We start from the raw sequence: 71,306 nt of genomic DNA on the forward strand, positions 1-71,306 counted from the left end.
TGAAGTGTTGGTCAAGCAGAGTAAGTGACAATGTGCATAACTGACAATAAGTGACAGCTCACTTTCACAGAATGCTCCTGCTGTGACAGCCCCTGTGGAAGCGCTGTGGGTGCTTGTGATTTCTTTCAGTGCACTGAAAAATCAGTACTGCCAATATAAGCATCACTCTTAGGAAGGAATCTGAGGGAGGTCGCAGTTGACAGATGGCATAACTGAAATTTGAACCCAGGTCTGTTTACCACAAGCTTGTCATAGGCTATGTATGTGACTGTGTGCATCACGTGTGTGACCTCACCGAGCCTGTGAGGAAGGCACTACCATTATCTTCATCTTACAGTCTTGGGCAGGGGACTCAGGGGGCTACACAGCCTGGAGAGGAGTGACAGCCCAGGCCTTTCAGGGGCACCAAGTTGCCTGGCTCCATTTCTTCCCTGGTAGGTGTGGAATGGTGACAGACCACCCAAAATGGAGACCATCTACCTCTTTGGAAGGAAGAGTGAAGGCATCAAAGCTACGGCTCTCAGGAGTTCTGCTCCCTGACCCTTACCTTCTTCTTGCAGCCCGTAGCCTCTTGAAATCAAGGCACATCCATGAGCCTATGACCCAATTTTCTCCTGTTACAGGACTATGAGCAGTGCCTGGAACTGTGCCAGCAGAGGTCTCCAGACACTCATTCTGGGTGATGAGTAGGGATTTAAGTCCTCAGTGGGTCTTCTGCTGAAGACCTTTGGAACCCTGTCCCCTGACTGGGAACCCCCATTGAGATCACTGTCTTATTTATTAACTTCTGTTTTGAAATACTTATAGAGTCGCAGGAAATTGAAAAGAAAACAGATTCGGTGTGCCCTTTACTCAGTTTCCCCCATGATTACTTCTCACATAATTATAGTGAAAAATCGAAACCAAGAATTTGGGGTTGGCCCAAATATGTGTGTATAGTTTGAAGTCCTTTTAACCACTATCATGATCAAGATATGGAACCCTTTGGTTACTACAAAGTAGTAACATCCCACTTCCCTTTCCCACCATCCCTAACCCCTGGCAACTAGTAATCTGTCCTTCATCTCTATCATTTTTTCATTTCAAGAATGTTACATAAAATGAATCATTTGGAGTGTGACCCTTTGAGACTGGCTTTTTTTTTTACTCAGTATAATGCCCTTCAGAATTGTCCATGTTGTTGCATGTATCAGTACTCTGTTCCTTGTTGTGGCTCTGTAGCACTCCATATATAGATGTATCACTATTGGTTTAGCCTAGTGAGGAACATGTTGGTTGTTTCCAGTTTGGGGCTATAACACATAAAGCTGCTATGAACAATCAAGTAAAGGTTTTGTGTAGACATAAGTTTTCATATGCGAGGGGATAAATGCCTAGGAGTGCAATAGTTATATCATATGGTAGGTGTATTTTGTTAGTTTTTTAAGAAACTCACAAACAATTTTCCAGAGTGGCTATACTGTATTTACATTTCTACCAGTAATGTATAAATGACTCAGTTTTACTGCATCCTTACCAGCACTTTATATTGTTATTATTTTTTAATTATATTTTATTGATTATGCTATTACAGTTGTCCTGATTTTACCCCTTTACTCCCTTCACCCAGAACCTCCCACTCCCTCAGGCAGTTCCCACACTATTGTTCATGTCTATGGGTCATGTGTATCAGTTATTGGACTACTCCATTTCCTATACTGTATTTTTTACATCTCCATGGCCATTCTGTAACTACTTATTTGTACTTTGATCCCCTCACCTCTTCACCTGTTCTCCCTCACCCTCATTCCATCTTGCAACTATCAAAATGTTCTCATATCCATGATTCTGTCTCTGTTCTTGTGTGCTTAGTTTGTTTTTTAGATTCAGTTGTTGATACATATGTATTTTTTGCCATTTTATTGTTCATAGTTTTGATCTTCTTTTTCTTAAATAAGTTCCTTTAACATGTTGTATGACAATGGTTTGAGGATGATAAACTTCTTTAGTTTTTCTTGTCTGGGGAGCTCTTTATCTGCCCTTCAGTTCTAAATTATATCTTTGCTGAATAGAGCAATCTTGGCCATAGGTCTCTGCTTTTCACAACTTTGAATATTTCTTGCCAATCCCATCTAGTCTGCAAAGTTTCTTTTGAGAAATCAGCTGACAGTCTTTTGGGAACTCCCCTGTAGGTAACTAACTGCTTTTCTCCTGCTGCTTTTAAGATTCTTTCTTTAACATTAACCTTTGGCATTTTAATTATGATTGGAGTATCTTGGAGTAGGCCTCTTTGCATCCATCTTGTTTGGGACTCTTTGTGCCTCCTGGACTTGCATGTCTATTTCTTTCACCAAATCAGGGAATTTTTCTCTCATTATTATTTCAAGTAGATTTCCAATTTCTTGCTCTTGCTCTTCTCCTTCTGGCACCCCTATGAGGTGAATGTTGGACCTCTTGAAGTTGTCCCAGAGTCTGCTTATACTATCTTCATTTTTTTTATTCTTCTTTTCTTCTTATTGTTCTTATTGGTTGTTTTGTGCTTCCTTATGTTCCAAATCATTGTTTTGATTCTTGGCTCCATCCACTCTACTGTTGTTTCCCTGCAAATTGTTCTTTTTTTAATTACTACATCCTTCATTTCAGACTGAATCTTTTTTATGCTATTGAGATCTTAAGTTCCTTGAGCATCCTTATAAGCAGTGTTTTGAACTCTGCATTTGATAGATTGCTTATCTCTATTTCTTTTAGCTCTTTTTCTTAACTTTTGATCTGTTTTTTTCATTTGGGCCGTGTTTCTTTGTCCCATATAGGCAGCCTCCCTGTGTTTGTTTCTATGTATTAGGTAAGATCTGCTTTGACTTCATATCTTAGTAGTATGGCCTAATGTAGTAAGTGTCCTATAGGGTCTAGTGGCACAGCATTCTGGCACAGCATTCCCTATAACCCAAGTTGGGTACTTGAGATGTGCCATTCATGTGGGCTAAGTACATTTTCCTCTTATCATTGAGGTTTTGTTGCTGTTGGCAGCTCAATTGGAGGGATTTACCCAGACCATAAGGTTCAAGGACTGGCTTTGACCACTGATCACCAAGCTCCGCCCTCTGTGAAGGATCAGCCAAGCAGGGGCAGGGTGGTGGTGCTCCAACATGGTCTGTCAGATATTTTGAAGATTTCTTGCCAATCCCTTCTAGACCACAAAGTTTCTTTTGAGAAATCAGCTGACAGTCTTATGAGAACTCCCCTATAGGTTATTAACTGCTTTTTTTCTTGATGCTTTTAAGATGCTTTATCTTTAACTATTGGCATTTTAAATATGAAACTTTGCACTTGGGTGCACTGACCCTGGGGTTTCCTGGATGGTGCAGGCCAAGGTCAGCCCCCTCCTGTGTTTTGCCCAGAGTACCCTGTATAAGCTATAAAGCAATCTGAGATGGCTGCTACTTGTGCCGGGTGTGGAGATTCCTAAGTGAATCAAAGCTGTGTGTCCAAGCTGGCTACTGCTACTGCTAGGCCTGGGGCTCACTGAAGCCAGCTGTTGCTTGTTTGATAGGCTTTAGAAAATTGAGCAGCATGTGCCAAGACCAGCCATTCATATGTAAAAGTAGCTTGTGTGGGTGCAAAAATTAGGTGGGGCAGTGTGTTTGGAGATCTCCATGGTAGGTCAAACAGTGTTAGCCAGGTTGATGGAGCCTTAGCTATGGCACTAGCTTGCTGGCTCTGTGGGCAGAGGATTTAGCAAAGGGATTGTGGTTATGTTTAACAAATGTTTAGCAAAGGGACTCAGATATGGATTCCCATATCTGAGACTCCATGAACCTGATTAACACTATCTGACCTACCTTGGAGATCCCCAGAGACTCCGCCCCCCCCAACTTATGGGCCCACCCAAGCTTCTTTTTCATATGAATGGCTCTGTGGCTGGAGGGTTCAGCAAAAAGACAATGGCCTCTGCTCACCTTAATGCCAGACATTTATATTTCTCCTTGCATACTACTGGTGTCTTTAGAGCTGGTACCTCAGTGATGGAGCTCTAACGGTGTGAGTCTGAATAGGTAAGTCTGTGTGTAAGTTCTTTAAGAGGAACTGCTTGGGGTCCAGCAGTTTTTTCCACTGGCTCAGTCTCTGCTGGTTTTTGCAGCTAAAAATTGTAGGGACTTATCTTCCTGGCACTGGAACCCTAGGCTGACAGGCCTGGTGTTAGGCTGGGACTTCTCACTACCAAGATAACCCTCCTGAATTTTCATCCACCACACGTGGGTATGGGACCACCCTGTTCTGTAACTGTGCCCCCTCCTACCAGTCTGGATGGATGTGGTTTCTTTAAATCCATAGCTTCAGAATTCTATTCAACTCAATTTTGTAGTTGGCAGACTTTCATTCAACTTGATTTCTGATGGTTCTGATTGATGGTTGTTCTATGTGTTAGTTGTAATTTTGATGTGGTTGTACAATGAGATGAACCATGCCTGCCTACACTCTCTTCTTGACTGGATAATATTGTCATTTTTTATTTCAGCTGTTTTGATAGGTATGTAGTGATATATTATCATGCTCTTGATTTGTATTTCACTAATAACTAGTGATGTTAAACACCTTTTGTGTGCTTATTTACCATCTATATACCCTCTTCCATGAAATGTTTCTTCATCGCTTTGCCCATCTTCTAATTGGATTGTTTGATTTTTTTGTTTTGTTTTACTTTAGTGTTGAGTTTTGAGAGTTCTTTATATAGTATAGTCATCCTGAGTCCTTTGGCAGGTATGTGGTACACAATTTTTTCTCCCAGTCTGTAGTTTTTCTTTTCATTCTTTAGACAAGATTTTTCACAGAGAAAAAAAAAAGATCAATTTTGATGAAGTCCAATTTATTGATTTTTTAGAGGTCATGCTTTGGTCTCATATCTAAGAAAGACGTCCCCAAATTTTTCTCCCATGTTACCCTCTAAAGTTTATAATTTAATGTTTCATATGTAAATTTATGATCCACTTTGGGTAATATTTATATAAAGTATGAGGTTTAGGTTGAGATTCATCTTTTACCTATAGATATCTAATTACTCTGCCACCATTTGTTGAAAAGACTATCTTTCATCCATTGAATTGCTTTTGATTCTTTATCAGAAATCTGTTGATCATACTTGTGTGAGGTTATTTCTATATTCTCTAGTATGCTCAATTGATCTATATGTTTATACCCTCACCAATACCACACAGTTTTGATTACTGTATATTAGTTTATAATAACTCAAGAAACCAGACAGAGTGATTTCTTCCCCCTTATTCTTCTTTTTCAGAAATATTTTCTATTCTCGTTCTTTCATCTTTCTGTATAACTTTAGAATAACATTGTCCACAGCTCAAAAAATCTTGCTGGGATTCTGATAGTAATTGGATTAAATATGTATATAATTTCAGGGGGCAATTATTTCTTTACTACGGTTAATCTTCCAATTCATTCACATGGTATTTATTTAGTTCTTTGATTTTTTTCAGCAGTGCTTTGTAGGTTTCAATATATGAATCTATATATGTTTTGTTAGATTTATTATACCTATTTCTTTTGTTAAGTCATTATAAATGGACTTTATTTTTAATTTCAGTTTCCATATGTTCATCGTTAGTACAATATGATTAACTTTTGTGTTGACTTTGCATTCTGTAACCTTGCTGAACTCACATTAGTTTGAGAATTTTTTGTAAGTTCCTTGGGATTTTTCTATGTAGACCACTGTGTTATCTGCAGATAGGGATGGTTTTATTTCTTCCTTTCAGATCTTTATGCTTTTTATTGACTTTCTTTACCTAATAGTGCTGTCTAGAAGTTCCAGTACTATCTTGAAGAGGAGTGGTAAGAGTGAACATCCTTGCCTTGTTCTCAATCTTAGGGGAGAAAGTATTCAGTCTTTTAGTGCTACAATTTTTGTAGGTTAGTCATAGGCTATTAGAATGAGGAATTTCCTTTCTATTTCTAGTTTTCATAGAGTTTTTATAATGAATGGGTGTTGAATATTGTCAAATTAATTTTCTGCAACAAAATGTATGTAATTATGTTAATTTTATTCTTTATCTTATTAATATGACATTAAATTCATTGATATTTAAATATTGAGCCAACTCTGCATCACTGGAATAATAAACTTGGTTATAGTGCATAATATGTATAGCTAGATATATCTATATATCTATATCTATATCCATATCCATATTTATCTATCTCTTTTCTATATCTATCTCTGTCTCTGTCTCTATCTCTATCTCTCCTGAGGAGGAAGAGAAGGTGGGAAAAGAGAGAGAGAGATACACTGATGTGAGAGAGAAACATTCATTGGTTGCTTCCTGCATGTGCCCCCACTGGGAATCAAACCTGCAACCTAGATATGTGCTCTGACCAGGGATCAAACCTGCAATCTTGGTGTACAGGACGATACTCCAGTCACTGAGCCACCCATCTAGGGGTATTTGCTAATATTTTGTTAAGAATTTTTACATCTAACCCTGACTGGCATGGCTTAATTGATTAAGTGTCATCTCACAAAGTGAAAGGATGCTGGTTGAGTTCCCAGTCAGGGCACATGCCTGGGTTGTGGGCCTGGTCCCTGCTTGGGGCGCATGCAAGAGGCACTGATTGATGTTTCTCTCACACATTGATATTTTCCTCCCTCTCTTTCTTCCTACCTGCCCCTCTCTCTAAAATAAATAAATAAAATCTTAGAAAAAGAGTTTTGCATCTATATTTATGAGGAGTATATATCTGTCATGTTCTTTTTTGTATTATCTTTGTTTTCTTGGGTTTTTGTTTTAAATCTGGCTTCATGGTAATACTGGCTTCATAAATGAACTGGAAAACATTCTCTCTACTATTTTCTAAAAGAGATTATCTAGAATTGGTGCTAATTCTTTTTTAAATGTTGAATAGAATTCTCCAGGAAAAGTATATGGGCTTGGAGTTTTCTTTTTCAAGTTTTAAATTACCTTAGTAGTTATAGGGTTATTCAAGTTATCTAATTCATTTTAGGTGAATTATGGTAGTTTGTACTTTTTTAGAAATTGATTTATGTAATCTAAATTGTCAAATTTATGTGGGTAGAATTTTCATAGTATTCCCTTATTATCTTTTTGATGTTTACAGTGTCTATAGTGATATTCCCTGTTTCATTCTTGAAATTCACAATTTGTCTTCTCTCTTTTTTATTTGTCAGTCTTACTAGAGGTTGGTCAATTTTGTTGACCTTTTCAGTGGACAAGATATTCTGTTTTCTCTATTTTTGTTTTAAACTTCATTGATTCCTGCTTTTATATTTATGATTTCCTTTCTTATGCTTGCTTTGATTATTTTCCTCTTATTTTTCTAGTTTCTGGAGATGGAATCTTATATTATCAATTAGAGACTTTTCTTCTTTGACTGTAAGCATTTACCATTATACATTTTCCTCAAGTGCTTTGGCCTGTCCCACAAAATTTATAAGTTCCATTTTCAGTTTCTTTTAGTTTGGTGCATTTTTATTTTCCTTGAGAATCCCTCTCTGACTCATAAATTATTAAGAAGTGTGTTGTTTAGTTTCCAAGTGCTTGGGGGTTTCCTGTTATTTTTCTGTTATTGATTTTTTATTTAATTTCATTGTGGTCAAAAAATAGACTCAGTATGACTTAAGTTATTTCAGACTTTTTGGGGCTGGTTTTATCACCCTAAATTTGGTTTACCTTGGTATATGTTCCATGGTTACATATCAAATGTCAGTTGATCCTGTTGATTGATGGTGTTGTTGAGTTCTTATGTATCCTTGTTGATTTTCTGTCTAGTTGGTCTAATAATTGTTGAGGGAGGAGTGTTAAAATTTTCAACTATAATTGTGAGCTTGTTTGGTTCTCCATTCATTCCTATTGGTATTTATTCACATATTTTGCAATCCTATTGTTTGGTGCATACACATTTAGAATTTCTGTGTCTTCTTGGTGGATTGACTCTTTCCTTATTATGTAATATCCTTCTCTGGCTTTGGTAATTTTTCTTGTTCTGCAGTTTGCTTTATCAGTTATCAATATAACCACTCTTAGTTCTTTTGACTAATGTTTGCATTATATACCTTTGTACATTATCCTATTTTCATCTTACCTATATAATGAAATTTATAGTTATTTTCTTACAGACAGCATATATTTGGGTCATGTTTTTTCATCTATTCTGTCAATTTCTATCTTTTCATTTATGTATTTGGATCATTTACATTTAATGTGATTACTTAATGCTAAGGCTTAAGTCTGCCACTTTACTTTTTATTTTCTCTTTATTCGCTCTGTTTTTAATTGCTCTGTTTACTTTTTTCCTACTTTCCTCTGGGTTCCTTGAACAATTCTTAAACTTCCAGTTTTTCATTCATCTATTATGTTTTTTAGTATGTCACATTGTATAGTTTTTTAGTGGTTGCTCTAACTATTACATTATATATAACTTATCAGTCTACTGGTTTCAACATTTACTATTTCAAGTGAAGTGTTAGAAACCTTTCCTCCATTCGCATACCTTTATCCTTCTTACTTCTAATATAATTGTCTCAAATATTTGTTCTACATACACTGAGAACAGCATTACACAGTTTACATAGATTTTGCTTTGACCATCGAAGATCATTTAGAAAACTCAAGAAGAAAATTCTTTTGTATTTACCCATAGGTTTGTTCTTTCTATGTTCTTGCTTCCTTCCTAATGTTTCAAGATTCTTTAAAAAAATCATTTTCTTTCTGTTTACAGAATTCCTCTTAGTCATTTTTAAAGAACAGGTCTCTGTTGGTTAACAATTCTGTTAGTTATCCTTTATCTGAGAATGTCTTGATTTGCCCTCCTTCCTGAAAAGTATTTTCACTAAATATAGGTTTCTGGGCTTATAGTTCATTTCTTTCAGCATCCAAAAAATGTTGTTTCCTTTCCTTGTGGCCTATATGGCTTTGATGTGAAAACTACTGTCATTTTAATTTGTTCTCTATAGGTGATGTGTCATTTCTTTGTGTTTGTTTTCAAGTTTCATTGTCTATTATGTGTCTTGGCATGGATTTCTTTGGGATTATATTATTTTAGCTTTGCTCAGCTTCTTGAATTTTTAGATACATGTTTTTTGTTTTGTCAAGTTATGAACAATTTATAGCCATTATTTCTTTGAATACTTTCTCAACTCCACTCTGTTTCTCCTCTCCTTATGGGATTCCAGTGACGTGAATGTTAGATCTTATAGTCACAAATGTTCTTTTTTCTTTTCAGTCTCTTTTTTCTTTTTTGTTCAAATTGGGTAATTTTTATTATTATATTTCCACTTCACTGATTCTTTCTTCTGTACTCTCCATTCTGCTATTGAGCTCAGCCATTAAGGTTTTTATTTCAGTTAACGTATTTTTTAGTTCTAAAATGGTTTTGGTTCTCTTTATATTTTCTATTTCTTTGCTGAGACCTTCTATTTTTTCATTTGTTTCAAGCATGTTTGTAATTGCTCATGAAATCACTTTTATGATGGCTGTTTAAAAATCTTTGTCAGATAATTTTCACATCTGTGTCATTTTAGCATTTGTGTCTGTTGGTTATCTTTTTTAATTCAGTTTGAGAACTTTCCAGTTCTTAGTATGACAAGGGATTTTTCAATGGAAACCTAGAATTTGGGGCCTCATGTCATAGGACTGGATCTTCCTTAAATCTGTGTTAGAGCAAGCCACCCTGACACTGCTCCACCGAAATGAAGTGGGTACTGCCTCACTATTGCGTGTGGGGGCAGGAGTTCAGATTCTGCATTCAGCCTCCTTTGACACCTGGGAAGTGAAGGTCCCTTGTTATTGTTGGAAAGTTCAATAGTATGGCAAAGATTGAAGGGGTGGGGGTTCATGTTCCCCATTAGACACCCACTATTACCACTCTAGTTGGGAAAGGGGAGGGATACTTTATTACAGCTGTTCACATGTCTTCCACACAGATTCCACTACAGGAGGTGGTCTTGTTACCACTTAGTGATGGTAGATGTCCCGACTGTCCATTAGTCTTCTCTTACACCACCTCTCGGGGAGGAAGGGAGAAATGTGTCATTACCACTGGGTTGGGGTGAATGTTCAGGCTACCTGTGTGGTCTCCACTGGCACTGTGGAGAGGAAGAGTCCAGAGGAATGGAGGGCCCAGCTCCAGACTCAGCCTCCTCTGGCATCATTTAGATGGAATATCAGGGAGTGGCCTGAGGAGCTTTGTTAAAGAAGTCTAGGCTCCTCACTCAGTCTTTGCTGTCAGTGCATAGGGGTGAGGCTTCAGGTTTTTCTAGAGTAGGGCAGTTATTGCCTGAAGGATTTCTACCTAGACTGCCCCTTTCCTGGTTCGTGGGCTAGAAGAGCAGAAGTTTGCTGGAATTTTTTTCATCTGGGCCTATTGGTATTTCCAGTTGCTGGTTTCTCCACAATTCAGCCTGGGATATATGAAGCAAAGAGGAAACCTGTGGAATTTATTGCCATACCATTCCTCAGGTCCTGAGGTCCCTAACCAGTGTGTTTTCTTTCCACATTTCAGAGTCTCCTTATGCTTGTTTTGTAATCTCCAGGGTTTTTAGTAGTATTTAGAAGAATAAATAAGGGAAAATACATCCACTCCATCTTCTCAGAACTGTGTCCAGTATTTTTGCCATACCATCTTTGGTGCAGACATTTTGCTGCATAACTAGTTGACCATAAGGCCATTTTGCCATAAAAAGATAAAGTAACTGATTGACAGTTTGTTTTTTTGTTAGTATTTTTGGTTTCATTTCTTTATTTACTAATCATTCAACCACTGTAAAAAATGTTTGGTGTTTTTGTTTGTTTGGTTTCATTTCTTCATTGACAAAGTGTTTGCAGTTACTGACATTTTTGTGTTATAAATAAGTCTTTGCCATCCTCACATTGGTCTGTACAGTGATAAGTAGACATGGTGCTGGTGTTAAAATAGCTAGCATTTCTTTCAGGTGATGATTTTCCCCAAAAGTTGGTTTCCTTTTTTGAACACATACTATATTTGGGGGAAAATAAGAGGCCAAAGGCCCTCTTTGTGAGTGCAGAGTTGAACCCACATTTCCCACAGAACAAAGACAAGTGCTTAGGTACAAAATAAAGTCAGTTATTTGCACAATGTTGCTAGGAATTTACACACATTTTAAATGTATTCAAATATTTTCTATTTCCCTGTAAAGCCTTTTAAATTTTATATTTAATTTCATTTTTAACATTTCTTTTTTATTTTTTATAATTTTATGGCAAAATTGCCTTATGGCCAATTAGTTGTGTGGCAGAAACATTTGTAGCAAAAATCCTTGCAGCAAGGATGCTACAGCAAAAGTACCTAGAACCTCCCAGAACATCACTGCTTTTTGAAGAACTTGTCCTTCGCTCCTTCTATTTCCTTCTTAATGCCTGGCAGTCAGTAGAGTGTAGTAGTGTCAGAGTGAAGATTTCTCAGAAGCTTCCCATATCATCTGTAGGATTTGCTTTGCCTATTGTCTAGTTCCTTTTTTTCACATTTTTTATTGCTGTTTAAGTACAGTTGTCTCCATTTTCCCCCCACCACTTCCCCCCCAGCCATCCCCACTTCCCACCCTTGATCCTACCCCCCTTTGGTTTTTATCGTGTGTCCATTATACATGTTCCTGAAAACCATTCCCCCTTTTCCCCTCATTATTCCCTTCTACCTCCCCTCTGATTACTGTCAGTTTGTCTTTAATTTCAATGTCTGTGGTTATATTTTGCTTGCTTGCTTATTTTGTTGATCTAGTTCTGATCTCAACACAGACTAGACACCTGAGAAAAGTGGTGAGGTTTTGGTTTCAAGACTTGTGCATTCAATAACACTTCACATAACTTATCTTCTTCCTTTCTGATATCTGTGTGCTTTCTCAACCCTTGGGGGCTGCTGAAACATCAGTGTCAGTGGTCAGAGTCCTACTTTTCAAGACTATGGAGGGAACGTAACAGGAATGAGAATAATTGGATGGTGACACTAAACGACAAATACTTTCAAGTTGACTTGTGCCTTTTTCAGCAGGCTGGCAGTTCTCATTTGCTTGGACTGAGTCATTAGCACTTCCTAAGGTCTAGATAGAGGGGAAGTTGTAGAGGATCCTGCTCTGAAACTCAACTGATGAAGAAACTTCTTGCACTAAAACAAAAAATTGACCATAGATGAGTGTTTCATCCAATCTGACTCCTGCCCATATTTCCTTCATTGCCTCATTTCTCCACTCCCCAATTCATCATGCCTCTTAGTCACCCTCAGAGCCACAGAAAGGTAGGAGGTGTGGCCAAAGAGGGTGAAAATCAGTCACCAGAAACTTTGCTGTGCTTCCCCTTTTACTCTCAGATGCTGCCAGGATCTCTGAAGAGCGAAGACACCAGGAAACAGGTAAAAAACTATTTTGTTCTCTTTTGCATTCAGCAAGCAAGTATGGAGCAGCTATTGTGTGTCAGGCACAATTCTTGGGGTTGCTAGTATAGTGAGGACCCCCACACTCTCTTGGTGTGTTATAGCAGGTTGTAGAGCCCTGTGTTTGAACATCTCTTGGTTGGGCTTGGTGAGTCTTCTGAGAATAAAATGGGTCACTCGATGCTCAAAAGGAAAGCACAAACTTGGGGAGGCTAGCTCTGAAGTCCTAAACCGTGTGGCCTTGGCCTTAGTCTTTGCCTACTGCCTACCGCCCCTAGCCTCCAAGTTCTACTAAACCTCAGCAGCCTTTCAGTTCCAGGCCTGGAGTCCACTTCTTTTGCCCCAGAAACTTTCTGGAGCTCCTTCAGGTAAGCACAAAGCCCCTCTGCCACTCATCCTGGAAAGCCAGTTCTCAATGAGGGCATGGCTGGTGGCTGCTGGCAGCTGAGGGCACAGCGGCCCAGCAATGGGAAGCTAGTCTTTGCTTCAGGGCATGGAATTTGGCCCTTGCCACAAATCTTGTAGAAACTCAAAAGATATCCAAAGTGCATCTCTCAAAACACTGACCCTGCAAGCCCATCAACATTTTCATGGAGAACAAAGTAAAGAAGTGTGGCTAAAGAAGTGTGCTCTAACAACCATGCTGGGTGATGTATCACACACACACACACACACACACACACACACACACACACACACACACACACACTGTGATTAAAGGTTTTGAAAGACTTGCAGTAAAGAGTCCTATTTTACTTAAAAAAAAATTAGCTTCTCTCAAACGGATCTGACCTTGACTTTTTTGTGTGTAACACTGTTAGCACTTACAGAGCTGATGTCAGCTCTGCCTGGAGAGGCTTCCCCACTTCCAACTCCATATCACTACCCCTGCCTGGGCCAGGCCTGCACAGCCACTAAGCCTGGGGACAGACTCCTTCCTGCTTTCAGCAAGCAGCTTAGCTTTCCCCATACCAGGTACTGGATACCCAACAGCCTTTGGCAGAAGCCACACAGCCAGTGGCTGGGTGGGGGAGTCAATGTGTGGGAAATGTTGGCTGGGTAAATAGGAGGGGCAGGACCTGTGCTGAGAACGGAGACACACTCTGTGGGCACATCCTGCCTTGCTCCCTGGGGACTGACACTGAGGGCATAGCCATGCAAATTGGGACTTAAATTTAACTTTATGTAAATATAACTTTGTAAAAGTATAGTAAGGTGGCAGGTCAGTTCACTGCAGAGGGGGAGGGAGAGAGAGAGGGAGAGAGGGAGCAGTAGTAGCACATGGCAGCCCTTGGACTTTCTCTAGTCCTGTCCACAGACAGGTTTCGTTTGACCAACAGCATGCTTGTTTGTTTGTTAAAGATTTTATTTATTTATTTTTAGAGAGGGAGGAAAGGAGGGAGAAAGAAAGGGAGAGAAACATCAGTTTGTGGTTGCCTCTCCCATGGCCCCCACTGGGGACCTGGCCCGCAACCCAGGTATGTGCCCTGACTTGGAATTGAACCAGTGATGCTTCGGTTCGCAGCCCATGCTCAATCTACTGAGCTATACCAGCCAGGGCTGTTTGTTGTTTTTAAAGCAGGACATTTCACGTGGCAATCTGGCCTCTTACTTCTCTTAAAACAGTGGAAGATCAGGCAGTAATGAGCCTACATTCCCACTTGGCAACAATTAGCTAGACCTGAGAGAGTCATCCCCTAGGCTGTGATAATCATCATGCAAGGCGTGACCCACGATTTTGTCCCCACCTGGTTGATTTATGTTTCCTACCCATCCCCTGGAGACAACTGAGAGGGGCCATATTATCCTAAGTCCCTTCAGACCCCTTTAAGTGCTCTCCTAATATCATATTTAATTACTGGTTTTAAAGTTGTTTTTTTCTGGTCTTTAAAATCAAGTTTTGGGCATGTGTCTCGCCTATGTAAACCCCTTTATACTAGTTGCCCCAAGGGGATCTCCAAGATTCCCAGGATCTGGCACTTTCGGTGCTGAGTCACCTGGTGCTATTCAAAGCCCGAGAGCTGGTTAGGAAGTTTATACAATCATGGATGGATGGGTAGATGGAAAAAAGGAACGAGTACTGGGAAGAGAGAGAGGGACAAGCCCAACAGGGTTCTCAGGCTGGTGGGAGAAGCACAGCATAAGCAGAGAAGGCCCTGTGTGTTTCCAGAAGCCCACATCTTACCATACAACTGTTGGACATGGGCTTCCAGGGATCAGGGACAAAGGGTCAGAGCTCAGTAGATGAAGAAGAAAAGCTGTCTGAAGGAAGTAAGAGATCAGATGCCTCACAGACACACTCTTTCTGCCTCAGGCCCTCGCCTAGACACAACACCATGCATCTCCTCAGCCCCTTGCTCCTGCTTCTCGGTAAGGACTATGGGCTGGGGTGGTATTTGGGTTCTGGGGAGACTGTGGAGCTGAAGAAGGAGAAAAGATCTGGGGCAGAAAAGAGTAAATGCAGGGTAGGGTGGGACAGGCAGTGGACACATGTATATATATGCATTTCTCTTTGTGTCTTGCTCTCTTTGTGTCTCTCCCTCTCTCTTTAGAGGGGATTCTTTACTCCTTTGAAAGATCTCTATGCCCTTCAATAATGCTTTCTGATAACTGTGGTGGGTTCCAGAATACTTGGCTTTCTCTGACTCACAAGACTGGAAGTTTGAACACCCGGAAACCCTCTACGCCTGGGACGGGGCCTGCATCTGGATTCCCTGCCTCTACACAATCCCAGGGAATGGAAAGGTCCTGGATAACCTGACTGTGTATCAGAATTATGAGTGGGACAGCAAGACCAAGAATTTCAATGGGACAGTCCTCTATGAAGAGAAAAAGTTTGGAACATCTTCCTCTCAGGGAAGGGTACAATTCCTGGGAGACAACAAATCCAACTGTACCCTACACATCAACCCTGTAAATGCCCAAGACAACGGTCAGCTGGGGCTGAGGGTGACATCGGGGAATGACAAATGGATGGACAAGATAGTCCTCAACATATCCAGTAAGGCCATGGGGGATGGGGGTCTTCTGCCTCTGCAGGGGCAAGGAGGGAAGCGGGAAACACCAACTCCTGGGACAGTGGCCCCAGACAAGATTGCCTGCAGAGGTCAGGCAGGGGGCGCCAGCAGGTGGCTCAGGCAGCACAGACATGGGGCTGTGGCCAAATAGGAGCATAAGCACTTGCTCCTTCTTAAGTATCCCACCTGTCACTCAGCTTCTGCCCATTCTGTAATCTAGATTCTAGGTTACCCAATTTTTCAAAAGGAGATAAAACTCTAGATTTTGAAGTAAAATCTTGCAATGTGTTAATGTTGGTGTGTAATTCTAAGTGGCTCTTCATGGCTAAATGACACACATGTAAGACGTGGATCAAACACAGTTCTGGAGCCTACACCCCAGAGCATGTGCTCACTCCATTTCATAGCCTCTCGTAGGTGGGTGGTTCTAGGCAGCCTAATGTTTCGGGTGAGAGATTTAGTTTCAGGCCATGCAGTTTGAGGGTGGCCTGGTGCTGGGACAGCTGGGATTGGCTGCCCACAGTCCTGCTCTACTAAAGGAACCCACTAAAGCAATGCTGTTTGGGGTGAGGCCATTAAATAATGCAGGCTTATCATCAAAGCCAAGAAATGCATGTTGAACTAAACTGGTGAAATTCACTTAGGGGTGGCAGGAAGAGCAATCTTGAAAACATTTAGAAAGCAAACATTTGGCAGTGAGAATAAAATAACTACAAAATCTGAAATGTAATTCCTAAGGAGGTTCAGCCCTTGACCTTCCAGAGAGGGTGCTTCAGCTGAGTGAAAGTGGTTCACAGCAGAGGGCAGACTTGGAGAGAGGTAGATAGACTGGGAAGGGGTTCCTGAGGAGTTATTTTGGGGCACGGCATCTAAAGCCAGGTGTAAGGAGCTAGTATGCAGCAGTCCTCAGTCTCCCCAACCACCAGCATGGTTCTTACTCTTTTGCAGAGACAGCTCCTCCACCTCGAATTCACCTCCCTCTAGAGATCCGGGAGCTCCAGGAAGTCATCCTGACCTGCCAACTGGATTTTGCCTGCCCTGGGTACCAGACCAAATTGCAGTGGTCCCTGGAGGGGATGCAACATAATCTTTCCTCTGTCCACTCAATTTCCCTGAGCCCCAAGACTGTCTCTACCTGGAACCAGCTCAAATTTCAGCCAGAGTGGACCGACCATGGCAAGAAACTAACCTGTCAGCTCTGGAAAGATAGTGCAGATGGGCTTCTCTCTCAGGAAACGGTGCAGCTAGATGTAAAGCGTGAGTCTCTCCAGTGCTCCTATGGGAAGGATAAGAGACTTGTCCTCTTCTCCTAACACCTCAGTGAGCACCCAGAGTAGCAGGAACCTCCACAGAAGGAATCATAAGCAGTCTGTGGGCCCCTGAATCTGGGGGTGGTCCAGGCCTAGCTGGGTTCATTCCTCCACCATCCCTGTTGTCAGGAAACTAATTCATTTCAGCCAGCATCTGCTTTGGTATAATAGAATAAAATATTTTAATCTATCCTCAAGCTATGAGGATTAATCACATGATTTTGGGATCATCTGGCTAGATTTTCTTGTTCTTTTTTAGAGAGAGAGGGAAGGAATTTTTTCACATCATTATTTTTTGCCTCATTTATTCATTCAATAGATATTTTTTGCAAACATACTAGGTGTCAGGTATTATGGTTGCTGGGGAGACAGCAGTGAGCAAAATTCTTGCCCGTGTGGGGATAGCACTGTAATGGGAAAGACAAGCAATAAAGAGATCATTAATGAAATAGAGAATATAACAGTATGTAGTGCTAACTGTATTAAGAAAAAAATAAAGCAGGGGTTGGAAAGAGGGAGTAAGAGATGGAGACTTCTGTGAGGCAGGTGAATTTGAACTGAGACTTGAGTGAAGGGAGGGACTGAGGCAGGCAGATAATTTTGAGAACATTCCAAGAAGAAAAGAGTGAGGACAAAGATTTGAAGTAGGAACTTGGTGTGTCTGTGACAAGCAAGGGACCACAGACCCCACCCAGCACCATGTCTAGGGGCCTAGTATAGGACAGGGTGGTTGAGAGGAACCAGGGCACTTGAGCTTGTGGGCAACATTCAGGGTTTTAAATTTTATTCTAAGTGAGGAATCCATTGAATGGTTTCGAGCTAAGGAGAGGCAAGGACTAATTGGCAGTGTTAGGAATGCTGCTGGCTGCTGGTGGTGACTGGACCTTTGGAAACGGAGGATGGGAAGAGCAGAAATGAGTGGGAGGCGGTGACAGTTGCCAGCCCATGCTGACAGGGGGTAACAGTGAGTGGCTGCACACCTCATGTGCTACATGCAGGCCACTGCTTTATCAGAAGAAAATCCAGGCAACTTCTCACCACTTGACACCCTCTGAGAATTCTCTGTCCCCTCCCCCACTGTCCCTCTGCTCCACCAGACTCCCCAAAATTGCAGATCACATTCATTCATGGAGAAGCCATTGTGAAAGAGGGGAATTCTGTGAACATGACGAGTCCTGGAGAAGCCATTGTGAAAGAGAGGGATTCTGTTACCATGAAGTGCCAGATCATCAGCAGTAACCCACAGTACCAGGCTATGTACTGGCTCAAGGATGGAAACCCTCTGAGTGAGCACCAGACACTGAACTTGGAGCAGAAGACAGTCATGCTAAGTCTGCCCTCAGTGACCAAGCAGATGACTGGAAACTATCACTGTGAGGCCCAGAATGAAATAGGCTCAACAAAATTAGAAGTTTCCCTCCAAGTGCACTGTGAGCCTCCTGGGAGCTGTGGAAGGGCAGGGAGTTAGGGGGTGGAACCAAGGCCCTTGAGAGGTCAGCAGGAATGGCCTCTGCTCACCTCCCACACTTGCCTCTGCCCCTTTTTGCAGATGCTCCAGAACCTTCCACAGTTCAGATCACAGTCTCACCAGCTAAAGAAGGAAGTAAAATAAGCCTGACTTGTATATCACAGGCCTATCCTCCTCCAATAAATTATACCTGGTATCACAATAAGATTGAAATATCGAGAACAGACAAGACCTTCCAGATCCCAGAGGTCTTCCTTGAGCATGCTGGAAATTATTCCTGCTTGGCAAAAAACAGTGTTGGCACAGGAGAAACTGGCCAAGCAGCTGAGTTGGATGTCCAGTGTGAGTAGACACAGAGCATGTGGGTTCTAGAGGGAGAAACTGTGGAAGGAGATACAGGAGGAAGGCGAATGAGTGCAGAGGATTCCTTGGTCCTAGGATGAACAGCAAACAAAAGCCAGGGTCTCCTGACATGTAATCTTCTTGGGAAGGGTGTTCTGTTGCTGTTCACAGTTGTATTCTCTGCACCATAATAAGGCCTGGCTGGTGGTAGGTGCTTAATAGATGTTTGTTGAATGAATAAGCTGCACGATACTAGGGTCCCATTAGGGAAACAGAGGCTTGGCATCACTAGGCAGTGGCTGAGTCCTAGAAGGGGTCCTGAAGTTTTTGAGGAGAAATGAGGCAATATGTGTCATTACCTCTCTATCATCAGACCCTTTTTAACACAGTAAGTCTTGTCACTGAGTCAAGCTCAGGATAAAGAGAATCTATAGTTTTTATCCTTGAACCCTGGGAAATCAATGTCTGGGCCAAATATGCTGATGGGAACACACAAATCTGGAACATCTAGACAAGCCAATATATGATAGCAGCAGCCGCAGCAGCAGCAGCAGTAATGTTTATTGAGTGTTTCCTACGCTGCTCTAAGGACATCATCTTCTTTTGTTCTGGCAACAATTCCATGAGGTTTGATACTTTTAGGACTTCAGTTTATTCTAAGATGAATAAACTGAGTCTTGCAGGCCATAGTCACACAGCTCCAAGTGGCAGGGCCTAATAGTCTGGTTCCAGAGCTGTACATTATTATTATTATTATTATTATTAATCACCACCACTCATGTTGCAGCCACCTCGCAGTGTGCCCCAGACCCGTGCAAAGACAACAAACAGGGCCACATGTTCTCTGCCAGAGCCATGCTCCCAGCTAATGCACCATCCTACCTCTAACCACAACCAGGCCAAATAGGAAGGGCAGGGTTTCTGTCCTCACATGGGAACAAGACGGAAGCGTGAGTCTTCCTGTGGTTAATTTAGGAACTGTGTGGGTTCAGGGGATAGGCAGAAGGAATAGAGGAAGCAGAAAGGAACAGGTATTATGAACAGCTGACTTTTCCTCACCCATTTCTCTCATTTTCTCCCAGATTCCCCCAAAGAGGTAACCATGGTGATTCAAAACCCCACACCAATTCGAGAAGGAGACAGTGTGACCCTGTTTTGCAACTACACTTCCAGTAACCCCAGTGTCATCAGATATGAATGGAAATCCCAAGGCTCCTGGAAAGAGATAATGCCTGGAGTGCTGATGATTCAGAAAGTTCCCTGGAATGCCAGTCCATTCTCCTGTGCAGCCTGTAACCAGTGGTGTTCATGGTCTCCCTCTGTCAACCTGCATGTCCAGTGTGAGTGACCCAGGCAGGGGCATCTGGGATGTGGCAAGGTGGGATACAGGGCTTTGAGGGTGAGGAGACTGGAGCTTTGCCCAGAATCCTCACAGAGAATTATGGGATGAGAGTCAGGCCTCAGCACCAAGAGGAGAGGAAGTCCTGGGGACAGGAAGAGGGAATAGGACCCAAGAGGTCAGACTGAGGCTCTTGCTCTCCAGATGCCCCCAGAGGTGTCAAGGTCCTGCTGATTAGCCCTGATTCTGAGATTCACTCTGGCCACCAAGTCCTCCTCCGATGTAACTTCTCAAGTAGTTACCCCACTGATGTCCTCTTCTTCTGGAAGAAAAATGGAATATTTCTGAAGGAAGGAAGAGATCTGAGCTTTGACTCCATCTCTCCAGAAGATGCTGGAAATTACAACTGCTTGGTCAACAACTCCATAGGACAGAGCACATCTGAAGCCTGGAAGCTCCAAGTGCTGTGTGAGTAGCTGGACCTGAAAGCTAACAGCAGAGAAGGGCAGGTAACTGGCTACTTGGATCCTGATTTCACTTCTCCTTGCAGATGCACCTAGGAGGCTACAGGTGTCCATTAGCCCTAAAGACAGTGTGATGGAGGGAAAAAAGGCAGTCCTGACGTGTGAGAGTGATGCCAACCCTCCCATCTCCCAATACACCTGGTTCGACTGGAATAACCAAAACCTTCACCATGATGATCAGATGCTGAGATTGGATCCTGTGAAGGTCCAGCACTCAGGCACCTATTGGTGCCAGGGGGCCAACCGACTGGGCATGGACCAGTCACCCCCAAGAATCCTCACTGTCTACTGTAAGGCTCCTTTCCTCTTCTTCTCTGTCTTTGACCACTCCTGTGGTTTTGCTCCAAGGCTGCGCATCCCTCCCTGTTCTGCCAGGCCAGCCCAGCCTGTGTGCTCAAAGGCAACCCCTGCTGCAAATAGCTCACCAGCCTTCCCTCCTTCCTGCCCCTCCTGACTCTCTCCAGGAGGATTCCCTCTCAGACTGTTTCCATCTTCCAGACACCCTGAGTTCTGACTGGGTCCGTCCCTCTGTCACTCTGTATCACCCTTGTTCTATGTGTTTGAAACTTAAGTGTTTTTTTTAAAAGACTGTACTAGTACATGGTAAACGTTGAAAACAGCATAAAATAGCAAATAGTAGAAATACAGACACCTCTTCTTTCTTACTCCCCAAGAACTCTGCCCCTCCCTCTAAGCCTGCACTGTTGGAAGATGTTTACATCTCCTTGGAGAATTCTTTATTTGTGCAACTTGTATCTGTACATCCGTGTCTACATAACCCTTCATTACACAGATGGTGGCAGGGCTCATACTTGGTCCTGAACTTTCTTTTTCCCAGGTATTAACACCATTTGGAGAGTGCAGACACAGGTTTTATAAAAAGTCTGGAAGAATAGGGAAGAATTAATTTATTTGTTATACTTTTTCAGTTTAATGATTGGTGCCGTGGTTTTAAATTTAGAGGGTCACTGCCTGCAAAGTTGGACACTAAAGGAAAATAGCCTGAGTGTGTGACTTTGAAATGTATTATATTGTATAAAAACACGTTCCCTGGGTCTCCCACTTTGCAGACACCCTGGAAACCTACCTTTTTCCCCCTGAGGGCTGTGCTATATTCTGGTGTATGGATATTGCTTAACTCACTACCCAGTGCCCTCTTCAAGGTGTGTATACTCTCTTGCTCAGGGAAACCCTACAAAGATAGTTGGAAGATAAATTCCTACACTAAATTGCTGGGTCAAAAGACAGTGGTTTGAAATTCTAATAGTATGGCCAAAGTGCCCTCTGAAGATGTTGTATGCATTTATGAGGGTTACATGCTCTGTGTATACCCTTGCCTGTCACAAAGCAGGAGCTCCTCATGAAAAAGAGCTATCCTCCTAAAGGCAAGTCCAAAGGGCAGGGACTGGCTTCTCCCTCTCTGTCTGCATCCTGTCCCCACTGGTGGAAGTCATTCAGGCAAAAGGACAGAGCTCTACAAAGAGAAGTCAAGGATACCCTCCAGGAGAATACCAGGGCAGAGTGGTCTGGTATCTGATTGAGACAGTGTCATCAACAGATGGTCCTCCTTTCTTCATCAGATAGCCCAGAGACCATCAGCAAGCAAGTAGCCCTGGGAATGGGGCTCTTCCTGGCCATCCTCCTCCTGCCACTCTTGGGAGTCAAGCTTCATCGAAGGTGACCTCCTCACACTGCCCTCCTCTCCCTCCCCCTCCTCCTTTCCCCCCTTCTCCTCTTCTCTCCCTCAGCCAATTCCAGGGAGTAACTCCAGTTACTCAGTCATGTAGACCCCAGCTTGCTCATTCCATAGGGTCTTGTCCCCATTCCCTTGATCCTCAATGAGCAGGTCTTTATTTCTTAGCTGGAAGAGGATTCAGAGCCAACAAGGGCTTCAGGAAAACTCCAGTGCACAGAGCTTCTTTGTGAGGAATAGAAAGGTAGGATGGAAGAGAGATAAAGTGCAGGGAAGACCTGAAAGTCAAGCACAGAAACAAAGTGGAGTGGCGGAGCGGGGGTGGGAGTTAGGGAATAAAAACTACTGTGGAGAAGCCTGGGCTGTCAGCAGCCAGGGGAAGGGAACTATGGTGGGGAAAGGAGCGGTGAGAGCTGAAAACTTGCCTCCCTCACAGGTTAGAAGAGCCCCGCTCTCCGAAGGCCCCAACTCCCTGGGCTGCTACAACCCAGTGATGGAAGATTCCATCAGCTATGCTACTCTGCGCTTTCCCATTGCCGAGACTGACACACCGAGGATTGGGTATGGAAGGCCCCAGAAGGGTGACAGCTGCACCTGGGAGGGCTGTGGGAGGAAAGGCCCATGTCCCACCTGCCATCTATATGCCAAGCTCATGCCAAGCACCACTATATACCCATTTTCTCATTCCATTACAATCTGTTCCCTCAGTAAGTAATGGGTCTCAGGAATTGGATCTGTTCCTTCAAGCCAACAGAAATTATGTCCAGAATGAGTCTCTATCACCAAAATTAAGATTGTGGTATATACATCCCCCCCCCCACTCATTTGCCACATTAGCTCCTACTGTGGGCATTAGGCATATACATAAGGAGCTGAGAGGCTGGGTTGCTCTTAGGGTCTAGGGGAATTAAAAGAAGGAGGAGAGTTCATGAGAAATGCTTCATTTGTGATCATCTATCTGCCCTGTCTTTCAGAGAGGCAGGAACTTCTGAGATGCAGAGAACTTCCTTAAACAGGGACAACACGGTCACTTACTCTGTGGTGCAGAAGCATCAAGTGGTAAGAGGGCAGGGCTATGAGAAGTAGGAGAGTAGAGAACCTGGCCTCAGCTGTGAGTCCAAGATGGGGCCAGTTGGGTGGACTCAGTGGCACCAAAGGCTGGGCAGTGGAGAGGTTGCTCAGGCAGGGGGCAGGCACCTCCCAATCTGAGATGCCAATGGCTGCCAGTTTCTGGATAAGAGTACCCTGACTGGGCACTTGATCTCCTAGTGGAGTCAAGGAGAGAGTGGCAGAGAAAGAAGATGGTGTGAGGCTGGGGACCATGAAGCCGAGCTGACCATGACGTGGCTTTTTCAGGGCGACTATGAGAATGTGACTCCAGATGTTCCAGAAGACGAAGGGATACATTACTCAGAGCTGGTTCATTTGGGAATTGGTGAGCGGCCTCTGAGTCAAGAAGGAGTGGAATACGTGACCCTCAAGCACTAATGGGTCAAACTGCCTGAGGTGGAGGTGCCTAGAGACTGTAGAGGACAGGGTGGTCATGGCCCATGCAGCTGACCCCCACTGCTCAGCTGAGAAGTTACACAGCCTCCCCTTACACAGACACATGATTAGAGCACTCCCAGTTAGTACAGGGAATTCTGGGCATGGCCCAGAGGCAGTCTTTCTTTTTAACATTGGTTATCCCATCCATCCAAAAGGGCAGGTCCCTTTTTTTCTTTCACTCCCCTTCCCCACCAAGAACTCATCTAAACATCTACCCTGCACTGTATAAATCCCCCTGCCCATTCCCAGCCATCTGCCACCACCTACCCCCTCCTAAATCTCACCCTCAACTGGCTATATCCCTGCTAGGATCAGCTGGTCACTAGTTTTTCTTCTTTTACTCCCCATCCCCTTGACACTCGACTCCTGCCCCACTTTCATAGCCCTGCTTGCTAATCTTATGCCTGATTTCTGCCTATGGATCAAAGTCCAGGGAAAAGAACAGAAATGGGGTAGAAAGAGGCACTGCCCAGTGCTGGTTTCTCCTCTATTTGTCAGGGAGGCATTCCATGGAGCTGCAGTCCTACCCTCAGGGGTCTCGTGGTCTGAGACATACACCAATGTGGACAAACATGTAATAAGCACAGAGCTACACAATAAAAATGGCTCAGATATTACTCCAAAGAATTGGTAAACTATTTCCAGTCTGTAGAATCAGAGTAGGACAGGGACATGGGGAAGGCATCACAAATGAGGCTCGGGGAGAAGGGATAGGAATCAAGGTAATTTCATGATCAAGTCCTCAGACTGAAGAGTCTGTTATCTTGTTGCAAAGAGTGCACTTGATCTGGGTCTGACCCTGTCTCCTCTACCTAACTAGCTGAGCAAAATTGTAGGCAAAGTTCGCTAGCTTATCTGATCCTCAGTTTCTTCCTCTGTAAAATGGAGACGTCTATTGTGCAAGTTCAAGAAAGAAAATGATGTATAACCTTATATTGCTGGAGTCTCATTATAAGAAGCCTTACATGACAGCCAAAAGTTCCCCAAACCAAATTCCCATCTTATCTGCATCTCTTGAAGAAAGTAAAAAGGGCAAGCCAATTCATTACTCAGCTGTTCTCAAAAGTATCCCTGCCAAGTTCTTTTACAATCCACAGCTGCCTTGAGAAACCTCATAGCTTTTCTCCCTTCCACTGTCACCACTCCTTCACAGCCAGCTCATTGTTATGGTCACTGCTTCCAATTTTCCACTTAGGTCCTTCCAGCTCCCCTTCATTTCTCAGGTTGACCTCTCCCCACCCATTCTCCCGCTTCTGCCAATGGGGAAAAGCCCATTCTCCTTAGGGTCCGGAACAGGTGGCTAATCAATCAGCAGGAAGAGGAGTGTAAAACTCTTGTCTATGGCAGGTGCTTCAAAAGTGCCACCTTTCCCTCCTGTTCCATTTTCCCATCTGCTCAATACCAAAAGGTCTCAAAAGGAAGAGAAGGTTCTGGCCATCCTTGGAGTTATGCAAGGCAAGGCACTGATTTCTTATCAGTCCACTTTGTCCACAGTTTGATTTCCTGTGAGCACCACCAGTTTTTCTGGAGCAAGAGAAGACTCCAAGAACTGTTTAAATGAGAAGGATAGGGTTGGGGGGGTCCGTATTGAAAATGAGGTCCAGTGTCGTTCAATCATTCATTTGGCAGACATTTCCTGAACATATGACAATACCTCCAGCACAGAACCAGTTATTAGGGTACAAAAAAGATATGACAGCCCTGACCAGTGTGGCTCAGGTGGTTTGGTGTCATTCTGCAAAGTGAAAGGTCGCTGGTTTGATCCCAGACACATGCCTGGGTTGCAGGTTTGGTCCCTGGCTGGGGCACTTACAAGAAGCAACCAATTGATGTTTCTTATATTGATATATCTCTCCCTCTCTTTCTCCCTCCCTTCCCTATCTCTAAAAATAAATCTCAAAACAAAAAGATATGACATCGCCCTAATTTGGGGATCTCTGGGATAATTGAAGGGTTTTAGGGCAGGGTCCCCTTGAAGAGGCTGGAGTCAGACCTGAGCCTGATGAGGCTTGGCTCTGGATTCCTGGCAACCAGGGAGTACCTTTCCATCTTGTCTCTGAGCCTTGCTGCTGACGTAAATCTACTTCATGATCAATTGACCAAGAGATGTAGCCACCCATAGGCACAGCTGAGGTGTGCATAGCAGGTGGCCAGGAAGCTCAGAGGTTCAGAGACTGTAGACCACGGGCATCCCTCTACCCAAGCCCAGATCTCACCACCTTGGACCAGGACAAATGACTATTCAGCTCCCCGAGTCATCACTAGGTATGCAACAAGCCATGGACAAAGCAGACAGAAATCTTGGCTCTCACTGACCAACATTCTAGCACAGGAGCTAGTAAATCTGATGTCTCTAGCGGTGAGTGCTCTGAATAAACAGAACACACGATGAATACAGAGGGACTGGAGCAGGGCAGGGTCCTGTTTGGATGGAGGGATCAAGGAAGGCCCTCTGAGGAGGTGGCACTGGCCCGAGATCTGAACCACCAGGTGGGTGAGCCTGGAGCAGAGATTTCAAAGATTTGATGTCTTGCTTTACACCCAGCTTTGCTCTTCTCCCAAACACTTGTTACAGGAGGTGAAATGGCACTGCTTTTGATTTTTCCCTTAGTTCTGTCAGTTTCTCAGTGTTTTCCAAAAAGAAAATCCTAAACAACAGGTGGAAAGTTCTGCATTTCAAGAGATGGGCTCAATAACATCCATGGTGCTTGGAAGGGAGGTGACCAGGAATTAATTTAGTGACTAAAGTAGAAAAAGAAAACAGATTGTTTCTTTAGAGGAAGTTGTTGATATGCTGTCCCCACCTGAACCCTGGTGAGAAGCACCCCCAGAAAACCACTCAGAGAAGCTCATTTACTTATTTAGGGTGACTTGGGGTGTGGAGGGGCACAGTAGCTTGGTGACCCTCACTCACACCCAAGAAAACTGAAGTCAAGAGGATGTGTTGTCAGTCTGAGGCAGCAGATAGAGATGGAGATAGATAGGGAGACAACATACAGTCAGAGATAGAGACTGAGAACAACAGAGACAGCCTCTGGCCATTTTAAATATCACAGAGGAGGTCTTCCCCAAAGGACAAGGTGATCCCAAAAGGAAGTAAATGGTTGAATTCCCAGAGGCTGAGAGAGGAAAGCTAAGCAGACAACCAGATTAGTCTAGTGCTACCAAATGAGACCTTGCTGGTCCCTTATCTCTCCTCCTCCACCTTCTGCTTATACTGGAAGAGTCAGAGACTGGGGTCATCAATCCAGAGGGGAAAGGAGAGGGAGAGTGGAGGAGTACTCTCCTGATAACACATGCCCACACCTGTGCACGTCAGGGGATGAGGCCACAGGTCGTACTTAGGAATAGTTATTTCACATAAGAATGACCACATATGATCCCACATATTATCCCACATACGAATGACCAAATGGAGATAGTGTAGGTGACTGAAGTGACCAGAAGCCAGCCCAGGAGCTCATCCAGGACTAGAGAAAACTTTGCCCCAGGGCAGGTTTGAAGTGGGGGAATAAAGCTGTGTTCTGGTTGTATGTCACCAATCCTGCTCCTCCAAGGTGCTGGCTCTGCACTCTGTACTCTACCCAGGAAAAGCCCCCATTTCTGCCATCTCCCCTTCCTATGTTCACATCATCCTGGACCCTTATCTCTTCCCATCTGGCCTCAGCTCCAGCAGGAGATGCCCCATTAGCTGCTCACCCAGGCTTCTAGTGCCTTGGGCTAATGGACCTGTCACCCCACCCTTCTTTCCCTTCCGGCTCACTAAGTATCCCAGTCACCCTCCCTCAGCCCAGAGAGGGACTCCTGAGCCTCAGAGATATCCGGCAGCACCAAGAGGTGAGTCTTTCTTTCTGTAGCTCTTCTCTATACCAACAATTATTTCTCACACTCCCAGATCCCCCTGCTTATGGTACCTCTAAAGTCAGCTGAGGTCATCCTCTTGGGTTCTCTCCTGAGGACTGCCTATACCTGCCCTTTGCTGCAACCTCCACTCTACCCAAACCCCAACTTCTTCCCTTGGCTAGGAGTTGCCACCAACCCTCCACCGAAGGACAGGTGGTCCACTGTAGGGGAGCAGCTCCTTCTCTTTCCAGAGAATTGGGGGGAGGGGGTGAAAGCAGAACTCTAACTTACATGTCTAAGAAAAGCACATACTGTGGAGCCCAACTCTGTTATGAATTCTCTTTACCCCTTCTCTCCCCAGAGTCTCTGAAGTCAAGCAGCCTTTGCTCTTCTGGTACCAGTAGGCTTTTGTTCTATCTTCTGTCAATCCTCTATCACACCCTTCATTTTAAGAGGTGATACAGTGGAAAGAAGGCAGAGGACTGAGGGTTAGCAGCCTCACTTCTAATCCAGGCTTCCCCGCTAACTGGCTACCACCTCCCTCTGTGGGCCTCTGTCTCCACATGGCTTCTAATACCCTGAGTAGTGCTGAAACCAGTTTGTGATTCCAAGAGTGCCCCTCCTCAGGCCTGAGATCTGAGGGCAGGAAGCAAGTGAGCACAGGAACCCATTAGGCCACTGTGACCCATGGACCTGCCCCCGCAGGTCTCCTTTGCCCTCTATGTGGCTGCATTTGGGCTGGGCTTCCTGCTCAACACCCTGGCCATCAGGGGTGCTGTGGCCCATGCCCGACTCCGCCTCACCCCCAGCATTGTCTATGCCCTCCATCTGGGTTGCTCAGACCTCCTGCTGGCGGCCTCCCTTCCCCTGAAGGCAGTGGAGGCACTGGCTGCAGGAGCCTGGACTCTCCCGGCTGCACTCTGTCCAGCCTTTGCCCTGGCCCACTTTGCTCCACTCTATGCAGGTGGTGGCTTCCTGGCTGCCCTGAGTGTTGGCCGCTACCTAGGAGCTGCGTTCCCCTTGGGTTACCAAGCTGCCCGGAGGCCCTGCTATTCCTGGGGTGTGTGTGTGGCCATATGGGCCCTTGTCCTCTGTCACCTGGGGCTGGTCTTTGGATTGGAGGCTCTGGGAGGCTGGATGGACAATACCACCAGCTCCCTGGGCATCAACACACCAATCAATGGCTCTCCAGTCTGCCTGGAAGCCTGGGACCCAGCCTCAGCAGGCCCTGCTCGTCTCAGCCTCTCTCTCCTGCTCTTCTTCCTGCCTCTGGCTATCACAGCCTTCTGTTATGTGGGCTGCCTTCGGGCACTGGCCGGCTCAGGCCTGAGCCACAGACGGAAACTAAGAGCGGCCTGGGTGGCTGGTGGGGCTCTGCTCACACTGCTGCTCTGCTTGGGACCCTACAATGCCTCCAATGTGGCTGGCTTCCTATACCCCGACATGGGAGGCTGCTGGCGGAAGTTAGGGCTCCTCACAGGTGCTTGGAGTGTGGTGCTCAACCCACTGGTGACAGGCTACTTGGGAGGTGGTTTTGGCCCTGGGACATCACATGTGGCAAGAATGAAAGGGAGTACAGCCCAGAAGCAGTAGCCCCTGGTGGGGAGAAAGAATATGCAGCAGACCCCAGCTGCTTCTTTAGGGCCCTGGTAGGGGCTGCCCCAAAGGAACTGCAGGGTGGCCTTGCCTGGGGGCACCCCTGGAGCCACTTATGGGAAGAACTGAGCCTGGAAAGACTGCATCCCATGGGAGAGAATGGAGCTCAGGAGCTGGGTCACAGGAGAAAGGTAAGTTTACCTCCTCGCACAACGGCCTGACTCCCCACATCTGTCTTTCCTCTCCTTAGTCCTTACTTTCCTGTCTGCCAGTGTGCTATGGGCAGAGGTCTTTAACTAGTGGGGAAGGAGGAAAGAAGTTTGCTTCTAATCTAGAGGAACTGCCACTCTGATGATACACTTTGGGAGATGCTACTCCAAAATCTTCTCCTAGGAAAGAACAAAATTTCTGAATGAGAGAGGAGGCAGGAGGCAAAATAATGACACTATGATACTATTAGGAACTCACAAGAGGGCAGCATTGAAACTGTGAACAGAAAGTTGGAAGGGATGCTTCCACCAGATGAGCAAAAATATTAGCAACACCAGAAATAGTTACAAACATACAGTCACTAACACATGACAGTCATCATGCCAAATGCTCTACAAGTTTCATGTCATCCTCACACAACTCTTTGATTTAGCCATGCAGTTGCTGTGTAGGTGCACAGATATTCACTGCATGAGGGTGCCAGACAGAGGAGCAAACACTGACTAAATTCTAGCCTGTACTTTGCTCACCAAGCTATGTGCCTGGCTCAGGTTGGCCTCCATCCAGAAGCAGCAGCATCTGATTCTAATCTGAACAAAAATACCACCCACTCCTCAAACAGTACACCTTGATAAACAGCAGGGCTGTGCTCACCTGGGGGCGGGTGGTACCTTTTCCTAATTTGCACAAAGGTGCTGCATGTGTTAGCTACAGATCTGAAGCCATTATCATCTTCATTTTGCAAGGTGAGGAAATTTGCCCAAGGCCCCACAGCAAGGAACAGGTAGATGTGGGATGTGATCCTTCAAGACAGCACCCCCAAGGGTCAGGCGACATTTAGAAAACTTGGACTACTGGGGTAATGTTTCTCTTTGGGGTCCATTTTGAAAGATGAATTGTGGCAGGAGAAAGCAGACAGAGGGCAGTGGCCATAAAGGAGACAGACATCTGGGCATCCGCTCTGATGAGGCAGGTACAGGAAGCAGGATTGTGCCTCTAGTGACAATAATTCCTGGAATACACAGGAGCACCAACAGTGGGAGCTGCGTGCCCAACGTGTGTGACCTGGTTTATAAAAGTTGTCTCTTTTCATGTGTAAAGGTCTACAAAGGGTGAGGAATTTTGTTTTATTCACTGGTATATTTCCAGCACCTAGAGGAGAGCCTAGCATATCGTAGGCTGTCAGCAAATGTTTGTTGAATGAATAAATGCTCACGATAGCCTTCCTTTATTGTTTGTTTTATAAATACGGAAACAGGCCAGAGAAATTAAGTCATTTGCCAGAGGCTCTGTGGGAGGCAGAAACAAATTTGTTCACTGAACAGTGGTGACACCAGAGAATTTCAACAAAAGCTCGGTGGCCCCACTGCCCCTCCCAATAATGCCAGGGATGACTCTTTCTCCCACTGCTCCCACCACTGCTGCTGGGCCACTTCTTCCAGTTACTTGTGCCTCCTCCTCTTAGAGGAGATTTCCATTCCTCCCTGGGGTCAATGGGGCCTCCTGGCATGACCCACCCCTGGCATCCTCTCCTGACCCTTGCTGCTTGAGCCCTAAACCTTCTACCAGTTGCCCCAGCAGGTCAAGCCTATGCACCCAGCATTCCTTCTGCCTGCAATGTTTCCTCCAGTGACATCTGTATTATCCTCCCTCTCAACCTCCATCCCCAAGCCCTGATTACCAACTGTAAGCACCATGACAGCAAAAACTGTGATTTGTTCACTGTTGTACTTTTAATAGCTTACTTGAGATAAAAACTTTAAATCATAAAATTCACCCATTTGGAGTGTAAAATCCAGTGATTTTTAGAAATTTACCAAGGTGTGCAACTATCATTATAATCCAATTTAAAATATTTTCATCACCCTAGTAAGATCCCTCTTGCTCATTTATAGAACATCCCATTTCCAGCCCCATTCCTCAGGAAACCAGTAACCTACTCACTGTCTCTATAAATTTGTCTATCCTGGACATTTTATATAAATGAAAACATATAATACATGATCTTTTATGTCTGGCTTGTTTCACTTAGCATAATGTCTTTGAGGTTCACCCACATTATAGTACACATGGGTATTTCATTCCTTTTTATTGCTGGATAGTGCTTCACTGTGTGGCTATGCCACCTGGTTCATCTATTTGCTAGCTGATGGACCACCAAGTGATGTTTCCATTTTTTGGCTATTATGACTGACGCTCTTTGAACACTTATGAGCAAGACTTCGTGTGGACAGGTTTTCCTTTCTCCTAAGATTACCTATAAGGGAATTGGGTCACATGGTAAGTTTATGTTTAGCTTTTTAAGAAACTGTCAAACTGCTTTCCAAAGTAACTCCACCATTTCATAGTCCCACCAGTAATATGTGAAGATTCCCGTTTCTTCACATCCTCCCCAATACTTGGTATTATCTGATGTTTTTGCTTATAACCATTTCAGTGGCATGTGAGTAAAATGGTATTTTATTGTGTTCCATAAATATTTGAATGAATAAATAAATAAATAAATAATCTCTGAAGCTGGACAGAACTTGGGTCTGAATTCTGGTAATAATACTTAACAAGTTGTGTTGCCTGGAGCAAGTCACTTCCGCACTGTAAGGCACCAGGAGTTCAAGACATAAGGGTGGTACCCTGACAAGCAGAGTATCTGCTGTGGATTATGTGCCCCCTGAAAGGTGACTGCTCTCATCATCACCACCATCATCATTAATATTATTATTACCATCACCCCAGAGGCCAGCTCACACCAGGGGGTGATGGCAGCTAATGTCTGTCAAGTTCTCCTCGTAGCATGTCAGGCTCCTTTCTAAGCATTTGACATGTATTAACCCTTTAATTCACACCATGACATATGAGATTGGTACTATGATTATTCATCTTTCAGATGAAAAAAGCAGAGATTCAGAGTGTTTAAGTCACTTGCTACGCATCAGAGTTACTAAATGACAGAGCTGACATTGAACCCAGGCCCCAGCGGCAAAGCCCACATGCTCCGTCAACTGCATTGTGCTTCCTGCCCTTATAAGACAAGCAGGATGAGCGCCATCTAGAGGAGCAGATACAATGCAAGTGGAGAATAAGTGAGGGAAAGATGAAGTCTGCTGGGGCTTGGTTAGGACATTCCATCAGAGGCTGCCCTAGCAGCCAGGCCTACAGGTGTGGAATTTGCTGTTCATTCTGCATACTGTGCAGCTCTGCTAACAGAGCTAAGCATCTTTTGTGCCATCTCTCAGCAGTGGGTGACAGGTCTTTATCAGTTCTGTCAGATTAACAACTAACTGCCCTTGTTCTGGAGGAGCCCTCAAGGTGCTAAGCAGCAAAATACTTGGGTTGTCAAACAAGCAGGTGAGTTCTGGGCCCTGAGTGGTTATATGGAAAAAGGCTTGGTACTTACTGACTTTACTGGTGCCAGGAATAGGAGACAGGCAGGTCGACCCCACTGGGGAAAGCACTAGGGAGCAAGAGGAAGTGGGGGTGGTAACAATGTTCCCTATGGATTGTTGAGGTGCTGCTGGTGCAACATCTCCACCCACACTGCCATCTCTCTGTCTCTGTCTCTGTCTCTCTCTAGTAGCCATCACCATGGACACAAGCCTGGACCAGTCCTTCTTCCCTGGCAATCACTGGCTGTACTTGTCCATGTACCTCTTCACCTTCCTCGTGGGGCTCCCTGTCAGCCTGGTGGCTCTGGTGATCTTCGTGGGCAAGCTGCAGCGCCGCCCAGTGGCCACGGACATGCTCTTGCTGAACCTGACCCTGTCAGACCTGCTCCTGCTGCTCTAACTGCCCTTCAAAATGGTGGCAGAGGCCAGGGGCATGTGCTGGCCCCTGCCCTTCATCTTCTGCCCCTTCTCCAGATTCCTCTTTTTCACCACCATCTATCTCACCTCCCTCTTCCTGGAAGCTGTGAGCATCGAGCGCTTCCTGAGTGTGGCCTAGCCACTGTGGTACAAGACTCAGCCCAGGCTTCTCCAGGCTGGCCTGGTCAGCGCGGCCTGCTGGCTCCTGGCTGGTGCGCACTGCAGTGTGGCCTATGTCACTGAATTCTCAGGGAACTCCTCCCACAACCAGGGTGTCAATGGCACTTGTTACCTGCAATTCCAGGAGGATCAGCTGGCCATCCTCCTGCCTGTCTGGCCGGAGATGGCTGTGGTCCTTTTGGAGATGCCCCTGTTCATCACCAGCTACTGCTACAGCTGCCTGTTGTGCACGCTTAGTAGCGGAGCCAGCCATCACCTGCAGAAGAGGATGGTGGGACTCGTGGCAGCCATGCTGCTTAACTTCCTCATCTGCTTTGGGTCCTACAATGTGTTCCATGTGTGGGCTACCTCCAGGGTGAAAGCCCAGGGTGGAGAAGTTACGTGCTGCTCCTCAGCACCCTGAATCCCTGTGTTGACCCCCTGGTCTACTACTTCTCATCATCTGGGTTTCAAGCTGAGTTTCAGAGGCTGCTGGGGAGGCTGCCTGGGGCCTGGAGCCTTCCTAGGCAGGAGAGCAGCTTGAAACTGATGAAGAATGAAGGACAGGGGCAACTTCAGGAGCTGTCCAAAGTAGAGAATAGGTACTGAATACTGGGAGGCCTGTGGGTGGGTGGCCAAGAGGCCTGGACTAAAAGACATCTCATCCACAGGACAGTTCCTAGCTCAAGTCAAGCCGGACCTGGCAGTGGCCATCCGGGGACTGGTGCAGCCAGGCAGAGCAGGCACCCAGGCTTCCTAAGGCTGAGCTCACCAAAGCCCAGCTCTCGATCTCACCACACTGCCCTCCCTTCTCATTTCCCCACCAGCTGTGGACTGTGTCCTGAGAATTAGTCAAGGTGAGAGAGTGCCCTGGGGAAAAATGAGCTTCCCATGGCAGCAGGCTAGCTTCTGCACTTTTCTGAGTGTTAAAGAGGGGGTGAGAGCAGAGTCCAGGATCTGAGGGACCCGCCAGTGACTTGGGACAGGAAAGAAGAGTCTACCCTTCATAACTGCTGGTATGGCAGGCCAGCAGTGCAGGACACAGGACTCCAGGTACGAAGGAGCATCCTGCTCTCATGTGGACTTTTGCAGAAAGTTTCCATTGTTCAATAAATTCATATTTTTGAAGACATTTATGAAAAATGTTGAACAAAAATTACCTAAATAAATTTGATAGCAAGCATTGTCTTTCCTTATTCTGTTTTCTTTTTTAATTTATTTTTTTTATTGATTATGCTGTTACAGTTGTTCTATTCCCCCCTTCATTCTCCTCCACTCTACCCCCCATCCCCACCATTACCCCCCTTTAGTTTATGATCATGTGTCTCAAGTTCTTTAGATTCTATATTTCCCATACTATTCTTGCCCCCCCATCTATTTTCTATCTACTGTTTATGCTACTTATTTTCTGTACCTTCTCCCCCTTTCTCTTCCTCCCACTCCCCTATTGCTAACCCTCCTTGAGATCTTCATTTCTATGTTTCCACTCCTGATCTAGCTGTCCTTTTACTTTGCTTTTGTTTTAGGTGTGGTTGTTAATAACTGTGAGTGTTGTCTTTTCACTGTTCATGTTTTTTTAACTTCTTTTTCTTAGATAAGTCCCTTTAACATTTCATATAATAAGGTCTTGGTGCTGATGAACTCCTTGAATTTGATCTTATCTGAGAAGCACTTTATCTGTCCTTCCATTCTAAATGAAAGTTTTGCTGTATAGAGCAATCTTGGTTGTAGGTCTTTGGATTTCATGACTTGGAATACCTCTTTCCAGCCCCTTCTTGCCTGTAAGGTCTCTTTTGAGAAATCAGCTGACAGTCTGATGGGGACTCCTTTCTTATGGTATATGTGGGTCAGGTGGAATTGGTGGATGGAAGGATAAAACACCAAGACTCTGAAGGGAAAGGGCTAAGTGATAAGATACCTGGATGCTGGGAGAAGATCTGGGTTGAAGGAATAACGATAGCTGTCATGTTATCTTCTCTAACCTTCTCAATCACCATGTGGCAGGTAATATTTATATTTTACAGATAAGGGAATGGGCCCAAAGAAGTGAAGTCTCTTACCTGAGAGCCTATAGCCACTAAGTGATTGAAGCAAGATCTGTTCCCTCCATCTCCACTGTGACCCCTCCTTCAGCCCTCATGTTCTGGAGGCATTGTTCCAGAAGGCTCTCCCCCTTTGCTCTTGTTCTACACCCTACCCCCAGGTGTTCCAACCCATTAGAGTAGCTTTGATCACCAATGACTTCTAAGAACCCATGTCCAGCTGCAGACTCTTGTGCACCCAGCTGTGCACAGGACATCGTCTTGTCTTCACAAGTTTGAACCATGCTCTTCACTTTCCCCCACAAAGCTGATCCCACTTAGCTGCCTAGTCCACCTCTGTAAATGGCAACCCCATCTGCCTACTTGTCCAGGCCAGAAACCCAGGCATCTTTTTTTTTAAGATTTAATTCTTTCTTTATTTTTAAAATGATCACACAATAAAAAGGAACTTTTTCATGCGTATAAGTCTGTGAATCTCAACACACAAAGATTCCTGTAACTACCACCACAATGAAGATGAAAAGCCTTTATTGTCACATCTGCCCCTCACCCCTAACCACTGACAACCACAGATCTGCTATCAAGACAGTTTTAACTTTTCAAAAATGTCACATAAATGGAATCATACAGTCTTTAACATTTTGAGACTGGCTTCTTTCACTCAGCATGATGTCTTTAAAATTCATCCTAGTTATTGTGTCGTAGTTTGTTCCCTTTTATTGCTGAGCAGTTTGTTCCTTTGTATGACTGGACCACAATTTGTTTACCTATATGCCCAGTGAAGGACATTTGGGTTGTTTCAGTTTAGGGCAATTATTAATAGAGCTGCTCTAAACATTCATGCGCAAGTTTTTGTATGGATATAACTTTTAATTTCTCTAGGTTAAGTATTCAGAAGGTAGATGGCTGAGTCATATGGTAATTGTATGTTTAACTCTTTAAAATCACTGTTTGCCATAGTGGTTGTATCATTCTGTGTTCCTTCCAGCAATATACAAGAGGTTTGATTGCTCCACACTGTCCTCAGCACTTGATGCTATTAGTATTTTTATTTTAGCCATTCTGATAGGTGTATAATGGTCTGGAAGCCATTCCTGATGCCTTCTCCTTACTATCCACATTCAACTCACCATCAAGTCCTATTTTTTCCATCTCCAGCATATCTTATATGGAGTTTATCTCCAACTCCACAACACCATTATTTTTCACCTGAACTATTGCAAAACCTGGCTTTTCTTCTTGCCCTCACCCTCATTAATTTACCCCACAGCCAGAGGAAGCCTTGAAGAACATAACTTGGATAATGTTGTTTCCCTGAGTAAAACATTTTATAGCATCTTATTCCTATCTCTCTTCATGGCCTATCAGGCCCTGTGCCGTCTGGCCCTACCTCTATCTCCAAGATCCTCTGGGGCCACGCCACCTCCACTGACACCACTCTGCTGGCCTGGCCTCAAGCTCTCAGCCTCTGCATGCACTGTTTCCTCCACACTTTAACTGGCTGGCCCATCCACTTCTTTCGGCTTTTCTCTCCAATGTCACTTTAAACTATATATATTTTATATTTTATATTTTAAATTTTATATTTTAGTTTCAGAAGTGCGCCATAGTGATTAGACATTTATATAACTTATGAAGTGATCACCTCTTCAAACGTCACTCTTTAGAGAAAATTTCTCCAAAGGTATTATTTTACATTGTGCTATGACATTTCAATTTACATATTTGTTCATTTGTTTAGTATGTGATTCCTCCCTCTAGACTGGGAAGCTCTTGAAGTAGTCACCATCTCTGTTTTATTCATTGCTGTCTACCCAGATGCTTCAAACAGTACATATAATAGAGTACGCATTTCACATTTGATAAACAAATGATTGAATAATAAAAAGTATCCTTGATTTTCCACTATTACAAAACATGCTACAGAAGCACCTTTTTATATAAATGCTTGTGCACTTGCACATGTCCTAAAAGTGGTACTGCTGTATTAAATGGCACATACAGGTGACTTTTTTATAGATACTGACAAATTACTTTCCTCAACTTAATCAACCATCTCACTTCTAACAGCCTGTAAGAAGCCCTATAACCCTGCCAACAAGGGAAAATATATTCCAGTTTTTTAAAAATGTTTATATTTAAAATTTAGGATCTCAGTGTATTAGTCGGGGTCCTCCAGAAAAACAGAACCAATGAGATGTGTATATACATTGAAATAGACTTGTGCCCTGGACTGTGTGGCTCAGTTGGTTGAACATCATCCCACAAACCAAAAAGTCACAGATTTTGATTCCTGGTTAAGGGCACATGCCTGGGTTGCAGTTTCTGTCCCTGGTCAGGCCATGTACAAAAGGCAGCCAGTTGATGTTTCTCTCTTCTCATACCTGATGTTTCTCTCCTCTTTCTCCCTCCCCTTCCCTCTCTCTAAAATCAATAAGCATGTCCTCAGGTGAGGATTACAAAAGAAGAAGAAAGACTTGTGTAAGGAATTGGCTTACATGATTGTGGTGGTTTGATGAGTCCAAAATCTGATGAAGGAGGCCAGCAGGCTCAAGACTTGAAAGTATTGTAGTTAAGTTCAAAGGCAGTCTGCTGACAAACTCAGAAGAGCCCCTGTTGCAGAAAAAGTCTGAAAACAGTCTGCTGGGGAGGAGTTCCCTCTTGCTCAGGGATGTCAGGCTTTTGTGCTATTCAGGTTTTAACTGATTGGAAGAGATCCACCCACATTATGGAGGGAAATCTGCACTCAAAGTCTACAAATTCAAGTGTAAATTTCATCCAAAAACATCCTCACAGAAACATCTAGAGTAAATATTTGACCAAATATTTGGACACCATGGCTCAAACAAGTTGACACATAAAATTAACCAGGCATTCAGTATTATTTTAACTTTAATTTTTTAGATAAAAAGTGAGGTAGAAAATATTTACATATTATGTACAGTCATTTATGTTTCTTCCTATCTTTGCCTCTTTCTTATTTGATTTGCTGGAGTTCTTTGAATATATAAACACTTTATCAGTTATACACGTAAAAAGAGTAACCTTTTACTTGTTAATATTTTTCATAACATATTTTATATGCTCAAAATTGTCATTTCTTTGATGACTTCTACATTTATGTCATGCTAGAAAAAAGCCTTATTTATGAGACTTAAAAGCAATCATATGGTATTTATCAACCCTTGTTGTTTTTAAAAACATATTTAATCTTTAATATACCTGGATTTTACTTTTATTATTCAATTGCAACTTTTCAAATGAAGAGGCAACTATCCCAACATTATTTATTGGAGAATCCATCCTTTTCTACACTGATTGAAATGGACTTGGATCATTTAATTGGATCATTTGAGGAAAGAATCCTCAAAATATAATTTACAAACCAGATACCATCACTTTACCCATCTTATTAGCAAAAGTGTTAAAACTTGAAAATATCCAGTGTTGGAGAATGTGCATGGAAATGGTACTTTCATGGTAGGAAAGTAAATTACTGAACATTTTCAAAAAGGTAGTATGGAAATATCTATCAGACATTTTAAAGTACATCTCTTTGAGCCACCAATTATAACAATTATATATGTAAAAATCCATGTGACTAAAATACTCACATGTAGATAGATAGATAGAGAGAGAGATAGTCATTGAAGCAGTGTTTATTATAGCAAAAGAACTGGGAACTATGAAAATGGACCCTACACAGTTGCATAAATTATAAGATGGACCTAAAATAAAATACTATTAGAAAAAAATACAGTAGATATGTATATTCTGACATGGAAAGATCATCCAAATAAAAAATAAATTAAAAATAATATATAGTATGAGTCTATCCATTTATTTTTTAAAACTATACACTTATAGTGTGCATATATGGGTATAAACAATAGAGAGATTGCCCTTGGGAAGGGAGAAGTGCCAGGGAGAAGTAAAATGGTATTTCTCAGTTTACTTCTGGGTTGTTGTATTGTAATAGAGATATGTTCATGCATTATTACACATTTTTTAAAAATTAAAGCCCTAATAATGGGAAAACATTTACCTCCTCAATTCCAACCAGCTAGAAGAGAGGGCACAGAAATTCAAGTTGTCTGAAAAATCAGAGGGTTGCTGTAAGGTTAGCTGAGATAATGAGGGTAATTCATTTAACACAGTCAGGCCTCCAAGTGCCCACCCCTCAAACCTCAGGCACTGAAAACAGGAAGAGTGTCTTCTCCAAGAAAAATGAGGGTGACCTCATTGGGAGATGGGGGAATGTGAGCAGGACACGCCACCAGGCAATGATCAACAGAGCAGGTACCCAGGAGATGTGTGGGAGGGGCTCATTAGTGTAGGGCCAGCATATGCTTTTGGACAATGCCATTTTTCTCACTAAGATCAAAATGTACCTTAAAGGATGACTATCAGGATAATCATACCCAGATAGAGCCCCATCTGACCAGTCTTCCATGAGCCACTCACAAGGAAACATCAGCAATGAATTCAAAACATAAAAACATAATCAGATTTCTGGCACTGCTCTATCAGTCTCTCCCCAGACTGGTCCCAGACACCCTTAAGAGCAGACACAAGATTTTCCCCAAAGTAGCAGACTTCTGTGGACCCTTGAGATGCAAGACAATAACCTTTGAGTACAGTGACATACCCTTTTAGGAGGAGCCTCCTTATCATAACAGCTAAAGAGAGAAATTTTAAAATGTTAACTTAGAAAAAAATACAGCAGAAAGCCAAGGCTGTCCCTGTAGCAACAAGACATGTGAGTATGAGCATCTGGCTCATATGCTTTCTTCAGTGAGGAAGGAGAGGTGAAGTTGTAACTGGTGCACTAGGGATTACTAACAACTGGTCTCCCTGCAGGCCAGCCTCACATGTGAGAGTGTCATTCCTTTGCACAGTATGGCTGACACAGATGGAGACCGTGGCACTGCTTGTGAGAAGCAAATAGCATAGCTAGTGGTGTGCTTTGCAATTTGGCAAAGATTTACCCCATAGATGATCTCTTTAAATTGTAAAATAAATTCGAGGGGTTGGCATTATTCTGCTGTCTTTACAGATGACTGACATTACTGAGGATAACATCTGTGAAATGAATACAGGGTATAAAAAGGGGACGTTTGCTGTTTTAGCTTCAGCCATGAACAGTCAACAGATACCGAGCACCACCACAGCCCAACATAATGAGGAGTGTTAGACCATCCATGTAGTCTCTGAAAACTAGTTCTGGCAGCACTTGCTCAAGGTGCCCTCTAGGCCACATTCAAGGAACTGGGAAGCAGAGGAGACAGACATTGAAGACTGTTCTGGAGATCTGTGAGTGCTGTGTTCTGACCCCAGTGGGAAGGGGAGGAGAGCTTCCCACTCACAGGTAAGATGCACAGTAGCCCTGCCGGGCAGTTCAGTTGGAGCATCATCCAGCACACCAAAGCACTGCAGGTTTGATTTCTGGTCAGGGCACATACCAATGTTGTGCTTCAAACCTTGGTCAGGGTGAATACAGGAGGCAAATGATCTCTCTCTCTCCTCCCCTCTCTTAACTCCTTCCTCTTTTTCTTTAAAATCAATAAACATAACCTTGGGTGAGGATTTGTAAAAAAGATACACAGTAAAGAGACTTTAAGATAGGAGCTGGGAGGGCTTGACATGGCCCTGAAATTTAGAGGACACAGGGCTGATGCCAGATGCTTGCTGGGAGAAATCAAAATGTGGCTCACTCAGTCTGGCAGAGGGTGAGCTGCTGGTTCACCAATAATGGGGCAAAGGTATGTGGCTTCCTTGGACCAAATAAGGGCCCCTTTGCTGAGGAGCCAGTCTAGAGTGATTTTATAAATTATGCTGCCCAAGGGTCAGCCTAGAGAAGCAATGCTATACCAGACCAGCTGGACATTTGCTAGCCCTTAGGCCTACTCTCTGTCCATAGGGCCGGACCCTAGGTGGGTTTAAAGTAAAAGGTAAGGGGTGGGAGAAGAGAGGAAAGGAGATAAGATAGAGCCAAGAAAGAGGAATCCCAGTGGCTGGCCTCCTCTGGGCTGCAAGCCCAAGACATTGCAGAGCTGGAAGGGATAAGTGCCACTGGAATAGGATTGGGAATTGTGGTATACTGCTGGCCAGGAGCTGTGTGATTATTAAACTGGACTGGACTTTTTAATCATCTAAGAGTGCCCAAAAAAGCCATGACACCCAAGGAGTCAAGCAAGCTGCAGTAAGAAGGGATGTAGGGGAAAAATAAACAGGGTTTGGAATCTTGCCAAGTTCAGCTCATTCAATAGGATGATTATATTCTATTCTAGATGACCTCAGAGGGCAGTCATTTGCCTCTTTGGCTTTTAGCATTGCAATAACATCCAGGGCAGGTCTTGGGCTCTTGAATGACCAGATATAGAAGAGACTGCTGCCCAAGAGGGTCAGAGCATGGCAGCACTGGACCATTTGTTTACAACAAACTCTGGTACTGTGCTGGCCCAGAGGGAATCTGGCCCACGCCTCACAATTACTCTTCAGACACGATCACCAGATAGGGTTAAACATACAATCACAGAAAAACCTTGACAGGACCCAACTTTAAACCTGTGGCTCATTTATGACTTTATATTTCAATGAATTCTGTTAAGAACAAGCAAATAAAATCCTAAAACTATTTTGGAACAGAAAAATTACATTTCTTATTTTATTTGAGAATGCCACTCTTCTATTATAATCCTATTTTGGCATTTCATCAATTTTTTTCAAACACTGGAACCTCAAAAAATGAAAGTTGGTTTAGCCTGTCCTGACCTCTGAGAGGCCCTGCTTTAAGGACATTGGTCATCCTTTGGTTGCCTAGCAACCAAACCCCTTCCCATGTTTAGGGAACTGCCTAAATATGAATTCTGAGTCTTAGTGGGAAGCAGAGCCCCAGTCCTGATAGAGAAGCTGATAATTCTAGGACTTTGTTTTCTGTGAATCCTTCCTGTGTTTAGGCAATCAGAAGCACCTGCCCAAATTCTAAATCTGAAGTTACAAAAATGGTACAAGAAGGCAGGGCAGTGAAGAATTAATTCAGGTGGTGGCAACAGTAGTGCAAATGAAATGTGGCTCTAGGGTCCAGTGTTAGTGTTTGTATGTTTGGGACGGAAGGGCTCCCATGTCCTCATTGAAATGGGTCATGCATGACTTTCATGTGGTCCTGACTGTACAGTTTCCTTTATTCTCCAAGCCTAGTTCACCAGCCTTCCTGGAAAATCTCTAAGTCATCTAACATTTTTATCATACAACCCTTAAATTAGCCACAGTGGGCCTCTGTTGCTGCAGTTAAGACCCCTCATGATGATTATAAGCTAAGAAAACCTGCATTCTAATGAGAGATTCTCACCCCATTAGTAATGTCTTTGCTGCCTTAAAACAGCAAAGAGACATTGTTTGATATCCATTCAGCTGGCAAAGACCCAGAAGCTGGACAATGCTAAGTATAGGTCGGAGTGTGGCTCGTTGTTTCAATGGCTACAAGGCTGCTCTTTTTCTGTTTTCTGTCTATTTTAGTCTATCCACTCTCCCATCTGAGGCTGCCCAACAGAAGAAAAAGGTTGTGGCTGAACTGTGTGGACTGCACTGTTTGCCAGTTCCATGAACTGTCTAACCTTAATTCTAGGTGTTCACTGCAATGAGCATCATAGCTCACAATAAATGTTCAATAACTATTAGCTATGAATATTTTTCCTTGCTTTTAATATTTTTTAGAAAGATGGCATGCATACATACTCTGAAAAAAATAGCAGTATAAGAGGCTATATGGAGACAAACCACTGCTAACAGTTTCCTAGGTATTCATTTCCCCAATCTACTCCTCACCCAACATCCAGATGGATCCTTTGGAGATGTGAAACAGATTTCAGTGCAGCTTTGCCCATCATACTCCAGATGTCATTCTACATCCTGACACAGCCATAAGGCCCCACATGATCTGAGCACTGCTGACTGACCTGACCTCATTCCCACGACTCTCCCCTCACTCAGTTTCCTTGTAGGCACTCTGACCTCCCCAACCTCTTCTGACATGCGATGGCTCACCTTAGACTTGCTGTGCTGCCTGGATGTCCACAACAGTCTCACACTTCATACTCTTCTTTCTTGCAGATCTCTGCCCAAAAATCACCTCCTCTGAGAGGTATTCTGGGAATGCCTGCACTTTCTGTTCCATACTCTGCTTTTCCAGTCTCTGTCTTCCTTCATCATGCCAGCCTAGCCCCTGGCTTGATGTTTTATATCTGTTTCTCAATCTATTGCCTGTCTTACCTCAGGAGATAGAACATCAGCTCTATGTAGCAATGCCTGTTCACTCTGAATGCCCAGCAGCAGGGAGAGCTGCCCCATGGGAGCTGCTCTGCAGGTATACACTGAGGGAATGTGTGGGTATATATCCCCTTCTCTTACAACTCACTGTTTTTATAATGTGCTTTTTTCATTTAACAATACATCTTGGAGTTTCATCCACATTGGTATATGTAAAATTGCCTCATTCTTTGTAACAGATACATAGTATTTCTATTGTTGGCTGTCCCATGGTTTTTACTTAACAAAAGCCTTTATTGATAAATATAAGCTGTTCCAAGTCTTTTCTTATCTCAAAAGAAGTAAAAAGAAAACTCTGTGATAAATATTCTTCTTTGTGAACATGAAAGAGTATATCTATACAATAAACTCATAAAAGTTAACTTGTTGGGTCAGATGGCATAAGATTTTTTAAAAGATTTTATTTATTTATTTATTTTTAGAGAGGAGAAAGAGAGGGAGCAAAAACATCAATGTATGGTTTCCTCTCATGTGCCTCATACTGGGGACCTGGCCCACAATCTAGGCATGTACCTTGACTAGGAATCCAACCCGCAAACCTTTTGTTCACAGGCTGGCACCCAATCCACTGAGGCACAGCAGCCAAGGCTAGGATTTTTAATTTTGAAAGATATCAACAAACTGTGCCCCCAGAACATATCCCCACTAACAGGGAGAGAGAGTGAGAGGAGTAGGAGATGAGGTCAGGGAGTGAGAGGAGCAGGAAGCTGACACAGTGGAACCGTAGGCCGCTGCAGGACTGTGCCTTTGACAAGATATGAGGAGACAATGGGTTCTTGAGTAATGGATGGATATGACCTACTTGTGTTCTAAAAGGTCATGCTGGCTGCTGTGTGGGGAACAGATTGAAAGGGCCAACAACAGAAGCAGGTAGACCAGATAGATTACTATGAAAATCAGGTAAGAGACGGTAATGAGAGCCTGAACAAGAGTGGTAGCAGTATCCCTGGCTGGTGTGGTTCAATGGGTTCAGTGCCACTCTACAAACTGAAGAGTTGCCGGTTCGATTCCCAGGCAGAGCACATGCCTGGGTTGCTGGCCAGGTCCCCAATAGAAGAAGTGTGAGAGGCAAACACACATTGATGTTTCTCTCCCTCTCTCTCTTCCTTCCTTCCCCCCTTTCTGAAAATAAATAAATAATTTTTTTTTAAAGAGTGGTAGCAGTAGATGCAGTGAGGAGTGACTGAATTTGTGATATAGTTTGAAGATTTGCTGATGGAGTAAAACAGCAGACGAAGAGAAGACATCTCACAGATTTGGGGCCTGAGCAACTGAAAGGATGGGGAAGCAAAGTCTGTGTCACCTGGGATCCTACTCCTGAGATGCTGGAAGTGATCCTGGAGAGTCAGCAGAGTTGGTGCAGCGGAGGCATTTAGAAAACACAACAGATAAGGTTTCTTGATCTCAGATTGTCTGCGTGGCTTCAAAGGGGTACAGCTGAACTGCAAATGAGAGCAGTGGCTATCTTGAACTCAGTTCCCTGGTTAGGCCACTGTCCCTCCTTGCTCTTTGCTTTTCCTGTCAGTGTAAGCAACTCTATGTATAGCTGGAATCTGTTTCCTGTCATCTTGATGTGTTTCCTAGTCATTCCATTTTCAGTGTTCCTATATCTGGTCTTCACCTCATCTGTTGTTGCTGGATGCTAAAGAGGATAGCAGTGGTTCATGTTGTCAAGATATCAGAAGGGCACTTTCAGCCAAGATGGAGGCATAGGTAGATACACTCCACCTCCTCCCACAACCAAAAAAAAAAGGACAATAAATTTAAAAACAGAAAAACCATAACTGCTAGAAAACCAAACTGTATGGAAGTCCAACAATTAAGGAGCTAAAGAAGAAGTATTTATCCAGACTGGTAGGAGGGGTGGAGACAGGAAGCCAGGGAAGAGAGGCTTTGTGGCAAGGCATGGCTGGAAGACCAGAGTGGGTGAGGCAGCAGCTGGTGGACCAAGTGGTCCCACATTTGCATGAGGATAAAATGGGAGGAACAACTGAGGAGCAAGACAGACTGTGCAACTCAGAGTTTCAGTGCAGGGAAATAAAGCCTTTGACCTCTGACTAAAAAAAATCTGTGAAGGTTGCAATGGTGGGAGAAACTCCCAGTCTCACAGAAGAGTTCATTGGAGAGACCCACAGGGTCCTAAAACATACACAAAACCACCCACTAGTTATCAGCACCAGAAGGGCCCAATTTGCTTCTGGATAGCAGAGAAAGCTACTAAACCAGTAGAGAGCCAAGCAAGCAGTACTGTTTCCTCTCAGACCCCTCCACCACAAACAGCTCCACAACACTGCAACATGGGTTGCCCTGCTCTGCCCCTTACTATGTAACAGGTGCACTGAGACAAAAAAAATATGGCTCAAATGAAAGAATATATCAAAGCTCCTGAAACAATACAATTAAGCAATGAAGAGATAGCCAACCTATCAAAAGTAGAGATCAAAATACTGGTAATCGGGATGCTTGAATAAACATTTGAGCATGGTCACAAAATAGAGGAAGAAGTGAAGGCTATGCAAAGTGAAATAAAAGAAAATGTACAGGAAACCAACAATGATGAGAAGAAACCCAGGACTCAAAACAATGGTTTGGACCAGAAGGAAGAAATAAACATTCAAGCAGAACAGAATGAAGAAACAAGAATTTAAAAAATTGAGAGGAGGCTTAGGAACCTCTGGGACAAATTTAAATGTTCCAAAATCTGAATCATAGGGGAGCCAGAAGGAGAAGATGAAGACCAATAAATTAGAAACTTATTTGAAAAAATAATGAAGGAGAACTTCCCCAACCTGGCAAGGGAAATAGACTTCCAGAAAGTCCAGGAAGCTCAGAGAGGCCCAAAGAAGTTGGATCCAAAAACTCACACACCAAGGCACATCATAATTACATTACCCAAGATTAAAATGAAAGAGAGAATCTTAAAAGCAGCAAGAGAAAAGGTGACAGTTACCTACAAAGGAGTTCCCATAAGACCGTCAGCTAATTTCTCAAAAGAAACCTTACAGGCAAGAAGGGGCTGGTAAGAAGTATTCAAAGTCATGAAAGGCAAGGACCTATATCCAAGACTACTCTATTCAACAAAGCCATCAGTTAGAATGAATGGAAGGGCAGATAAAGTGTTTCCCAGAGAAAGTCAAGTTAAAGGAGTTCATGATTATCAAGCCCTTATTATATGAAATGTTAAAGGGACTTATGTAAAAAAAAATCAAAACTATGAACAGTAAAATGACAACAAATGCACAATTATCAACAACCAAATTTAAAAAAAAACTAAGCAAACTAGAACAGGAACAGATTCTCAGAAATGGAGATCACATGGAGGGTTATCAGTGGAGGGGGAAAGATACAGAGAATAAGAAGCATAAATGGTAGGTACAAAATAGACAGGGGGAGGTTAAGAATAGTATGGGAAATGGAGAAGCCAAAGAACTTATATGCACAACCCATGGACATGAACTAAATGGTGGAATGCTGGTGGGAGGGTGGGTACAGTGCAAAGGGGAATAAAGGGGAGGGAAAAAATGGGACAATTGTAACAGCATAATCAATAAAATATGTTAAGAAAAAAAAGATATCAGAAGGGCTCTAAAACCAGAAAGGGGTTGTCAGATTCTGACTCATTGCAGCAGCTTATCAGGACATATTAAAGGCTAGAAGAGGAAGATAGGATCAACAGATAAGACAACGTCGTTTGATGTCAGCCAACTCCAGACAAGTCAGCTCTCTCAAGCTCATTCCAGTGTTCTCTCCCCACAATCCACTAGCTTGGGCAGCTTGACCTGTCTTCTACCCAGCCGCGCTGGTTTCCTTTCCATTCTTCCAATACAGTAAGCTTTTTTGCACTACAGGGCTTTGGTGCTTGTTGTTCCTTCCACCTGGAATGCTCTTCACATGGCTGGCTCCTTCTCATCAGTTCAAATTTCCTTTGTCAGCTCAGGCCTTTGACAGCTCTCTCCAAAAAAAAGCCCATGCCAGTTTCTCTATATTTCCCTGTTTACTTCGTTTCTTCACTTGAACCTACCTGGTAGGTTTGTTTACTTGTTTACTATCTGTCTTGTCCCCAGAGTAAGGGCTCTGGGCATTTTATAAATGGGAAGTAGAGTGATGGTGAAAAGTGTGGCATTGTGGAGAGGCAGTGCACATGCATAATTAATGCAAATCGACCTGAACTTTGACTTAATTGAACTAGACTTGAGGTGTTGCACTGCCTGCTCCCATGATGCAGCTGTATGAGAGGCCATTGCAACCTTAATGATTCTGCAAAACAACTTAGTCTGAATTCCCCTTTCTGCTCCTGTGACCCTAAAACCCCAGCACCAAGGATGTCCCATTACTGGTAAGCTGACAGAATGAAGATAAAAGAGAGAAGGCAACAAGTATTTGTTGCTTGTATCATCATGTAGCATGCTCTGACAGGTACATTCAACTTTCATCCTTTCACTCCCCACAGTCATGTGCCTATTATATGCAAGGGATTATATTAGGTATTTTTAAGGACAAACTTCAAAATAGTTACTTCCAGAAGAGCTGATCTTACCTAGACTCAACACTAGGATCCTATGAGAAGGGGACTCCTGAAGTCCTGGAAATTGCTCACGGTCTTGGCACCTACTAGAAGAAAGGGTTATCAGCTCTGTTCCTGACCTGGGAATCAGCTCTGCAAGGTCATGGATAGTAATGGAGAAAAGAGGCCCCTCCCCCATCATTTTAAGATAATTTAGAGTTGCCCTATCCAGCAGTCTTCACCTTTCCAGTAAGTTTCTCTTTCTCAATCAAGTGTACACAGTAAAATGGCACAAATTAATCTGGTAGAGAACAAAAAATTATTATGTTGTTTTCATCTCATATATATCAAATATCAAAAACACTTCCCAAATAAATGCCCATTGTAGACCAGATGCTGTCTGGGTTAGGGAGGGCCAGGCTGCAGGAATGTAGAGAGACAGCTTGAGTACTAAGGTAGAGAATTATGAGCTAAGTGAGACCATTTCTTATGGAGAATGTGGGCTGCAGGTCACTCTGATAGGGGACTTAAGAGTTGGAAAAATTTAGTTTAAGGTAAATAGTTACAAGCCTAGCAAGTAATGTATATGTTAAAGCTTTTGTTTCAGAAACTACATATAAAGCCCACCCTGGCTCCTGGGCAAACAGCTGAACTCCTAGGGCACTGCTAAAGATTACCACCTGGGGACAAGTGGAGGCACCCAGACCATTGTGTTCCAGGGAGGGGCAAATGATCACCTGCCCCTGGAAACAGCTAACCACCCAGGACAGGAATGTTGCAGTTTCTTCTACCTGACCTTCCCTGAATTTCAAAACCCCTCACCGCAGCTTGTTTATTCCCTGCTATAAACACTTCGGCCTGAAAAGACAAGACAAGATGGTCTGTTAGCATATGAACCCACCAACTTCTCAGATTGCCAGTCTACTGAATAAAGCACCCATAAAGATTCAATCGCTGTCATTGCTTATGACAGCCTGAACTGCAGTATCTTTTCTGGTTTCATATTTTAGCGACTCTGTTCTGTGACAGACTTTGGGACTCTCCAATAAGTCTGGGTATTTGGCAGGAAGTCCCAAATACCTGGGACTGAGGTATTTGGCTGCCTGGGCTGAGAGGCCCTGAGAGTTTGGATTCAGAGAATCCCAAGCAGCTGCCAAGTGATTTCACTTGGGGATTCTCCCCTCACTCCTGACATTTCTTGTTGTTTATCACGTTTGATTGAATCGTTGTGATTTTTGTTTCAGGTTAAAATCCAGGGTGATGACTTAGGTCCTCTGGTAAAGGCACCTTTCTGGGTTACAGAGCTCTGTCTGTAAATGGACATCCAATCTGGTTTGGGTATCTTCTGTCTGAAGGAGCTCTGTCTGGAAAAGTATGTCTTTTTATTTGGTTTGGGTACCTGTTGTTTGCAGCTCCATCTGGTAGAATGGGGGAAATGGCCTCCCTTCCAGGAAACAGCCCTTTGGGGCCAGTTCTTGCTAATTCATCAACTTATGAGTGTGTATCTAGAGTGTGTGTGATTTTATTGTAATACTTAGGCAGGGCACAGCACAGAAAGAACTCTGAGACTGCAATACTGTTATTAGCCAGCATTTAGCACCCTGGTTGCCAGGAAACACCTTTGACCAGTTAGGTAGAATAAATAGTAAACCAAGGCAGGGAGGAAGAAGGAGATAAGTCTCACACGCTAACTCAGCAGTTCTGAGCCTAGTCTGATAATATTGTCAGGTGTTCCAATATCACAAGAGAGGCTATGTTAGCGAGAAAGAAGGGAAGTCCTTGAAATTCTATCTAGTGTTCCCACTACCTGGGAAAGAAACCCTAGAAACGGTGCTTTCATCACAAGGCCTGAATGTGGAAGAGGGTCCCCAGTGCCCAAAGAAAGAGCCCATAAAACAGCTATGGTTAATTGCCTACCTCTGGTCACTATCTGTTTTACAAGGAAGTCCCTGATGCCTACAGAAAGAGCCCATAAATAACTTTGGAAACACCCCAGTTTTAATTAACTGCCTCCTGTCTCGTATTTGTTTTACAAGATGCAAAAATGGAATCTGGAGCAAGATAAGGATTCAGGCTAACAGACCTCCCACACATACCTAAGTTTAGGTAGTCACATTCCCCCAGGAAAGCTGGCACTGCATGTACCCGTTAATCAATATGTAACTTTTCCCCTCCTACCCAACCAACTATATAAGTTCTAAGAACAAAGAACTCTCTTTCTCTCTCTCTCTCTCTCTCTCTCTCACTCTCTCACTCTTTCTCTCTCTCTCTCTCCCCCAGGCTCAGGATGCTCTTGGCTCTTGGGCCACAGGGCCTCTGGCCACAGGCCTCAGGCTACCCAGGGGCTTGCCACCCTGGTCTTCAGCAGCTCTTGCTGATGTTACCCTGCTTTGCCCTGGAACTTTGCATTTTACTTCCTATTCTACCCAGTCCTGTTCTCTTCCATGGAAACGGGCCACTAATAAACTGATTACATACTACTAGATTTGCTGATATGTAATTCTTTACATGGCTCAGCAAGAAGAACCATGTCTCTCCTATCAACAATACTGTTCTACTTGTGTCTTCTATAATTTAGGCTCAGGAGAGCAGTGGTCACTGAATCAGTCTTTAAATTGCTGTATTATACTGTAACTAGAGATGTTTTGTCAAAAATCAGGGAAGTGGGATAAAATGCCTTAATTAGAAGGTTTTTTTTTAGTTTACATGATAAAGATGTGGCGTTGAAATAAAAACAAAACAGAAAATAAGTCAGTGGCTCAGAGAAAAGGGAATTTTCATGTGAAAGATAGAAGCTCAGATCCGGGAGAGGGACCAGGAAGATTTAGCTATTATGACTGCTGCAAGCTGGTCAGAGTTCCTGCAGCCCCAGGGGATCCACTTGGGTGAGGGAAATGGGGAAAGTGCACCTGAACTGGCATTGCCATCTCAAATTGGTCAAGGAACCAAATTTGGTGGAGGAAAAGCCCCTACTGGGGCAGAGCAATACCCTTTTTGGAGACTTCCAGTGGGACTAGGACCAGAGGGCAAGCCTGCTGGATATTATTGGGCACTGGATATTATTGCTCTATATTCTACATCAGATCTGGAAAAGTTCAAATCCTTCTTATAGAGATGATCCTGCTAAAATGACTGATTTAGTTGTGTCAATTTTTGCCACTCATTATCCCAATTGGGCAGACATACAAGGCTTATTGAATTCTTTGCTTATGGGGAATAAGCAGAGGCTGGTGTTGGATGAGGCAAATGAAGAGGCTGGGAGGTTGCACCAAGAAAATCCAAATAGGGCTCTGGGCCCTCCCAGGGCAATACCTCTGACCAAGCCCAACCAGGACCCTAATGGGGATGGCCTTCCTCTCTTAGAGCAGTATAAGAGATGCCTCCTTGAGGGAATGGGGAAAGGCGTCCTTGAACGAAAAGTCTGAATATGGTGCAGGTGATGCAACGGACTCCTCCCAACAGCAGGAAACAGTTAAGGAGATTCCCGGGGATGGCAAGCAACTGCCGAATTTGAATTCCAAACTTTGGGCTCATTGCTAAACCACTCAGTGAGGCTCTGAAGGGTATTCCTTTGAGTTGGGGTCCCGGAGAGGAGTATGAGCAGGGGGTGAGTTAACTCCCAAGAGTGGGAGCTCCTTCATGAGGCTGAGAGACTCCTGTACCGCGATGTTAATGCTGGAGAATTGTGCACTTTTGGTCTTAATTAATAAGGCACTTACCCATGACTGATCCTGGCCTGGTCTCTGCACTTCCCTTTTTATCCAGGTACCACTTTATCCTTCCTGCAGCCAGACCATGGGCATGGATGTTATTTTCTTCCTAGTAGTAAGTGCTATTTGCACTGTCCTCTCCTTTCCCCAGGCACCCCCAACACCTGTTGCCTCAAAACCCTGCAGAGAAGAATTCATGAATAAGAAATATAACAGCCTTTCCATGGAGTCCCATCCAGCTTGGCCTCTCTCTACCAAGGACTGTCTGTTTAGATCCATGTAATCTCTCTGCCCCAAGTTCTGTCCCCTTTCTCTACCTGATATTTCTCTTTGCCAGGAATTTGGGCCTGACATGTTCAATACTTAAAGGGATCACTGGTTTGCTCCTGAAAGACACGTCCTATGAGGTTCTTCTTGTAATATTAAGCTTTAATTAGTATATTCTCTATGTTCTAGGTCACTCACCTTCCATGTCTTTCCTTAGGACTTGCATATTCCAGGTTCCATGTAGTTTTCCAGCTGGACCTAGGTGAGAGCCTTGGGTGTCTGACTGAGCAGACTTGACTCCAGCTTCAGCTGGAGGAGCTTGTAGTGGGCCAGACCCTGGTAAGTAGTTAGGGGGAGGGCATGACATTAGGGCTGAGTTCACATGTACTGGCCAGATGCCCCATGTTTACTATTTATTTAGTACTAAAGCCACTGAGCCAACCAAATTTTTACACTTACTCCCATATTAATTTTTGGAATATTTGTTCTAGATCTGTTATATATGCCATTCATATCTGAATAAGAATCGTGTCAAATCTATAGATTGCTTTGGGTAGTAGGAACATTTTTATGATTGAATTCTTCCAATCCATGAACACAGTGTATGCTCCTACTTATTTGTATCTTAATCAATTTCTTCAGCGTTCTATAGTTTTCCAAGTACAGATCTTTAACCTCCTTGGTTAAATTTATTCCTAGGTACTTAATTTTGTTGTTGCAACAGTAAATGGGGTTGTTTTCTTAGTGTCTCTTTTTGATGGTTCATTGCTGATATGTAAAAATGCCATAGATTTCTTAGAATTTATTTTGTATCCTGATACTTTGCCAAATTTACTTATTAGCTCTAGTAGATTTTTTTGTAGGATCTATAGGGTTTTCTATGTACAATGCCATGTCATCTGCAAATAATAAGTTTTATTTTCTCCTTTCCAATTTGGATGCCTTTTATTTCTTCTTATCACTGTGGATAGGACTTCCAGTACTATATTGAATAAGAGTGGTAAAAGTGAACATCCAGGACATCCCTGGATGAACATCCCTGTCTTGTTCCTGATCTTAAGGGAAATGCTTATAATTTTTGCCCATTGAGTATGATGTTGGCTGTAGGTTTTTCATATATGGCCTTTACCGTGTTGGGGTATGATTACCTTTTTTTTCATAGAAAGAAAATATTTTATTTTTTATTTTATTTAGTTATTTTTCAAGTACAGTTCTTGTTCACTTCTCCCATCCCAGCCCCCCCCACCCCATGCTCCCCACCTTCCACCCAGTCCTCATCCCTGTGCCCTTCATACTTGTTCTTCCAAATCCCTCCCCATTTTCCCCCCAAATTCCCCTCCCTCTCCCCTCTGGTCACTGTCCCCTTGTTCTCCACTTCAGTGTCCTTGCCTTTATTCTGCTTGCCTGTTTGCCCTGTTGTCTAGCCTCCTGTTAAAGGTGAGATCATATGGTACTTGTCTTTCAACACCTGGCCTATTTCACTCAGCATAATGCTTTCCAGTTCCATCCATGTTGTTGTAAAGGGTAGTAGCTTCTTCTTTCTCTCTGCTGCATAGAATTCCATTGTATATATGTACCACAATTTTTTGATCCATTCATTTACTGATGGGCACCTAGCTTGCTTCCAACTCTTGGCTATTGTAAATTGTGCTGCTATGAACACTGTGGTGCATAGGTTCTTTGATATTGATGTTTTAGTAATCCTAGCAGTGGAATTGCTGAGTCAAAAGGCAGGTCAATTTTTATTTTTCTGAGAAAATTCCATACTGTTCTCCACAATGGTTGTACCAGTCTGCAATCCCACCAACAGTGAACTGAGGACCCCTTTTTTCTACAACCTCTCCAACATTTGTTGTTTGTTGCTTTATTTATGATAGCCATCCTGACTGGTGTAAAGTGGTATCTCATTGTGGTTTTAATTTGCATCTCTCTGATAGCTAACGATATTGAGCATCTCTTTTTGTTTTTGTTTTTATTTCTGATTTTTTTTAATTTTAATTTTATTTAGTTATTTTTCAAGTACAGTTTTTTGTCTATTTCTCCCATCCCAGCCTCCCCCACCCCTTGCTCCCCACCTCCCTCCCATTTCCACCCCCTTAGTTCTCGTCCCTGTGTCATTCCTATTTGTTCCTCCAAATCCCACCCCCTTTTTCCCCTTAACTTCCCTTCCTTCTCCCCTCTGGTCACTGTCCCCTTGTTCTCTATTTCAGTGTCTTTGTTTTTTTTTTTTCTGTTTGCTTATTTGTTTTGTTGTTTAGCTTCCTGTTAAAGGTGAGATCATATGGTACTTGTCTTTCAGCACCTGGCCTATTTCACTCAGCATAATGCTTTCCAGTTCCATCCATGTTGTTGCAAAGGGTAGGAGCTCCTTCTTTCTCTCTGCTGCATAGAATTCCATTGTGTATATGTACCACTATTTTTTGATCCATTCATTTACTGATGGGCACCTAGCTTGCTTCCAACTCTTGGCTATTGTAAATTCTGCTGCTATGAACATTGTGGTGCATAGGTTTTTTGATATTGATGTTTTATGATTCTTAGGATATAATCCCAGCAGTGGAATTGCTGGGTCAAAAGGCAGGTCGATTTTTATTTTTCTGAGAAAATTCCATACTGTTTTCCATAATCACCCTTACTGGTTGTACCAGTCTGCAATCCCACCAACAGTGAACTGAGGACCCCTTTTCATATTTTTTTTTTTTTTTTTTTTATTGTTAATGTTATCATGTACAACCAAACCAACCTTTTTTTTTTTTTTTTTTTTTTGCACCACCCCCCAACCCACCCCCCCCCCCCCCCCCCCTTTTTTTTCCCCCACAACCTCTCCAACATTTGTTGTTTGTTGCTTTGTTTATTATAGCTATCCTGACTGGTGTAAAGTGGTATCTCATTGTGGTTTTAATTTGCATCTCTCTGATAGCTAACAATATTGAGCATCTCTTCATGTGTCTCTGAATGTTCTATATGTCCTCCTTGGAGAAGTGTTTGCTCAAGTCCTTTTCCCATTTTTTAATTGGGTTGGGTGTCTTCTTAGAGTGGAGTCGTGTAAGTTCTTTGTATATTTTGGAGATTAAACCTTTGTCTGAGGTATCATTGGCAAATATGTTTTCCCATACAGTTGGTTGTCTTGCTAATTTAATACCGTTTTCTTTAGCCATGCAGAAGCTTTTTATTTTGATCAGATCCCATTTGTTTATTCTTTCCTTTATATTCCTTGCTCTAGGGGACATATCAGTAAAAATGTTGCTGCGTGAAATATCTGAGATTTTCTTGCCAATGTTCTCCTCTAGGACTTTAATGGTGTCACGGCTAACATTTAAGTCTTTTATCCACCTTGAATTTATTTTGGTGTATGGTGTAAGTCTGTGCTCAAGTTTCATTTTTTTGCACGTAGCTGTCCAGTTCTCCCAACACCATTTGTTGAAGAGGCTATCTTTACTCCATTTTATGTTACTGCCCCCTTTGTCGAATATTAATTGCCTGTAGAGAGTTGGCTTGATTTCTGGGCTCTCTGTTCTGTTCCATTGGTCTATGTGCCTGTTTTTATGCCAGTACCAGGCTGTTTTGATTACAGTGGCCTTGTAATACAGTTTGATATCAGGTATTGTGATCCCCCCTACTTTGTTCTTCTTTCTCAAAAGAGCAGCTGCTATTTGGGCTCATTTATGGTTCCATATAAATTTTTGAAGTGTTTGTTCTATGTCTGTGAAATATGCCATTGGTACTTTAATAGGTATTGCATTGAATCTGTATATTGCTTTGGGTAGTATGGACATTTTGATGATGTTAATTCTTCCAATCCATGAACAAGGTATATGTTTCCATTTGTCTATGTCTTCCTTGATTTCTTTCTTCAGTGCTATGTAGTTTTCTGCATACAGGGTTTTTACCTCCTTAGTTAGGTTTATTCCCAGATATTTTATTTTTCTTTTTGCTATATCAAATAGGATTTTTTCTTGATTTCTGCTTCTGCTGATTCATTGTTAGTATACAAAAATGCCTTTGATTTCTGGATATTGACTTTGTATCCTGCTGTTTTGCCAAATTCATTAATTAGTTTGAGCAGTTTTTGGGTAGAGTCTATAGGATTTTCCATGTACACTATCATGTCATCTGCAAACAGTGACAGTTTTGTTTCCTCCTTTCCTATTTGGATGCCTTTTATCTCCTTTTCTTGCCTGATCACTGTGGCCAAAACTTCCAATACTATAATCAATAGAAGTGGTGAAAGTGGACATCCTTGTCTTGTTCCTGATCTTAGTGGAAAAGCTTTTAATTTTTGCCCATTGAGTATGATATTGGCTGTAGGTCTCTCATATATGGCCTTTATTATTTTGAGAAATGCTCTCTGTATTCCCACTTTGCTGAGTGTTTTTATCATAAATGGGTGTTGTACCTTATCAAAAGCTTTTTCCACATCTATTGATATGATCATGTGATTTTTGTCTTTGCTTTTGTTTATGTGATGTATTATGTTTACTTATTTGTGAATATTGAACCATCCTTGCATCCCTGGGATGAATCCCACTTGGTCATGGTGTATGATCTTTTTGATATATTGTTGGATGCGATTTGCCAATATTTTGTTGAGGATTTTAGCATCTATGTTCATCAGTGATATTGGCCTGAAGTTTTCTTTCTTTGTTGTGTCTCTATCGGGTTTTGGAATTAAGATGATGCTGGCTTCATAAAAAGAATTTGGGAGTTTTCCATCCTTCTGGATTTTTTGGAATAGTCTATGGAGAATAGGGGTTAGCTCTTCCTTAAATGCTTTGTAGAATTCTCCTGTGAAACCATCTGGTCCGGGGCTTTTGTGTGATGGGAGTTTTTTGATTACTGCTTCAATTTCTTTTGCTGTTATTGGTGTATTTAGATTTTCTGCTTCTTTTTCACTGAGTTTTGGAAGATTGTATTTTTCTAGAAATGTGTCCATTTCCCCTAGATTTTCAAATTTCTTGGCATACAGTTCTTCATACTAATTTCTAACAATCCCTTCTATTTCTGTGGTATCAGTTGTAATCTCTCCTCTTTCACTTCTGATTGTGTTTATTTGTGTCCTCTGTCTTCTTTTCTTGATGAGCCTACTTAAAGGCTTGTCTATTTTGTTTATCTTTTCAAAGAACCAACTCCTAGATTCATTGATCCTTAGAATTGTGCTTTTAGTTTCTATGTCACTTAATTCTGCTCTAATCTTGGTTATTTCCTTCCTTCTGCTTGCTCTGGGCTGTATTTGTTGTTGTTCCTCAAGTTCTTGTTGGCGTAGGGTTAGGTTGTTCGTTTGAAATGTTTCTATCTTCTTTAGGTAGGCCTGTATTGCTATGAACTTCCCTCTCAGGACTGCCTTCGCTGTGTCCCATAAGTTTTGGGTTGTTGTGAGTTCATTTTCATTTGTTTCCAGAAACTTTTTGATTTCTTCCCTAATTTCATTCTTGACCCATTCATTGTTTAATAGCATACCATTCAGTCTCCATGATTTTGGGTGCTTTGGGTTTTTTTTCTTTGGGGTTGGTTTCCAATTTCAGTCCCTTGTGGTCAGAGAAGATGCTTGGTATGATTTCAATTTTCTTGAATATTTTGAGGCTCGTTTTGTGTCCTATCGTGTGGTCTATCTTTGAAAATGTTCCATGTGCATTTAAAAAGAATGCATATTTAGCTTCTTTGGGATGAAGGGCTCTGTATATATATATCAGTTAAGTCCATTTCCTCTAGGGTGTTGTTTATTGCAGCAATATCTTTGTTGATAATTTGTTTGGAAGATCTGTCCATTTTTGATAGTGGGGTGTTAAAATCCCCTACTATAATTGTGTTGCTGTCAATATCTTTCTCGAAGTCCTCTAAGATTTTCTTGACATATTTTGGTGCTCCTATGTTTGGTGCATATATATTTACAATGTTAATGTCTTCCTGGTGGATTCTTCCCTTGAGTATAATGAAGTGACCTTCTGGGTCTCTCTTTATGGCCTTTTTTTTGAAGTCTATTTTGTCCGATATGAGAATTGCTACCCCAGCTTTTTTTTCTTGTCCGTTTGCTTGGAAAACTTGTTTCCAGCCTTTCGCTTTTAGTCTGTGATGGTCTTTTGTCCTGAGGTGGGTCTCTTGTAGGCAGCATATGTGTGAGTCTTGCTTTCTTATCCATTGAGTTATTCTGTGTCTTTCGATTGGAGCATTTAATCCATTTACGTTTTAGGTTATTATTGATAGGTACTTATTCATTGCCATTTTTGTACCTGTGTTCCTCTCTGTTTCCCTCTTATCCTTCCTTCCCTTAAAGCAGTCCTTTTAGTATTTCTTGTAGAGCTGGTTTGGTGGAGGCATATTCTTTTAGGCTTCTTTTGTCTTGGAAGCTCTTTATTTGGCCATCTATCTTGATTGAGAGCCTTGCTGGGTAAAGTAGCCTTGGTTGTAGGCCTCTGGTTCTCATTACTTGGAATATTTCTTGCCATTCTCTTCTTGCTTGGAGTGTTTCCATTGAGAAGTCAGTGGCTAACCTTATTGGGACTCCCTTATATGTTATTTCTTTTTTCTTCCTTGCAGCCTTTAAGATTCTCTCTTTGTCTTGGAATTTTGCCATTTTGATGATGATGTGTCTTGAAGTGGGCCTCCTTGGGTTCCTCTGGATTGGGACTCTCTGTGATTCCTGGATTTGTGAGACTTTTTCTTCTATCAAATTAGGGAAATTTTCTCTCATTACTCGTTCAAATACATTTTCTATCTCTCGTTCTTCTTCTTCTCCTTCTGGTATTCCTATTATTCGGATATTATTACGTTTCATATTGTCTTGCATTTCTCTTAATCCCTCTTCATTCTTTCTGAGCCTCTTTTCATTTTCTTGCTCTTTCTGTGAGATGCTTTCTACCTTGTCCTCCAACTCACTAATCTGATCTTCTGTCTCATTTACCGTGCTTTTAATGCTTTCTACTGTGTTTTTTAATTCAGAAATTGTATTCTTCATTTCCTCTTGGCCCTTGCTAATAGTTTCCATTTCCTTTTTCATGTTGATATAGTTCATGGTGAGATCATTATAGCTCCCCTTTAGTTTCTGGTAGCTCATTGTGAGCTCTTTGAAATTCCTGATAACCAGTGCTTTGAATTCAGTATCCGATAGTTGACTTGCCTCTATTTCATCTAACATTCTTTCTGAGGCTTCCTCCTTTCCTTTCCTTTGGGGATTGTTTCTTTGTCTTCCCATTGTTTGTGAGACTCTTCTTGTTAGCCTCGGCTTCTTAGATTAATCTGTTTTGACTCCCTGGGTTTATGGTGTGAACTTCTGTGGTGGAATGCCTATGAATTTCAGTGGTGCAGTCTCTTTCGGTTATCCTGTCGTTCTCTGTTTCCACCTACTCAAATATACAGCAACTTTTGGCTTCTCTCCTACAGCAAAGCTCAATTTGTCTCTCTGACTGTACTATTGGGAGGCCTCTTCTATGGGTCCAGCTCTGGTCTTTTCATATTTTCAAGTTGATTGTGACTCTTGTGGGTAAAAGAAAGAAAAGACCAGGAAAGAAATAAAAGGAAGGGGAAAAAAGGTAGGGGAATGGAAGAAAGAGCAATAAGTTTAGAAAGAAAAGAAGGAATAAAACAGAAAATCCGAGAAAAGAGGACAAAAGTATCAAAAGATGAAACAGTAATAAAATTTAAAAGAAATAACAGAGTACTTTTCAAAAAGCAAAAAGATAAAGAAAAGGAATGGAAAAAGAAAGAAAAGTAAAAAAAAAAAGAATAAAACTAAAATAAAGTAAAATAAAGAGAAAAAAGGAAAAAAACCCAAAACAACAACAAAAAAGGAAACGTCACTTGTTGGTTTCAAACTAGCCGAACCAGTTTTTCTGGCTGCAGTTGGCTGAAGGTCGATTGTTGTGATTTTTTTCTGCCAGTGCCTCTCAGGATCCAGACACTTGGTGCCTCTCCCCAGCTCCCTACAATGGGGAACTAGGACTTCCTCACAGCATTCCTCTCCCAGGGGTTACCACCATGGGCTGGTTTGCGGTTCTTGCGGGCACCTGCACCAGCCTAGTTGTCTGGTTCCCTCAGGATTGAGCACAGACCTGCCCCCATTCTGTGGGGAAGCTCTAGGCCCTCTGCCCAATCTCGGGTTCGCTGCCAAGCTGGGTGTGGAGCAGACCAGGCTGTTGTGTCTATTGGATTCAGAGCCCCACGTTGTCCCTATCAGTTCTCCTGGGCTGGCAACCACAGAGTCCTCAGTTGGGGTCCTTTGTCCTCAGTACCCTCTCCGTAAACTCTGTCAAACAAGTCTCTCCTGGCACCCCACCTTGCTTGGCCAGAAAGGGAGGGGGTTGAGGGTCTCAGCTCTTTCCCCAGGACCCCTCAGCACCCGGGGCTTCTAGATAGTCTGAGAGGGATGGGCTGGAAGCTGGGAGCTGATCTGAGGACTGGGCGCTGAACTAGAAATTCTGTGTGCACGTCATGACAGGCTGCGGTGGTGTGTACTGATCCCCTGAACTGTGCACAGGCTGAAATCCCTCTGCTCCTGTGTTTGTCTGGGTCCCCTGGCCAACCTCGGCCAAAAAAATCCTAGGGGTGGAGCAGCTGGGGGAAACCCTGTGGGCACTGAACTGTCCCAGGCGCCATCAGGCACTTGCCCAGACACACTGCACACAGGCGCTGGACTCTGGAACTGTGCGCAGCCTGAAAACCCCTCTGGTCCTCTCTGGTTGGGCCACTCGGCAGGTCCCGGCTGAAAAATCCTAGGGAGGGAGCCGTCCAGGCACTGAACGTTGGCCCAGGAGCCATCAGGCACTCACCCAGATACACTGTGCTTTGGGCGCTTAGTCCCCCCGAACTGTGCGCAGGCTGAAATCCCTTCTGCTCCTCTTTGCCTGGGCCACTTGGCCAGCCCGGCTGAAAAATCCCAGGGAGAGAGCCGTCCGGGCACTGAACATTGGCCCAGGCACCACTGGGCACTTGCTGATGGGCGCTAGTCCCCCAACCATGCACCGGTGGAGATCCCTGTTGTTCCTCTTTGCTCTGTCCCCGAGACTACTGTACCACTGCTGTCTCCCTACCATCTGGTTTCTCCGTGACCGTCGAGGTTTCTGGTGCCTTGTTTTCATATATGCTTGGCTTGCTGGCTTCTCCTCCTCCAATTGGACAGGTTTCTCTCCCTTTTGTACTAGGAACTGGTATCTGCTCCATCCTACTCCATCGCCATCTTGAAAGCCCCTCTATTTTATTTATTTTCATTTCTCATATTGCTGATTTGGAAATTATATGCCCTGTTTTTATTATTTTAAACATTTAAATATGTTAGGAATTTCTTAGTTTGTTCCTCCCTCCCTCCCTTCCTTCTTCTCTTAAAAACCACATGTTAAGGAAAAAGTGATTCAGAACACATTCAAGTATGTCATACCTGCACAGGAGCAGTTTTCAAAGTGGGACCTGAAGACCCTGCTGGGCCCAGAGACCCTTTCAGGGATATATGAAGCCAAAGCTATTTTCATAATGATACAAGACGCTAATTGCTTTTTCACTCTCATTCTCTTATGAGTGAATGTACACTGAAGTTTTTTAGAGACTACCTGACCTGTGATATCACAATAGACTGAATTCAGAGCAGATGTGAGACTATATATTTGCCTTCTATTAAGCCAGACATTAAAGAGACTTGCAAAAATGTAAAACAATGCTATTCTTCTTGGTAGTTTTTGAAAATTTCATTATTTTCATGAAAATATGCTATTTATATTAATATTATGAGTTTATGATTATTATTGTTTTGAAATAGATTAGTATATTTAAATTTTTCTGTTTTGATTTCTAATATGATAAATGTCTAATATGATAAATGTCAATGTCAAACATATATGTTGTTATATGGTTATAACATATATAAACATAGAAGAGCTCCTTGGGGTACTCATTAAGTTTTAAAAGTATAAAGGAGCCCTAAGTTCAATAAGTCTGTGAGTTGCCAATCTACTGAAGTGATAAAGTGTGCTTATTCTGCTGAACGCAATTGCATATAGAGATGCTACATAAAACATTTTGCTACCTATTGTAGAAGCATTTAATGATTCAAATTTTTCAGTTAAACTTTAATGATGCTTGAACACCTTGAGAGGTATGATTTGGCCCTGGCTGGTGTAGCTCAGTGAATTGAGCACGGGCCTGGGAACCAAACAACCGCGGTTCGATTCCCAGTCAGGGAACATGCCTGGGTTGCAGGCCAGTTTCCAGCAGGGGACACACAAGAGGCAACCATACATTGATATTTCTCTCCCTCTCTTCTTCGCTTCCCCTCCAAAGATAAATAAATAAAATCTTTAAAAAGTGAGAAATGTGATTTAAAGTCTGCCTGGTCAAATGCAAAGCTTTTTGATGCATTAAGTATGAGACATAAAAACTGGAACTATTCCTCCATGAGATAAAGAGTTACGAAACTGGTTTAGATGGATAAGGTATAATTGTGCTGCTCAGGTCAGTACGTTTGTCACTTTATGCTAGTCATTGTTCTTGTTCAAAGTTTCTTTGAACTGTAGTTTTTCTTCTTGCTTTATGGGCCAGGAATACTTCCTCTACATTTAGGTGGTGGTATATCAATCCAAAATATAAGTAGGATTTTTTATCTTAAAAACTGTATGAACTGGAGAAAGGGGAAGCTCAATACTAATTATATTTGGATTACATCATCCTGAAACATAAATGTACATTTGTGTACATTCTTGTCAGCAAATATTAAAGAAAGTTTTTCAGGGCATGAACAAAATAAAACCAAAGGCATGGATACATGGAACAGACTGACAGATCTTAGTGGAGTTGGGGGATGGGAGGAACTGGAACAGATTAGCCAAAGAACATATATAGAGATATATGCATAGTCCATGGACACAGACAACAATGTCGTGAAGTTGGTGGGGGTGGGCAGAGGGACTGGGGTTGGGTGGAGGAAGGCTAATGGGGAAAAAAACAGGGGGACATCCATAATAGAGTCAAGGATTAAAAAAAAGAAAGAAAACAACAAAACAAACAAGCAAGCAGAAAAAAAAACAAAGACACTGAAATAGAGAACAAGGGGATAGTGACCAGAGGGGAGAAGGAAGGGAAGGGGAAAAAAGGGGAGGGATTTGGAGGAACAAATAAGAAGGACACAAGGATGAGAACTAAGGGGGGTGGACATGGGAGGGAGGTGGGAAGCAAGGGGTGGGGGAGGCTGGGGTGGAAGAAATAGACAAAAAACTGTACTTGAAAAAGAACTAAATAAATTAATTTTAAAAAATAATAATAAATAAACCTGTATGTAATTAAAAAAAAGAAAGAAAGCACTTCAAGGTAAAAGTGAATATAATTTGTGTGATTTATTTTAGAAGGGGAGCTTCACAAAGCCCCAGTTTTGCTGTTTGGGTACTCAATAACATGTAGTTTGTATAATCTAGTTCAGCACAATGTGTGTTGTATCTGCTAGTAAATAAATGGCTCCTGGAGCATTGTGTTAAGGGGGGTGGGGAAAAGGAAGGTTTTCCTCAGCTCCTTCTAGATTTCATGTTAATGGTAGGGAGGGTAAACTTCCACTGGAAAGGGACTCTGATGTGAAGCTGGGTTACTTGTTTTATGTAAACTTATGTCAGAGCTTTCTCCTTAAGATACCATACCGAGAACCAGTATTTCACAGTCATTGAATATGCACATTTTTGACAAGTTGCTAATTGTCTGCAGTTGTGTTACGTTAAACAAGTATTATTTGGCAAATATAAAATTATATTAAATATGCATTTTCGATCCATCCACTCCATCCTACTTGCAAAATCCAGCTCTGAGATTCTAACAAGCTGACTTGGCAGAGGCTCTGCCCTGACTTCGACATGGGTGGAGAGCTGATAGCTTACAGGAAGTCAACTAAAAGCTTCGCTCTGACATTTACAGGGCATTCCCATAACAGAACCCCACAACTGAGGCAGAGTACAGAGCAATAAGAGGGAGGCAAGGAAGACAAAACTGATCAGTGGACTTGAAGGTTATAGTTTCATCAGTACGTTCACTGCAATCCCTTTTCAAAAAGAAGCCAGGAATCAGAGGCAGGCATTTGTTGCTTTGGTCTTCTTGACAGCACCCCACCTGCCCCTTCTGTGATGTGGTTTGGTGGAGCTGAGATCACTCTCCTCTTTATGCTCCAGAGGTAGCTGTGTGACCCAGAATCTGGTCCATCAGCCTAGTTCCCTTCTGACCACAGCTATGGTTCGCACATGTGCATGTGACTCAATCTAGGCCAAGGAAACTAGCCCAGTCCTTCTCTTTTAACCATTTGGAAGAAAGAACCTCTCTTTTGCTGAACTAAACCTAATTGAATGCTGGCCATTGCTTTGGGGGGTCACTTTGAGGAGGGAGGCTGAAGTCAACTGAAAGGAAGGTGGAACTGCAAAACACCAAGTTCAGGAATTGGACATCCCTTCAGAATAGATATACTCTGGGCTTTTTTAGATCTGAAAACCCAAAATTTTTCTTTTTAACTTAAGCTGGTTTGAATTGGGTTTTCAGCCATGTGCAACCAAAATATATGTCATTTCACAAGCTATTGCAGTTGCAGCAAGTCTTTCTTCATTATTTTAAAATTTGGATTAAAACTTTAAGTATGAAAACTTAGAAGCATAAAAAATATGATATAATAATCATGCAGAAAGGATACTTATTAACAGTCACATTTCTTCAGATTTTTAAAGTTGATCTTCTACCTTGCTGGATTTCCTCTCTTTTTCACCAGAGGCAACATTATTTTGGAATTTAAGTGTGTCTTTCTTGTCCACAAAATGTACTTTGTGCTTTAATCCATAAACACCATTTGGCCTTCTTTTGTGTTTTTTTAATGTCCATAAATATCATATGCCACAAGTCATTCTGTAACTTGCTATTTTCCACTCAACATACCTTTGATATCTAACCTTTGGATAACCTATCACTAAAGCTTACAGATTTCATACATTTCTTTAGTCTGATGAATAATACTGTGCCCTTGTATTCCTAAGCCACTTTACTTTTCCATTCTACTATTTATAAACATTTAGATAATCTCCCACTTTTCACTAGCATAACAATGCTGCTTTGGATACCCCTATGCATATCTCTTGGTGCATATATGGCAAAGTTCCTTGGAGGAGGGAAATACTGGCTGGCATGACGTGTGTATTTTCAGCAGAAATTGCCAAACTTCTCTCCAAAGTGTAAGAGCATAAATCCAGCTTTTTGAAAAAAGGCTCACAAAACAGAAGTCCCTGCATCCCCAGCGGTGGTTCTTCCAACCCTGGCCCTGCAGCTGACACCAAGTAACAAACGGAGGGAAGAAGCTAGGCATGTACTACTTGCCATCAGGAAAAAGAGTTCAAATGAGGCCTGAGACCCTCAATGTAGCCCCAGTGGATTGGCATACACATGGGCTATGGGGGACACACTGGGGCAGACAACCTCTCCAGCACTTTAGGGGTAAAGAAATGCTCCATCTCCCCATCTCTTACCTTTCTTAACCAAATCCACAGTGTTTGAACATTCAAGAAAAGCATAAAGGTAAAATGATGTAATAAAATGTAGCAGAGAGAGGTTTCTCCCTGCTGTTGTTTACATAGAAGCGCATTTGTGCTGGAGAGAAATGGTGACTGGAAGGCTAGGAATTCTTGGTCCTGGAGGAGAGCGCAGTTTGACAACGAAGTAAAGGGAAAATAAGATGCTGGGATCCTGAGGGGGTGGATCTGTGAGGCAGGGGGCCAAGTGCCCTGGTTCCTTTGGCTCTGGGACATATACAATGGGCCAAGATGACACAGTTCTGTGAACAGAGAAAGCATAATCAGTCTGTCACATGTGTCTGTGTCAGATGGCTTCCATGACATTTGACACAGGCACATGTGTGTGTATGTAAGCAGAGAAGAGGTGAGAAGAAGGCAGAGATAGTGCAAAGGCAGGGGATAGGACATTGGGAGACAGAATCAGAGCCTGCCTGCAGACAGCAGTGGGCTATTGAGGCCCCTGGCCCTCTGTGAACATTTTAACATGTGGCCTCACTTTCTTCTGGGGTGCTTATGTGTCCAGAGATTTAGAGAGGTTTGTGAGGCGGAGCTGAAAAATAACCAGTTCATCTGGATCCTGACTCGGAAAAACTGGCCAAGCGAGGAGTGTGACCAGGAGTACCTGAGAAAACTGATAGCACGCAAGTTGATTTGGAAGAATCAGCCCAGGGAATGACGTCAAAAAGGAAGCTTGAATTATGAAAGCAGAACAAAATCTGAAAGACTATTCATGGTTTGGGATCTAGAGATTAATTAGATTTGTGGGAACAGAGTTTTAGGGAAAATAGAGAGGTCTGAGTAGTCTGAGAAAGAGCTCAACTCTTGACCTTTCCCTTCCTGAAGGAAAGTTCAAGTGTGAACACTCTTAGCTCATGGGAGACCCTGAGATGGCAGAAGTGCCTATGTCTCTGCACCTTATTCCAGCCCATTTAGGGCTGATCTCCGAGAGCCATCTGCTTGGGAATGGGATGAGGCTAGATGCCCAAATTAGTGAGCAAGTCCTGGAAGAAGGCACTCTGAAATCTGACTCAGAAAAGGAAAGGGATGAGAGGCCCAAGTGACCACAGGAGCAACCAGTGGGGAAACAAGGTGAAATGTTCATTCCCAGTGGAGGGGTAAAGCCAGAAGAGTAAACGATTAAGAAAACTGAATGGGTACTTGAGAGAAACTGGTAGAGGGATTCAACAAGTTGCAGTGGGAAGTACAATACCAAACAGAACTGACCTTGCTTGTTGGAGTAGAGAAATGCTCTGGTATTCAACTGGCCAGTGATTAAACTGTCCTCACTTCTGCTAACCTGTTTGCTGTGTGGTGACCTCCCATGAGTGAACACCTGGAGTTTATTTGAGCAAAGCTTCATTTAAGCTTCATTTAAGCTCCTGGATCTGGCCATTTCTGAAGCCACCACTTTGCCCCAGACTCTTAAATTTCATAGCCAATAAATTTTTATTTTTGCTTAATCAGCTGGACAAGTTTCTGTTGCCTAAACTCATGATATTAATACAAATCATTGGTAAATAATTTGTCACTAATAATAAAGAATAAATGTTTCTAAATTATATCTCATGATATTTTTAAATAAACTAGATTCAAGGCTATCTGTATAATAATTTCACTAAATCACTTGTATTCTGACATGCAAGGGTTAGAGCCACAGCTAACGGGCTAGGAATGACACATAGCTCTGGGCATGCTGGTAACTGCCTTCACATACAGTGTTAACAACAATAATTTCAATAAGAACCAGTGTGTTCTGCAGTTTTAAAAGTACTCCTGCACATATTACCACATTTGAGTCATAAAACAATCCCGTGAGGTTGGTTTCTTATGCCTTCTTCATAAGTAAGGACTCTGAGGTCCAGAGAGGCTAAATGCCTTCCTCAAAGATACGCAGCCACACAGTGGTCAAACCTGGACAAGAATCTATGTTGGTCTGTCAGGTCCAGCACTCCTTTTATTCCACCAGCTTCCTCAAAAATCAGGATCCAGTGTGTGGAACTCAGGGACAGCAGTTACGGAATTGTGTCCAATGGTCTCTGGGTTTGGTACAAGGAACATTAAAGGGATAAATGCTAGGACCCTGTGAGGAGAACTAGGTCTGCTGGTGCTTTCGCCTGGGTCCTGAGGGAACAGGAAACATTATAGAGAACCTACTGTTCTAAATGTTTCATATCCTTTAACCCATTGTGCTAACTCTACTAGAAGGCTCTGGCTGCAAGGCTTCAGGAAGGCAAAGATCCAGTCTCTTCTCCAGAGATATAGACACTCACCTGCATCCTTATCTGTCTCTTTCATTTGTTCATTCAACTGTATTTATTGAGTACCAGCTCCATGTGCAGGGAACATTATGGTGAGCAAGACAGAGAAACTACCAGCTCTCATGAAGTTTATATTCTAGAATAACACTGAAGTTGAGGAATACTGCCACACCCCTTCAGGCCTAGCATTTGGACTCCGCAGGAATGAGACACACTTTAGATGACTACTACATAACTGAATTAATAAAATACTTCAGCTTATTATAATTTTTAAAAATTTATTTATTTATTTATCTTTAGAAGGGAAGGGAAGGAGAGAAGGAGAGAAATATCAATGTATGGTTGCTTCTGGTACATCCCCTGCTGGGAACTGGCCCCTGCTGGGAACTGGCCTGCAACCTAGGCAAGTGCCCTGACAGGGAATCGAACTGCGATCTTTTGGTTCCCAGGCCCATGCTCAATCCACTGAGCTACACCAGCCAGGGTAGTTATCTCTTTTTTATCATGTAAGTGTGGCTTCTTCTTCCCTGTTTCTGGGCCAAAGAGTGGTGAGAGGTAGCAAATACCAAACAAATAATAATAATAATAGTTTGTTTAACCTGAAAGGATGTCTACATATGCATTTCTAATTATTAGATGCAACAAAAAGTTTTACTGGGGCAGTATAATACCAAAACAGTGAGCACCTCCCAATTACCAAGAACTGCTGACACACAAAAGGTAAATAAACAATGTTGGGTTTGGGTAAAGCACAATGAAGAAAACAGAACAGAGTCCTGTAATAAGGAGGAGAGGAGGACCCCTTTAGATGGAGTTGCCAAGGAAGAGATTCCTGAGGAAAGACAGAGAAGTAACCAACTACTGAATTTCTGCTGAAGACACACAGTCTTGGAAAGATGTGGCCCTGGAGCAGAGCAAGATGGGGCAGAAGTGGCTCCAACTCTGCTACTTCATTAAGGTGCCTGAAGACTTTCTTTTGGAAGCTACAGCTCTCTTGCCCAACAAAAATTCAGAATAAAGCAAGGTTCCCAGATGGCTTTCTGTGCTCTGGGAAAAGACTGTTGATGACATGGAATAAAAGAAATCAGGAGAGGGCCACACTGCTGGGGACAAGGCAAGAGGTTCAGCTACAAAGGACAGATGTAATCAGGAAGAGGAAATATCACAGAAAGAGAGCAGGGTCACAGAGATGCTAACAGAGAGACTGCATGGTGCTGAACTGGGCTACAGTTGGGGAAAGGGAGCAGATAAGATCATGGCCACAAGGCAGAGACAAGTCTTCTGCCCATTGGAATTTCCAATTCAGAGTCTATGCCCATTCCCTCTCTTGAGCAAGAGAGAGATGGGACAAGTTGCAGCTGGAGTGATTTGGGAGTCTGTCTAGCAGGTGAGTGTAATCAGTCCCATGTGTGTCCACTGGGAAAAAGTTGAGAATTGCTCCTATAAAAAGTGTAGTTGTCTGGTTACAATTTACAACAGAGAAGTATTTGCAGTTTCACAAAGTGTTTTCACATACCTTACCTCCTTTCTTACCCCAAACAATCCTGCTGTATTCACTGAGGGCTACAATCCACAATAAAGTCAAGAGAAAGTAACTTTCCAAGGCCTCCCAGCTGATCAGACAGAGCCTACGTGGGGATCCAGGTTATCTTCCCAAATGCTTGGCTGACAACTCTAAACTCTGACTTTGGAAAGTGCAGGAAGGAACCAGGCCAAAAGGTATTCAGAGTGGTCATCTATCTCCCCATCTGGCTCTTATCTTCACAACTGAGCCGTATGGTATCACTGAACACCAGGTATCCAAAATAGGACTGTGAACTTGAGCAACCCCAAAACAGTCACCAGACTCACTCTTCCTCTGTTACAGTGGCTCTCAGACCTTAACATGTACCAAAATATTCTGAAGGGCTGATTAAAACACAAATTGTTGGATTCCATACCCAGAGTTTCTGATACAGCAGGTCTGGGTAGGAGGTGCTGCTGATGCTTGCTGGCCCTAGGCCCACCCTTTGAGAACCACTAATCTGTGACATAACAGGTATCTTCCCTTAGAGACTCTGGAATCTTTATTGGAAGTAGAAAGGATGAGAGGGCTAGAGGACAAACTCAACAGAAGCTGGTTTTCTATGAGGCACAGGATGGATAATCTAGTAAAGAAAAGAAGTAACAAGGTAAGATTGAAAACAATCTGAAGGAACCAGTGTGATATGAAGTAGAGGACAGAATGCTGTGGTCCAGCTAGTGTTTCTTCATTTTTCAGATATGTATCTCAACTTTTACTATGTCCATGTACAATCTGCATTATGATATACTTACAGATTTTTTTAATTTGACTTATTTTCCTCACATATAATTTACTTTTATCCTAAACAAAAATAAAATAATAGTAACAACTTATAAGTATGCCAGTACTTATAAGTATGCCAGGCACACACACATATATTTATACATATATGTTCACATGTACATACACACATGTGCACACATATGTCTACATATTCATTTAAATCCTCACGGCACACCTCTAAGGCAGGTGTATTACTATCTCCATTTTTTCAAATGAGGACACTGAGGCCTGGAGAAGATGAGGAACCCCACCCAAGGTCACACAGCTAACAAGTAGCAGAGCCAGGATTCCAAGCCACACAGCTGGCTCCAGAGTCTATGCTCTTAACCCCTGAAATTTCAGGTTTAGTGAATTAACTATAGGTTAGGTAACTTGTCAAAGAACACATAGCTAGTAATGGGATGGGAATCAAGATCTGGATATAAGTATGGCTCTGAAATCTGTGTGTTGAAGTCCTGCACACGGTCCCATTCAGGTTGCAGTTGGTGATGGCAGTGAAGGAGCTGCTGAGCTGGGACAGGATTGTCTATAGGAGCTTGCAGCTCAGCCTAAAGAAATCCTGGAGAGAGGGTCCTTCTTTGAGTTGAGCATGAGATGCCATCCTGCCTTCTCAGTACCTCTCAGCCTTTAGTCAAATGACCCAAAGCTGACTCTCACTAATACATATCATGAAAATAACTGTTTCAAGTTTTCTTTTCAAATATAAAATTATATTAAATACGCTTTTTTAAAGTGCTTACTCCATACCATCCCATACATCCTCTCCCCAAATATCCCCACTATCCTTGGCTCTTTGGAGATACTAACAGGAGTAGTCAGCCAGTCCTAGGAAACAAACACTGGCCTATAGGAAAGTTTCTTAAGACTCTGCAGGGCAGAGTAGAGTCTCTGTCTTCAGTATGATTCCCTGATGGCCCAGGAAAGTGCTGGGCAGGGATGTGGGTGTGTCTTGGAGCTGTGGGAGCTTACTGTAAAAAGGGGAAGGGGGAAGAGGCCAGCTGGAAAAAAGGAGGAAGCACTCAACTATGCCCCAGTTTGGTCCTCCCAAGCCAGAAACTCCTCCTTCTCTTCCTGTTTATAAAGGCTTAACACCTGGGGAGGAGCAA

At 42.9% G+C, this 71,306-nt stretch overlaps 3 protein-coding genes across 8 annotated transcripts; all 3 read left to right on the forward strand.

The window, feature by feature from the left end:
• The first annotated feature begins 12,183 nt into the window (after positions 1-12,183).
• CD22 (CD22 molecule) lies at positions 12,184-25,541 on the forward strand. 6 transcript variants are annotated; one of them, XM_037129522.2, is made up of 14 exons: positions 12,189-12,369; positions 14,705-14,760; positions 15,017-15,391; positions 16,356-16,664; positions 17,815-18,090; positions 18,267-18,527; positions 19,610-19,867; positions 20,071-20,334; positions 20,417-20,680; positions 21,971-22,067; positions 22,252-22,327; positions 22,520-22,644; positions 23,058-23,142; positions 23,440-25,541. In XM_037129522.2, the coding sequence occupies exons 2-14, from the start codon at positions 14,727-14,729 to the stop codon at positions 23,569-23,571; spliced, it is 2,556 nt and encodes an 851-aa protein (XP_036985417.2). In that variant the 5' UTR covers positions 12,189-12,369; positions 14,705-14,726; the 3' UTR covers positions 23,572-25,541. The 6 variants fall into 6 exon arrangements, 5 of the variants coding, with proteins under 5 accessions (XP_036985419.2, XP_036985417.2, XP_036985416.2 ...); XM_037129521.2 differs by having other exon boundaries at positions 12,190-12,369; positions 17,815-18,147; XM_037129523.2 differs by lacking the exon at positions 17,815-18,090 and having other exon boundaries at positions 12,190-12,369.
• Positions 25,542-26,520: 979 nt separating this feature from the next.
• Positions 26,521-29,086, forward strand: FFAR1 (free fatty acid receptor 1). Its single transcript, XM_037129514.2, has 2 exons — positions 26,521-27,468; positions 27,836-29,086. Exon 2 carries the CDS (start codon positions 28,162-28,164, stop codon positions 29,065-29,067), a length of 906 nt encoding a protein of 301 aa, XP_036985409.2. The 5' UTR covers positions 26,521-27,468; positions 27,836-28,161; the 3' UTR covers positions 29,068-29,086.
• Positions 29,087-29,178: 92 nt separating this feature from the next.
• On the forward strand, positions 29,179-33,848 carry LOC119037344 (free fatty acid receptor 3). Its single transcript, XM_037129513.2, is given in 3 exon segments — positions 29,179-29,261; positions 32,852-33,595; positions 33,598-33,848. Coding segments are annotated over 3 exon segments (1,071 nt in total). The 5' UTR covers positions 29,179-29,185.
• Positions 33,849-71,306: the final 37,458 nt, after the last annotated feature.

Source organism: Artibeus jamaicensis, unplaced genomic scaffold (genome assembly GCF_021234435.1).
Source record: "Artibeus jamaicensis isolate MK-2021 breed Jamaican fruit bat unplaced genomic scaffold, CSHL_Jam_final contig_470, whole genome shotgun sequence".
Classification (NCBI taxonomy): Eukaryota; Metazoa; Chordata; class Mammalia; order Chiroptera; family Phyllostomidae; genus Artibeus; species Artibeus jamaicensis.

Coding starts and splice junctions, on each gene's coding strand:
- CD22 (XM_037129521.2), top strand. CDS start 14,727: ATGCATCTCCTCAGCCCCTTGCTCCTGCTTCTCG. Junction 18,148..18,266: donor AGTTTCCCTCCAAGTGCACT/GTGAGCCTCCTG, acceptor CCCTTTTTGCAG/ATGCTCCAGAACCTTCCACA. Junction 20,681..21,970: donor AAGAATCCTCACTGTCTACT/GTAAGGCTCCTT, acceptor TTTCTTCATCAG/ATAGCCCAGAGACCATCAGC.
- FFAR1 (XM_037129514.2), top strand. CDS start 28,162: ATGGACCTGCCCCCGCAGGTCTCCTTTGCCCTCTATGTGGCTGCATTT.